The sequence below is a fragment of the Phascolarctos cinereus genome, unplaced genomic scaffold (assembly GCF_003287225.1).
Source record: "Phascolarctos cinereus isolate Bilbo 61053 unplaced genomic scaffold, phaCin_HiC Scaffold_5;HRSCAF=322, whole genome shotgun sequence".
In the NCBI taxonomy this organism is placed as follows: domain Eukaryota; kingdom Metazoa; phylum Chordata; class Mammalia; order Diprotodontia; family Phascolarctidae; genus Phascolarctos; species Phascolarctos cinereus.
In genome coordinates, this window is record NW_027555958.1 from 286,053,054 (window position 1) to 286,124,574 (window position 71,521).

Sequence of the window (71,521 nt, forward strand, 5' to 3'; positions counted from 1 at the left end):
ATGGCAAATCACTCCAGTATCTTGGCCAAAAAATCCTCAAATGGGGTCATGAAAAAAGTCAGACCCAACTGAAATGCCTCAACAACAACAAGGCACATAATAAATAATCTCTCCATTTACTTTTTTTCATTGCTATGTTTAAGTCATGGCTTTGCCACAAAACATCCACATGTCTGAGGAGTTATTTATTTTGCCCCAGGCCTTGGACCCTAAGGGACTGATTAGACTGCTTAGTGTTAATGATTTTAAGCTCATGCGTAGCCCTTGGTCTTAGACCCAGAACTGGAATAGCCTGAATGCCTTTGGTGGAATCTCATATCCTGGTACACCGCTATCAGCCCGGTGATTCTTTGGACCTCAAGGACTGTTTATTCCCCCAAGAGCTGTTGCTATTCTTGATCGGGGTGTGTCCCCTTTGGCCTGACCTGGAGAGCTGCACCTGTATCTCCTTCCTGTGTTTATTTGTATACTCTCATTGAGTGTTTGCATTTAGTAAAAGCATTGAAGTTGAATTTGTTTTTTTTTAATTATCTACCTCATAGATTGAGTGAAATGGATACCATGTGACCACATGCAAGACACATAAGCACAAACAGTTTCCATATCGGTGAAATGAATGAGAGGCATTGCACTGGATGACTTTGGAGGATCATTCCAGCCCTAAATCTAGGAAATATGAAAACGGAGAATTTAATACAGAGAAATTAGGGTGGTTATGGGTGTGTTAGGGAGTGAGGAGTAGAGAGAGAATCCACTATTCAGTAAAATCACCAATTCAGTGTTTGGATAGCATGGCTTTTAAGGGAAACATTTTCAATCTGGGATTAAAAGTGTAGACTAGAATTCCCTGCAGAAAAGACCAAGATTCTGAAGTTTTCACAAGAATAGAAGGGAAAGGGAGAAAAAAAATTAGGAACTCTGCTTTGAATTGGGAAGGGAAATTAGTAATGAAGAGAACCTAAATGATCCCTGTACTATCTAGATATCCATGCACCTTAACTTTTATTCAATTGTTTCTGACTGTGTGATCCTATCTAGGGTTTTCTTGGCAAAGATACCAGAGTGATTTGCCATTTCTTTCTCCAACTCATTTTTCACTGAGGCAGACTGAATTAAGTGACTTGCCCAGGGTCACATAGCTAGTAAGTGTCTGAGGCCATATTTGAACTTAGGTTCTCCTGACTCATTGTGCTGTCTTTCTATCTAGTTATCAAGTTTTTATTTGGTTTTGTATGTCTCTTGCACAATAATAAAATCATTTGTGGAATTTAAGGAGCTGACTAACCACGTTGTGTGGGAGGTGGGAAGAAAAACCCCAAGGCAGGTTCAGAGGACAGACTATAGATACTGGGAATGTGGTTTTTGAAGGAGAAACTTCTGGTCTCCTGCACAGTGGCTGTAGTAAGTAGAAACAGGCAGGGAGCCTTCTGGGCAACGATTGCTCTGGGTCATATTTCACCACGCAGCATAAGACCCAGGACCCAGAATAGGCTGGTGTTTTAAACCTGGGCTATAGAAAGTATAGGACAACTGTTTTTGAAATGTAATACACTATTAGAGATGAAAGGATTTTTTAAATATAAATTTTTATCAATATCTTTTATTTTTATGTCACCTTCACTTCCCAATATATCCTTCCCCTCCCCTTCCTAAAGGGCATTCCTTTTAACAAAGAATTTAAGAAACAAAAACAGCTCAGCAAAAGTAACCAAAACATTAAACATTATATGCAGCATTCTATACTCAATCATCCACCTCTCCAAAGAAGGGAGAGAGGTCCATTCTCTCATTTCTTCTTTGGGGCCAAGCATAGTCATTATAATTTCACAGTATTAGTTTTGATGATACTAATTGTTCTTGCTATTTATGTTATTATTACTACATCGTGTATATTGTTTTCCTGGTTCTGCTCACTTTGTATCATCATGTCTTCCTATGTTTCTCTATATTCATTGTATTCATTGTCTATATTCATTCATTATATCCATTGTTTCTTATGGCACAGCAATAAGCATTTCATTAATTCATGTCCCATAATTCATTTATTCATCCCCCTAAGGAGTAGACATCTATTTTGTTTCTAGTTCCCTGCTACTACAAAGACTAGTGGTATAAATATTCTGTTGTGTATGGGACTTTCTTTTAACATCATTGATCTTCCTGGGGCATATGCCTAATAGTGGGATCTCAGAGTTAAAGGTACATATACTTTATTCATTTTCTTAGCATAATTCCAAACTGCTTTCAAGAAGTGTCAGCCCAATCCACAGCTCTACCAACTGCGTATTAATGTGCCTGTCTCTCCAAAATCCTTCCAACACTGACTATTCTAAACTTCTGTCATCTTTGCCAATTTTCTGAGCATGAAGTGAAACCTCAGAGTTGTTTTGATTTGCTTTTCTCTTATTAATGGTTTGGAGCAACCTGTCACACAGTTAATAGTCTGCATTTGTGGAGCTCTATTTGTTTATACCCTTTGAATGAATAAATGAAAAAGTATTTATTTTATTTTTTTAATTAATTTATTTTGAATTATCAACAATCACTTCCATAAACTTTTGAGTTCCAAATTTTTCTCTCCTTCCCTCCCCACCTCCCTCCCCAATACAGTATACAATCTGATATAGGCTATACATATACATTCCTATTAAACACATTTTCACATTAGTGATGTTCTAAGTAAGAATTAGAACTACTAATAGGAGGAACCACCAGAAAGAGGAAACAAAACACAACAGAAGAAAAAAAAATAGCAAATAACATGCTTCGATCTGCATTCAAACTCCATAGTTCTTTCTTTGGATGTGGATAGCATTTTCCATCATGAGGCCTTTGGCAATGTCTTAGATCCTTGCGTTGGTGAGAAGGGTTACGTCTATCAATGTTAGTCATCGTACAACGTGGCTGTTACTGTGTACAATGTTCTCCTGGTTCTGCTCACTTCACTCAGCATCAGACCATACATACAAGTCCTTCCAGGTTTTTCTGAAGTCAGCCTGTTCATCATGAAAAAGTATTTATAAAGAGCTTACTATAAGCCAGAAACTGTGCTAGATGATACAGACCCAAAGACGAAACAGTCCCTGTCCTTGAAAAGTTTATGTTTTATTAGAGGAAAAAACACATACAGGGGAGCAGTGATAAAGGAAAGCAGTTTTGGTCTTGGTAATGATGGGGATGAGCTGGTCTATAGGACAGCTGACTGACATGCCCTTTCAAGAAGCAATGGTAGTATTGATGAGATTACTGCGTCCAGAGCAGGAGGTAGAAGGGGGTAGGGGAATTCTCTGTAAAGCTACTAGGTTTCAGGTGGGTAACTAGATGGAATGTGAAGCATGATCTGGTCTGGGGTGCCTGAACGTAGGGGGGAGGTGAGTTTGCACTTATTTACTCACCAATCATGACAACTCAGTCTCAGGGTGAGAGTTCTAACGTCTCTCAATTAACTGCCCTAGGGAGTAAGAAGGCATGATTTCTAGAGGTCTAGTGTGGAGGGTAAAGTTCCAAAAGAGGAGCAGCACAGCAAGTACAGGGCAAATGGCAAGATGGCCCCAGTGAACAGCTGGGTGGGATCATGAAACAGATTGGTAGAATAAGCTTTTAAACACTTGTACATTGGAAAACAACATGTTTGTGTTAGTTTCCTACATAGTTTGGATATCAGACCCTTATCAGAGATATTATAAAAAGATTTTTCCCCCAGTTGACCACTTCTTTTCTTATTCTAGTTGCATTGGTTTTGTTTTTGCAAAATTTTTCATATAATCAAAATCATCAATTTTCTTTCTTGTGATTATCTCTATCCCTTGTTTGGTTAAGAATTCTCACTCTCCATTAGCTGTGAAAGGTGCCTAATCTGGTTCTTTTCTGATTGCTTTTATGGTGTGACTTTTAATATTCAATCATTTTTAGCTTATAATAACATATGGTGTTAGATACTGGTCTAATCCAGGGGTGGGGATCCTGCGGCCTCGAGGCCAGATGTGGCATTCTAGGTCCTTGGGTGGGGCCTTTTGACTAAATCCCAAGTTTTATGGAACAAATCCTTGTATTAAGGGGATTTGTTCTGTGAAGTTTGAATTCTGCCATGCTCGGCGAGAGTGAAGGAGCCAGGCAGTTTCACAGGAAATGAAGATGAGATAGGAGTACTGTGAGGGTCTCATTTGTCTTTCCAGCCACAGCTTGTCAAAAGGATTATAAGCCATTTAAAATGGATAAGAAGGATGACTGAGAAGCAGGAAAGCAGAACAAGAAATAAAGATGTTTAGGGTAGCATTAAAATTGCAGTTTAAAATTACCTTTTAATGGGTTGCAATAGGCTATGAAAATTATGTGTGTGGGAGACCTATAGTTTTGTATCTCCAACTGCCTTTCAGCTATCTCTGCCTAGATGTCCTGTGTTGTTGTTCAATTGTTTCCAGTTGTGTCCAACTCTTCATGACTCCATTTGGGGTTCTCCTGGCAAGGAATCAGGAAGACTTCTTTTCCTGGCTTCAAATATGACCTCAGACGCTTACTAGCTGTGTGACCCTGGGCAAGTCACTTAACCCTGTTTGCCTCAAGTTTCCTCATCTGTAAAATGAGCTGAAGAAGGAAATGGCAAACCACTCTAGTATCTTTGCCAAGAAAAGATCAAATGGGGTCATGAAGAATCAGACAGGACTTTAATGACAGAACAACAACAAAAGCTTAGTGAGTAATTGAAAGAGCCTTCAGATACTGTGATTAGCTTCCTAATTACTTTATGTACCTTGGTATTTTAGTCCTCCAGAAAATACTAAGGAACACCACTGGACACGGTTCCTGTTGAGGCAAAACTGTACAGATCACAGAAATTACTGTAGAAAACACCAGTCGGGGGGCGGAGGCAAGATGGCAGCGTGAAAGCAGTGACTTGCTTGAGCTCTCCCCCAAACCCCTCCAAATACCCATAAAAAATGGCTCTAAACAAATTCTAAAGCAGCAGAACCCACAAAAAGACAGCGTAAAACAAATTTCCAGCCCAAGACAGCCTGGATGGTTGGTCAGGAAGGCTTATCGCGTTGGTCTGGGAGAGAAGCACAGTGGGCACGCAGGCCACAGTGAACCTGGAGCAGGCCTCAGAGGACTGAATCATGTGCAGCTGTGGCAGTTTCCAGACTCCTCAATCCATGAATGCCAAAGACAACTTAGAAGGTCAGTGGGAAAAGTCTGTTTCTGTGGTGGGGGAAGAGCTATATCAGAGTCAGTTCCAGAGCTCAGAGAGCAGAGCACGTGTGTCGGGGCTGTGGCTGTGTCCTGAGCTTCCAGCCCACAGACTGAAGGGGAATCAAGTGGCTGATCAGAGGGGGACTGCAGGGACCTCTTTGCTGGTGCTGAGGCAGGAATCTCTTGCTTTGCCCGTGCTTGGATCTGGGTCACAGCTCTGGGTGGCAGTCCTGGGGTGAGAAGGAGCGCTGGCCCGGTGGAGCTTGTAGTGGCTGTAGAGAGGAAACCTTCCTCACAGTTCCAAGACAGAAAAGACTGCTTGGGGCCAGTCACTCAAAGACCAGAGCTCAGGCCAGGAAAAGAGTAAATACCCTTATCGTACCACCTTGGAAGAACTGAAAATTTACAGGTCCCTACAAGTATCTCTGAAAACAGCTACACAAACCCCTGAAGCTTGGGACAGTACATTCTCCACATTGGAAGCAGACTTTTACCTTAACAAAGAGTTTAAAACTCAAGTAATTGGCTGGGATCATGAGCAAGCAGCGCAAAAAGAGTCAGACTATATTATCTTACTTTGGTGACAAAGAAGATCAAAACATACAACCAGAAGAAGACAACAAAGTCAAAGCTCCTACATACAAAGACTCCAAGAAAAATATGAATCAGTCTCAGGCCTTGGAAGAGCTCAAAAGGGATTTTGAGAAGCAAGTAAGAAGTAGAGGAAAAACTGGGAAGAGAAATGAAGTGATGCAAGAAAATCATGAAAAACAAGTCAACAGCTTGCTAAAGGAGACCCAAAAAAATACTGAAGAAAATAACACCTTAAAAAATAGCCTAACCCAAATGGCAAAAGAGGTCCAAAAAGCCAATGAGGAGAAGAATGCCCTAAAAAGCAAAATTGGCCAAATGGAAAAGGAAGTCCAAAAGCTCACTGAAGAAAATACTTCCTTAAAAATTAGCATAGAGCAATTGGAAGATAGTGACTTTATGAGAAATCAAGACACAGTAGAACAAATCCAAAAGAATGAAAAATTAGAAAAAATGTGAAATATCTCATTGGAAAAACAACTGACCTGGAAAATAGATCCAGGAGAGAGAATTTAAAAATTATTGGACTATCTGAAAGCCATGATCAAAAAAAGAGCCTAGACATCATTTTTCAAGACATTATCAAGGAAAACTGCCCTGATATTTAGAACCAGAGGGCAAAATAGAAATTGAAAGAATCCACAATCTCCCCTGAAAGAGATCCCCAAAGGAAAACTCCTAGGAATATTGTAGCCAAATTCCAGAGTTCCCAGGTCAAGGAGAAAATATTGCAAGCAGCCAGAAAGAAACAATTCAAGTATGTGGAAACACAATCAGGATAACACAAGATTTAGCAGCTTCTACATTAAGGACCAGGGCATGGAATATAATATTCCGGAGGGCAAAGGAGATAGGATTACAACCAAGAATCACCTACCCAGCAAAACTGAGTATAATCCTTCAGGGGAAAAAATGGTCATTCAGTGAAATAGAGGACTTTCAAGCATTCTTGATGAAAAGACCAGAGCTGAATAGAAAATTTGACTTTCAAGTACAAGACTCAAGTGGAACATGAAGAGGTAAACAGGAAAGAGAAATCAAAAGAGACTTATTAAGGCTGGACTGTTTACATTCCGCATGGAAATATGATATTTATAATTCATGAGACCTTTGTCAGCATTAGGGTAGTGGGAGGGGAAAAATTATATGTATGTATAGATAGATAGAGGGCACAGGGTGAGTTGAAGATGAAGAGGTGATATCTGGTGAATAAAATTAAGGGGTGAGACAGGATTATACTAGAAGGAGAAAGGGAGAGGTAGAATGGGGTACACTATCTTGCACAAAACAGACAAGAAAAGGTTCTTATAGTGGAGGGGAAACAGGGGAAGGTGAGAGGAAATGAGGGAATCTTATTCTCATAGGATTTGGCTTAAGGAGGGAATAACATACACACTCAATTGGGTATGTAAATCTGTCTTACCCTATAGGAAAATAGGGGAGGAAGGGGACAAAAGAGCAGGGAGATGATAGAGAGAAGGGTAGACTGGGAAAAGGGTAATCAGAAGGAAGTACTTCTGAGGAGGGACAGGGTCAAAAGAAAGAATAGAATAAATGGGGGGGCAGGATAGGATTAAGGGAAACAAGAGTTAGTTTTTCACAACATGTCTACTATGGAAGGGTTTTGCATAACTGCACATGTACAGCCTGTATTGACTAGCTCGCCTTTTCAGTGAGAGTGGGTGGGGTGGGAAGAAGGGAGAAAATTTAGAACCCAAAGTTTTAAAAACACGTTTAAAAAAAAATGTTTCCACATGCAACTGGGAAATAAGAAATACAGGAAATGAGGTACATAAATCTATCCTGCCCTACAGGAAAATGGAAGGGGAAGGGGATAGGAAAAGGGGGGGGAAAGATAGAAGAGAGGGCAGACTAGGCCAAGGGGTATTCAGAATGCATGCCATCTTAGGGTGGGGGGAGGGGCAAAATGGGGTGAAAATATGGAATTCAAAATCTTGTGGAAATAAACGTTAAAAACTAAAAATAAATAAATTTATATACAAAAAAAAAGGAAGAAAGAGAACACCAGTCTGTTAGGCCAGGATCTCCAGGTTTCCTAGATCAGGCCAATGGGCTTCTCCATTTCACCATTCCAGCAAGTCACGAGTGAATGAGTTAGATGTACTGAGAAGGTGTGACTAGACTCAGGTGAAAGAGTAACTTCCCTTGGCCTTTGGGGTAGAGAGGTGTGAAGGCCCTAGGCAAAATTTAAATGTGCAATTTGTTTGTAGGCTCCTCCTACCTTCTTTCTTTACCCCTACACAGAATTTTCAAAAGGTTCAAACAACCTCCAGTCTACCTCTGGCTCAGCCACGCCCCAAGAGCCTGTCACCCTTCCCTCTCTCACTTACCATGAAAACTCCCTTTGACTTAGCAAAAATTTGGTTCATTGCTCATGCCCAAGCACTAAAGCCTGGGGAATCTCCAACCAGCATAATTTTAGGTAATGTGGGAGAAACATTGGGAGCCAGGTGTGAGTGCTTTTAGCTTTGTTTCCATGGAAGGGAAGGGGAACATTTATGCTAGGTAGAGAGGAAAACTAGGTAGAACAGGTGGTTGGTAGTTCTCAGGTTCCTCTAAAGCAGGGATTTTGAATTTGGGTTTAATTTTTTTTAAATTGCATTTCAATGTAATTGGCTTTATTTATAATCCTATGTATTTTTATTTTATACATTTAAAAATATTATTCTGAGAAGGGGTCTATAAGCTTCACCAGACTCTCAAAGGGGTCCATGACAAACACACACAAAAGGTTAGGAACTTCTACTGTTAAGATAATAACAATAACCAGCATTTATAAAATACTTTTTTAAGGTTTGCAAAGTACTTTACAAATGTCATCTCATTTGATCCTCACAACAACCCCGGGAGGTAATTGTTATTATTAGCCTCATTTTACAGATGAAGAAAGTGAGGCAGACAAAGGTTAGGTGACTTGCCCAGCCTGGATCAAACAGTGTCTGAGGTGGCATTATAACTCAAGTCTTCCTGACTCCAGGGCTCATGAAAACTCAAGAATCTTTAACCCAGAGAGACCCAGGGAGCCGAGCATTCTTATTTCTACACCCTGGGCCTACTAGGAGCCCCAAGCTTTGGTGGCTGTCCACCTCCAAGTGCTGGAAGCCAGGACAGCCCCATGCCAGGCTTTGCTAAAGGCAGGGTAGCTGCCTTTCTTCACTATAAGATTTGTCTACGTATTTATATCTGATTTAAGGTCTGACTGAGGCAGCCTTGATTTCAAGCTCAAGGGAGAAAGTCAACAGTGACCAACTCTTCCAGACTCCTCTCTCCATGTGGGGCTGATGGACTTCCTGGGAGGGGAACAAAAGGAAAAGATAGCTTATGACTCCCAGATCCTGAAACAGGTTATGGAGAAAAGATAAGTCCTGAACTCCTCAATCCATAAACCTTCAGAGATCTTAGCTTCCTGCTTTTCTCAGTTCTACCATACCTTCCCTTCTCCTAACCCCAGAGACTTATTGCCTAATATTAGTTTTATACAGCCAATAAATTTACCATTTATACCGAATGATCAAGTAGTACAAAGATTTATGACCACATGTCCCATTATTAACTTTAAGTTTTATTTGTTTATAATTAATATAGTATTATAATATAATATAGTATTATAATATAATATAGTATAATACAGAATATATTATTACAATATGATACAATAGTCTTTTAGGCAAATGTATCTTTGGTGTTCAAACAACATGGTCAGCCCATCTGAGCTGTATTCTCCACAGGACTCACACGAGGCAAGCTTTGCTCACACAGAGGTCAAAAGAAGCAGTACAAGGACACTAGAGGTCTTTCTTTGGAATGGATTGTGAGACATGCAACACACCAGCACAGGACCACTCAGCACTACATGCCCACAATCAAAGAAGTTGCCGCGCTCAATGAGCAAAACAGAATTGCAGTAGTTCAAAAGAAATGTGAGATGTGCCAATTTTAAGGCATCTCCACTCCAAACGTTCATATGGACTATTTGTGCCCAACCTGTGGTAGAGCCTTCTGAGCTCATATTGGTTTGATCGGTCACAGTTGGATATACTATACCTTGACCCCTACATAGTAATGTCATTGCTTGGTCCTCTTCAAGAATGAAGGATGGGGGCAGTTAGGTGGCGCAGTGGATAGAGCACCAGCCCTGAAGTTAGGAGGACCTGAGTTCAAATCCAGCTTCAGACCAAACACTTGACACTTACTAGCTGTGTGACCCTGGGCAAGTCACTTAACCCTGCTTGCCTAAAAAAAAAAAAAAAGGAATGAAGGATGACAACAACCAACCAGTATAACACAGTATTTTATTTTATTATAATACAGTATTTTTAACTATGTCACTTTCAACATGACATTGGACAAGCCAAGTATGTGACTCTTCAGGCCTTGGTTTCTTCATCTATAAAAAGAAGATAACAATACAGAGAACAAAAGAAAACCTAGAAAGAAGCAAAGAAAAGTTGGGTAGCTTTGAAAACAATGTAGTATTTATTATATAGGTTTTCTTGAAATGGAAATTTATTGTTTTATATTGAATCCTCTCCTGTGTTCTGCTGTGTACATGGAAATATTCTTTTTTTTCTTTTCTTGTTTTATATTTAAGTTTAAAATGAATAAAAAATTTATAAAAAAAATACAAAGGTTTTGATGCATACATGATAGTTTTGATGTGAATCCACAAGAAAAAGTTTAATGGTGATAGATCAGAAAACTGATGTGGCCAATTAAGAGGACCTCTAACCAATCAATGAGCATGAGAAAGTGTCACCTAGAAAATGTCACATGTATAATGCATAGTATTAACATGAAAACATGTTCAAAATTCATAAAACCCAATGAGTATAAAAGAAATTTAAATGGTGAGACTTTCAAATAATGTTTTTTGATTGTAGCATTTACACTTCTGAAGTTATGATAGCTTAAAATTGTACTAAGACTTTTGGGACAAGCTATGTATTCTTGGAACACCCCTCCTCCTAGCAAACAATAAAACACATATGATATATCACATCACAGGCTCAAGATTATAAACTTGGGCTCAGAAAGGAATTTAGTACTACAATCCTTACATTTTACAGATGAAGAAAAGGAGGGCCTGAGTTCTTTGTGCTAGGTCATAGAGAATGAATGTTGTAAGATAGAAATGGATGTTGTCACATGCATTTGATAATCACTTGAAAGTGCCTATATGTGCAAAACACTATTAGATGCTGGGGAAATTAGACAGAAAGATAGATAGGTAGATAGATAGATAGATGATAGATATAGATAGAAAGAAACAGCCAGATATAGTTAGAGAGATGGTAGATAGAAAGACAGATGATAGACTGATAGAAAGGCAAGTGATAAAAAAGACAGAAACCAATGAGAGAACAAATGATTATAGACAGATGGTAAAAATATAGATGATAACCAAATGAGATTGTAGCTGATGATTGACAGACGAATGATCACGTTTGATACCTCTAGCCTAGAGGTGTCAAATAGCAGGGTAAATAAGTTGTCCAACCTTACACAGCCAATACGTGACCAAGGTAGGACCTGAACCCAGGTCTTCCTGGCTGCAAGGCCAGCTCTTTAGCTACTACACCAGGTGGTTTCTCAGATACAATAACAGCTGCTTTTCAGCCCCTCGAACTTGCCATCCATAATTCTTTGGCTTTGCAGAATAACTTGAACTCTGCAATATCATGTAGGGGAGGGGGAAAAGGTTTGAAATTTCAGCTGGTGCCAGACTTCCTGGAGTTCCATCATGTTCCCAGAATAGCTGTGTTTCCAGCAGCTTTCACCTGATACTGCCGCTGAGGCACCAAGGGAAGAGGATGGATCAGGCCTCTCCAACAGGGCCAAGTAGCTTCTGGAGCAACTGGAGCTGGACACCCTGGGAATCCCGACCCCTCCAGGTGAATGTCAACCCCAGGGCCTGCAGGACTTCTCCCTTTGGCACCATTGTCACTACTGCCCCCGAAGCCAGGGTGGTGGAGGTGGGGCATCCATTTCTCAAAAATGTGTGTGATGTCCACTGTCCTAAACCATCCAGACAGCTGGCTCTGAGCAGAATGACGTCATCAAATGATTGAAGTAAGGAGAGGGCAGGGGTGGATAGGATATGTCTAGTGTGGGCATGGTGCACACTAGGATGTTACAGGCTTAAGAGCTGTTAAATGGTAACTGGGAGGCAGAAGAAGGGAGAGAACCAGCCCTGTCACTGTTTCAGGAATATAGTCTTATCCTGGCACAGTCCTGCCTTGAGACTGAGTTCATTTCCAGAGTCTCCATTAAACCAAAGAAGGAAGACCTGGAGTGAGCAGCCAGAGTGCTACTTCCTTTGAGCCAGACGGCAGGCGGGATTCTTCTCTTTACATACAAGTTTGTGTAATAAAAAACCATCAGGCTAGAAGCATGAAGACCTGGGCTCCATTGGGCAATGTGACCAAATAACCATGTCACTACCAACATGACATTGAACTCCAAGTACATGACTCTTTGGGCCTTAGTTTCTTCATCTATAAAAAGAAGATAACAATACACATACATGTTCATGTGTATGTGTGTATATATACACATACATATACAAACACATTATATATATATATATATACATATATATATATATATATATATACATAAATATATACACATATACATAAACATACGCACACACACATATCAGCTAAGCGGCTTAGTGGATAGAGTGCCAGTCAGGAAGACTCGTCTTCCTTAGTTCAAATCTTACTAGCTGTGTGACCCTGGGCAAGTCACCTCACCCTCTTTGCCTCAGTTTTCTCATCCAGAAAATGATCTGGAGAAGTAAATGGGAAACCACTCCAGCATTTTCGCCAAGAAAACCCCAAATGGGGTCATGAAGAGCCAGACATAACTGAGAATGACTGAACAACAACATATATATGTGTATATATGTATATACACACACTGCCACCAAAAAGCACTTCAGAAATATGAGATAATTATTATCAATGCAGCAGCTGCCTGTTTGAGCCTCTGTACCTAAGGAGCTGGGAGCACAAGCAAGAGAGCCAGGGACCTGCACCTATGCCTAATTACCTAAGCTTGTCTGCCTATAGGTGAAGCTTTGTTGTACATCTGATTTAGCTCCATCCCACACTCACACTGCTTCCCCCATCCCCCAAACACCTTTTAACAACTCTTGAGCCAATAATATCCAGTCCAGTTAGTTCTGCTCTCCAGTCCAGAGTAACCTAAACAGGGCACGCCTATAGAATCACTTAAGTTAGAGCCTGGAAGGCACTTTGCATAGTGTTTCGTTGTTCAGTCATTTCAATGGTGTCTGACTCTTCATGACCTAATTTGGGATTTTCTTGGTAAAGATACTAGAGTGGTTTGCCATTTCCTTCTCCAGTTCATTTGACAGATGAGGAAACTGAGGTAAACAGGCTGAAGAGACTTGCCCAAGGTCACACAATAAGTGTCTGAGGCCGAATTTTGAACTCAAGAAGATGAGTCCTCCTGACTCCAGGCCTGGCACTCTATCCACTGCATCACCTAGCTGCCCTTGCACAGTCTGACTCCCTCATTTTTCACATGAAGAAACCGAGGTCCAGAAAAGTTATTTTTCCCTAAGGTCCTGACTTTCCTAAGGTCACACAGATAATTAATAGCACATCTGGGATCTGAACCCAGCTCCTCTGATTCCAAATCACATGCTGGTTCTACTATACAGCCCTCAGCCTCCTTGTCCCTCTTAGAGAGCCTGGCACTCTATCTGCTTCTCTCTAATCAATCGATACTTTTCTTTAGCGAATGACTATGCTGTGTAAGGTATTGTGCTATATAGTATAGTGAATATGGATTCAGCACAGACAGACTCAAATCCAGGCTCTGAGACCTACTAGTTGTGTGATCCTGGGCTAGACAATTAGCTCATCTGTAAAATGGTGATAGCACCTACCTCACAGGGCTGTTTTCAGCATAAAATGAGATAATACTTGCAGAGTACTCTTTGAAAGCCTTAAAATGCTATATAAATTACAGCTCTTATCATCATTATTGTCCTACTTCCTTCACAGGTTGGTTGTGAGGAAAGTGCTTTGTAAACCTTAAAGCCCTATGCATTGTGAGTTATTATTGTAATATTAGGGATATAGAATTATGAGACAGGATTCTTGCCTTCCAGAGGCTAACAGTCTAATCAAAGAGACAAGCTACATATACATAAAAATAAAACTAACTATTCTGCCTTCTCCTTTGCCCCACGTTCAGTCAACTGTCAAGTATTACGAAGTGTATCCATGAAATATCTCATATCCCTCGTTCCCCTTTGCTCCAGTATCTCTGCCAAGAAAACCCCAAATAGGGACATAAAGAGTCAGATACGACTGAAACAACTAAACAAAAACATTACTGTTTAATATGATACAATTTGTCATTTCTGTCTCCACAGTCTCTTGCTCGGGTTCTATCACCTCTCATATTTGCCTTCCTTCTAATCCAACCTATATGCTGCTGCCAGGTTAATCTTCCTAAAAAGACAATCTGTATGATGCCATGCTTGCTCACCTTCTCCTCCCCTAAGGCTCAAAAACCTTTCCTGGCTTCCCATTGTGAATTAAGTAAAAATTCCTCAGCCTGACACCCGAGGTTTTCCAAGAAGTGATTACAACCTGTCTGATTTCTGGTTTATGGCCCACTTCCCTCCTCCCCACCTCGGTGGCCCAGCTGACTGTCTCTTCCTCCTGAATAGCCTCTGATTACACCATTCCCCGATCCTCCAATGCCCCACCCCCACATCAACACCTGCTATATAATCCTATACTTCGGTCTCAGTACATATTGAATGCCAACTCCTGGATTCATGGGATCACAGCATGGAGAGCTGGAAGGAACCTTATGGATCTTATGTAGTTCCACTCACACATTTCACAAATAAGGAAACTGAGGCCCAGAGCAGTTAAGCAACCTCTCTATGGTCTCACATGCACTGTCACAGATGCTGCTTTTTGCACTCAATCACACTGCCTCTCCCACATACTGCATTCAAGAAACATTTATTAAGTGTCAGTGAGAGAAAGCTTCAGGTAGGTGGACAGAAGGCTGGTCTCAAGTTCAGGAAGACCTGTCTCAGACACTTCTACACAGCCCTGGGAGAGTAGGTGGAGATTATCAATCTCAGGTTCTATCAGCAATTGGTAGAGGAAGTTCCTCACTGGCAGCCTCCTAAGCCAATGAGATCACAAGTCCTATTCCCACCCTCCCCCCTCCTGCCTCAAACAATGGGCGAAACAATCTGAACGTGTGTAGCTATCTAAAAGATACCTACAGAGCTTTAAAAAAAAAAAAGTAACCTTAGAAGAGACAGTACTGGCAGCTGGCTAGACTCTGAAGGATCTCCTAGGGAATAGGGTAATCAAACCAAGTCTTGAAGGACGCCAGAGCACTTTCCCTGAGTTCCAGGAGACAGCAAAGAAAAGGCACAGGATAAAAATAATACTAACAAAGGCACAGAAAAACAACCATGGTAATACCTAGCACTTAGATAGCACTTTACACATATTATCTCCCTCTAACCTCACAGCAACCCTGGTAGCTAGGTGCTACTGTTATCCCTGATACAGATAAAGAAGATGAGGCATAGAGGGAATAGGTCACCCAGCTGGTAAATTGGCTGAATCAGAGGTCAGATTTGGACTCATGTCTTCCTGACTCCAGATCTAGCACTCTACCTACTGTGCCTACCTAGCTACCTCTAAGGAGAGGTGGAATGCCTTGTGTGAGAAGCAAGTAAGCCAGTACAACCGGAACATATTGTACAGTAAGCTTGGAAAAGTAGGCTCCAGCCAGATTGCAACAGGCTTTAAATGCCAAACAGAGGAGTTCACATAAACCTGAAAGCAATAAGGGGGCAATTGGAGTTTACTGAGTGCATGGTTGACCTGTACCTTAGGAAAATCACTGGTTTCTGGGTAAAAGAAGGATTAGGGTAAGGAGAGACTCCAAGCTGAAAGGGCAATTAAGAGTCTGTTTTATCAGGTCAGGCACAAGGAAAAGAAGATCTGAATCAGAAAGGGGTATATATGAGAGAGATTGTGGAGACAGAAATGACAAATTGTATCGTATTAAACAGTAATGTTTTTGTTTAGTTGTTTCAGTCGTATCTGACTCTTTATGACCCTATTTGGGGTTTTCTTGGCAGAGATACTGGAGCAGTTTTGCCATTTCCTTCTCCAGCTCATTTTACAGATAAGAAACTGAGACACACAGGGTTAAGTGACTTGTCCAAGGTTGCAAAGCTAGTTAGTGTCTGAGGCCAGACCTGAAAGCAGGAAGATGAGTCTTCACCACATGGAAAAGTTCGAAAGAGGGTTGGGTTTAGGAAGAAAGATAATCATTCTGTTTTGAACATGTTGATTTGGGGATGCCTATGGAAAACTAGTTAGAAATGTCCAATAGGTAGCTGGTGATGAGATCCTGGAGCACAGGAGATTAGTTGGATATACAGATCTAAGAATCATCTGCATAGAGATATCAACTCTTGAGAGCTGATAAGATCATCGCCTGAGAAAGTTTAGAGGGAAAGGAGAAGAGGAGCCACGATAGAGCCTTGGGGGGCACCCACAGTTAGTGAGTGTGACATGGCTGATGATCCAGCAATGGAGACTGAGAAGCACTGATCAGACTGGTAGGAGAGGGCACTGTCACCAAAATCCAGAAAGGAGAGAATGTTCAAGAGCAGAAGCTGGTCAACAGTGACAAATGCTGAGATGTTAAACTGGATGAGGATTGAGAAAAGGCCACTCAATTCAGCAACTGAGAACATTGGTAACTTTGTAGTGTAGTTTTAGCTTAAGGATGAGGTCAGAAGGCAGATTTGGGGGTATTTAAAGCGGAAGAGAGGAAAGGAAGCAGAATTAACAAATGTAAATGGGTTTTTCAAAGAGTTTAGCTGAGAAAGGGAGGAGAGATATTCTATAGAATGATAGAGGAGATGGTGGGATCAAAGGAGGGTTTTTGTTTTATGAATGGCTGAGACAGTAGCATGTAGTGAGTGCAGAAAGGAGAGAAGGGGCTAATAGACAGACTGAAGATCAGAAATGGACATATCATAGTGGGGTAACCATTTGGGGAAGACAGGAGGGAATGTAGACAGGATCAACATGTAGAGAGGTGTTCTTGGAAAAGAAAAAGGACACCTCTTCATGTGAGACACAGGTGAAGGAGGAAGTAGAGGGGGATAATATTAGAGGGATGTGAGATGAGAAGTGAAGGGGAAGTTCAATGGCCTTCATTTTTTTAATTAAGTGAAGTTGGAGGTGAGGTCTTCTGATGAGAGAGTGAGGGTGCGGGGTGACATGGGAGTCTTGAGAGTTGAAGAAAAGATTTAGAAAAGCCACTGTAGTGAATAGTAGTATTTCAGTGCATAGGCACGAAAGAATATTACTTCCCTTTATCTAGTCTACCATTCCACCTTAGCCACACACAGGGATGATCACACCACTAATCCTGCTTTCACCCACAAGCGTTCCACTTTCATATTCAAGACCTCTGAAACTTTAATGGAAGCAGTGTCAGATTTTGTATTCTTGGGCTCAAAGATCACTGTAGATGTTGACTGCAGCCATGAAATAAGATGCTTGCTCTTTGGAAAGAAATCTAAAATACTAAAAAGCAGAGACATCACCTTGCCAACAAAGGTCTGTATAGTCAAAGCTATGGTTTTTCCAACAGCAATGTACGGCTGTGAGAGTTGGAATATAAGGAAAGCTGAGCGTGTAGAATCAACACTTTCAAATTGTAGTGCTGGAGAAGATTTTTGAGGGTCCCTTGGACAGAAAGGAGATCAAATCAGTCAATACTTGAAGAAATTAATTTAGACTATTCACTGGAAGGTCAAATATTGAAGCTGAAGCTGAAATACTTTGGCCACATAATAAGAAAACAGGACACACTGGAAAAGACTCATGAAGGAAAAAGAAGAAAGGGAGAGCAGAGGATGATATGGATAGACAGTATCTTGGAAATGACAAACATGAACTTGGACAGACTTTGAGAGATAGTGGGAGGGTAGAAGGGCCTGCCATGCTATGGTCCGTGGGGTCACAGAGTTGGACATGACTGAATAACAAAATCTTTTATCAATCTATCTCTTTTTATGCCTTAGTCTTTTTTTTTTTTTGGTTAGGCAATAGGGTTAAGAGACTTGCCCAGGGTCACACAGCTAGTTAAGTGTTACATGTCTCAGGCCAGATTTGAACTCAGGTCCCCTGAATCCAGGGCTGGTGCTCTATCCACTGCACCACCTAGCTGCCCCCAATGCCTTACTCTTAAAACTGTTCTTTGTCCTCACTGTGACCAACAATCCCTGTACCCTTCAGTCTTTCCCCAGGCCATTAGTCCTACTTTGGCTATACTAGGATGTGCTCATGAATCCCTCAGCACCTCTCAGCAGCAGTTAGGGGAAGACAATGCTCTTTAACATTCTTGTACCCTTGTATTTGGTATTACTGGGATGAGGAAGGAAAGGAATAGGCTCACCACTGGATATAGGCAAAGTATTGGTGGATGTCTGGGGGGAATGCTACTGATGAAGTCAACCTAGGCCGCTGAAGTTGTCAGTACTGTTGCTGTGTCGCTGGTGTCAAAGGAAGGTCAAGGAGATCAAATCAGTCAATACTTGAAGAAATTAATTTAGACTATTCACTGGAAGGTCAAATATTGAAGCTGAAGCTGAAATACTTTGGCCACAAGGTCAAGGAAGAGCCAGCCTGTTGTATCCTCGAGTTTTTCTGAAGCCAGGAACAGGAGGCAAGAGTTTGGCTACAGTAACATTCTAACTTGTATATTGTTTCGATACATTTTACCCCTGTAACAGATTATAAACTGCCGGAGGGCAGGAACTGTGCCATAAACCTCCCCCCCCTCCTCCCCCATCTTTGTCTCTACTACTAGCCACTTCATAAAAAATGCGTTGATTTGAGGATACAAGTGCTCCAGAGGATGAGTCGTACACCGTTCTAAAGAGGGAAAGGGCGGCAATAACATGAGCTCTTTGATGCTTTTCTCAGTTCCCTGGAATCCTAAGGATCTGCCTGGCCAGTTTGGTGGAGGTCACCCAAACCTAAGCCTCAGGCTCGGCCATCTGGGGGAAAGCCCAGTTTTCTTCATCCACAATGGTTTAGTTTCTTGCCTCTGGATTGCCAGTGGCTGGGATAAGTTAGTGCATTGTAGCTGTGGGCAGAGAGGGGTGGGAAGGTGGGGGGGGGGGGTGGAGAGGAAGGGAGGAAGTGCACAGCCTCTGCCAAAGGTTTCAGCTCTGCTCATCAGGTGACATTCCTTGCAGGCTCTGCCAAGCACCCTCCTCTGGAGTACATTTCCAAAGGCATCGGCCATGGGCTGCTGGTTGCACTGAATGTATGTTTAACTGGAACGGCCCCTGGCCCCTGGCCCCTGGCTTCCTGGTTCTTAAGGGGCGAAGGCCCACCCTAGTAGCTGAACTCTTGTAAACACTCAGGAGGTAGGTGCCTATTGTTGGCCCAGTGCCTGGTTTCTCCTTTCAAGGAGTCTTGCTGGCTCCTAGAGTTACTGGATGCCTGAGAACAAGGGCATTTATTTATCTAGGGCACTGTAGCTCAGACAGTAACAGGTTAATGCTGATAAGGCAGGTGACTGGGAGCCAGAAGAGGTCAAATGCAAAATCTGTTTACCAGACCAACTCTTAGCTCCAGCTTGGCACAAGGAACCAGGCTATCCAGCAAGGTATCTGGGAACCAGAGGCTTAGTCAGCTCAGCTCCACAGTGTCAGTCAGTGTCTGGGCCAGGGCTGTATTCACAGGAGTGCCTGAACCCCACCAGAGAAGAGTCTCTAACCCTAACCCTTGACAGAGGAACTGGCTGAAGATAATAAGGTCCCTTTAGACTTGCAATCTATAAACCTATGCAAGGACTCAGTGACCCGACAGACAGTGTAACCTGGGATTCCTGCCTTCTACCTAAATATGAATACCACCTTTTTCAGGTGGAATCTAACCTCCAGGGCCCCTAATAATCAGCAGTAGGGAGGCTGGGTTTCTAAATTCTAAAGTCATAGAATCCTGGGTTAGAAATAGAAAAGGGCTTTAGGAATCATCATCATGGGGGGAAAGGGAGAGAGTAAGCATTTTTATAGCACCTACTAGGTACCAGGCATTGTGCTAAGCACTTTTAAAAAATAAATATTATCTCATTTGATCCTCACATTCATCCTTCCAAGTAGATGCTATTATTATCCTCATTCATAATTGAGGAAACTGAGGCAAATAGTGGCTAAGTAACTTTCCCAGGGGTTACACAGCTAGTAAATATGTGAAGCCACATTTGAACACAGGTCTTTCTTATTCTAGACCTTGTGCTCAGTCCACTGAACAAACCACCTGCCCCTTTCATTTTACAGAGGAAAGCAAGGTCCAAGGAGAAGAGAAGAGAGAGGCTTGCCCAAGGTAACAGTGAATTACTAAAGCACCATGGTGTGGGAGGAGAGACTGCTGCATTTGGAAGCCATATTCCTGTTCAGGATTCTGAATGCAGAATCCTGTCTCTGCTACTAACTAGCTAGGTGACCTTGGGTAAATCACTTCCTGTTTGCAATGAAGAATTTATGTGGACAACAAATTAGCAGATGATATTGGTCCATGAATTGGGCAAGCATAAGTATGAGTAACTCATAATGGGCTAGTTGGGGAGAATTAGAGATTTAGGGAATATATTCTTTAACCTATAAGGCAACATCAAGGAAAATAAAAATGTCTTTATGAAATTTCCCTGAACTCCACTGGCAGATAACATCCTGAGCTACAGAAAACATACTTCTTACCCAGTATGGTATTTTAAATATTTCTTATACTTTCTAACCTTTAGACAAGTCACTTAACCTCTGATTGCCTGACAAAAGGATTCACTGGAGAAGGAAATAGAAAATTACTCCAGTATCTTTGCCAAGAAAACCCCATGGACAGCAACAATATACTTTCTAACATGATTCCCAATTCTGGTTGAGCCAGGGGCCGAAGGGTGGGGAGCAGAGAACATGTAGAAACCTGGAGACCTCCAGGTTACCTGACTGAGGGATTATGGTTGTTCTGGAAGAGAATCCTGTTTCAGAAGTGATATAGTGAAACACTGAATTAGGGAAGAAAAGGGGGAAGAAGGAGTTATCATCAGCATCTGCCCTACTTTTCTGTGGTTCAGTTCACAAGAAACTGCTGAGGGATGAGTAGGGCAGAGAAAGTCAATACCTTCAATTCAGCAAACACTGATTAAGGACTACTGAGTGCAACTCCTGAGCACTGTGGACATCAGGCATATAATGAAAAGAAACGTCTGTGTTCTCAAGAAGCTTATACTCTACTTCCCATCCTTCTCTCTAATTCCAGAGCCCCAAAGGTCCAGATCTTGAATTTAACAGTAAGTACCTACTGTGTGCCAGGCACTGTACTAAGTGCTGGGGACATAAAGACAAAAAAGCATTTTCCCTCAAGGTAATTAGATTCTAATGGGCTGACTGAACCAGTACTCAAGTAGGAAAGGAGCTATACCTGTGATTTCATTGGCATGGGGAACTCCAGAGTGATTTCCAGTTAGCCTCTGCTCTGCAATTTAGTCTCAGACAGTTGCTGCCCTTAAGCATTGAGAATGATTTACCCAGCCAGTATGTGTCAGAAGCAGGACTTAAAAATGGGGTTTCCTGGCTCTAATACCAGCTCTCTATCCACTACTCCACACTACTTCTGCTTACTCAAGAAAATAACTAAATGGGACAGCTAGATAATGCAGTGGTTAGAACACCAGCCCTGGAGTTGAAAACCTGAGTCCAAATCCAGCCTCAGACCTTTACTAGTTGTATGACCCTGGGCAAATCACTTAACCCCAATTGCATCAAAAAAAAAGAAGAAGAAGAAAAGAGAAAATAAGTAATCTCAAGAGGGAAAGATCAGGAAAGGCCTCATGTAGGTAGGTGGTAGCATCTGAGACAGACTCTAAAGAATATGAAGGATTTTTTTTTTTGAGGCAACTGGGGTTAAGTGACTTGCCTAGTGTCACACAGCTAGTAATTGTCTGAGCCTGGATTTGAATGCAAGTCCTCCTACTACAGGACCAGTGATCTAACAACTGGGCCACCTAGATGCCCCAGGTGAAGGATTCTACACCTTAACAGTAAGGAAGGCCAAAGTACGGAGCAAATCCTTCCTCTGTCTTGAACAGGGAACCAGGTCTATCCAAAGAAAAAAAGAAACTGGTACCCCTCTAAGTAGCTTAAAAACAAATGGATGTAGGTCAGCTAACCACTCATTTCTGGGTGTCCTGAAGACATTTGTTTATATCTGTCCTACCTTCCACCTCCCTCCTTTCTCCATATCTATATTCATATAACTTCCTCAGATGGTTTTGCATATATACTATTGAAAGACTTCTTTGTCAATAGACAAACACAAGTTGGCAGGGCCATTCTAACATTATGCATCTTAGCTAATTAACAATAAATACAGAGGGCACTGTAGTGGAAAGGGTTTTCAGGGTCAGGAAATCTAGATCTAAGTCCTACTGTCCCTTACTTCTCAATAGTACAACCTTCTTCCCCTCTCTGGCCTCAGTTTCCTCATTTATAAAAGGACAGGTTGGACTACATTATTTTCAAAGTCCTTTCTGGCTCTAAAGCCTATGATTAGAGTGCACAATTTATTTTTTCCCCTCTCATTTTTCAAAATAAATGTTATTGATGCTTTTTGTTTTAACATCACCTAAATTTCTCAGTATCCTTCCCTTTTCCCTTCTCAAAGAACCATCCCATACAACAGATTGTTTAAAAAAAAGTGAAGCAGAGGGGAAAAAATCAGCAAAAAACAAACAATACATCCAAAAGTTTAAAAGTATATGCAACATTCCACACCCATGAGACTCCCACCTGTGCAAAGCAGTGAGGGAATCTGTGTCTTCTCACATCTCCTTGGAGTCATGTTTGTTCTTAGTGATTATGTAAGTCATTTTCAATTGTTTTATGGTGATTCTTTCCATTTACATTGTAGTAGTCATTGGGCATGCTATTTTCTTGGCTCTGCTTACTTCACATTTCATCAGTTCAGAGGGCTTGTAAAAGCCTTCCCTGATTCTCAGCATTGGTATTCTTTGTTTCTTTAAAGCACAATAATATTCTATTACATTCCTGTAGCACAATTTGTTTAGCCATTCCTCCAAGCCATGCACATCTACTTTGTTTCCAGTTTATTGCTACCTCAAAAAAAGTGCCACAAAACTATTCTGGTGCATATTGGGATCTTTTTTTTTCTTATCAATGACCTCCATGAGGTACAAGATAGAAAGATGTCTAGGAGTAAAATCTGAGTCAAATGGTATGGACGTTTTACTCATGGTATTTGAATAATTTCAAACTGCCTTCAAAAAAAAAAGTTTACTGATTTGCAACTCCTCCAACAATGCACTACTGTGTCTATCTTCCTACAACCCCTCCAACATTGACTATTTCATCTTTTGACATCTTTGCCAGTTTACTGTATGGAGGTCAAATCTCAGCGTTGTTTTGACTGGGCAATTTACTTTTACAGCAGCTACTTGTTCATCCATTTGTATGTAGGTTTTGGACTGCTTTTGCGGGGGGGGGGTACATATATATCCCCAAGGTTGGGGCAAAGGTGGGGATCCGAGAGGCTGAAGTACACTTTGCAAAAGAAACGGTTTTTTTCCCCCTGGAGATTATAAAGAACTTCAAAACGATTCAGCTTCCACCACAACCCCTAAACTTCTTTTTCCACCTTTGCCTTAGAATTCAGTTTTGGGGCAAAGTAGGGTTTGGGGAGGCTGGGCCCCTCGTAACCCGGCTCTGGCCGCTAAGCAAACATTCCCTCTCTCCAGGAGACAGCAAAGCAGCTCTTACGTGGTGTGCAGTGAAGGAGCCAGGCTGAGGTTTATCGCTCTGGCAACCCAGGGTGATTCATTCGAGTTTTGACTCCTGGTTGTCATAGATAGGGGCAAGCAAACAAACAAGCTGCCACACTATCCCCTAACCCCACTCCTTCTCAGTCCCCTCCTCCTCCTCACCCTAGCCTAGTTCTCCTCCCACTCTGCCCCCTCCCCGCCCCGGCCCGCGACCAGCTGCTTTCTCCCCTCCCCCCCATGCCTGCGGTCAGAGTTGAGCAAACACGCCCCACCAGCCCGCTGGCTCTGAGCGCGCTTTGCTGGCGATTCCCGGGGCAACCAGAGGTCTGGAGAGCTGGCGCCCCAGAGACCTCTACCCTCCTCCCCGTTCCCCCCTTCCCCCCCGGGTCCCAACACCATTTCCCTTCTCAGCACCAGTTTGGCTCCTCTGGGTCGTCCATGCCTTATTAACAAGGTCTCCTTGCGCCGTCACTGGCTGCATGTCCTATACCTTTCCCCGGCCGGGCCCCAAAGCTCCAGTGGGGAAGGCAGCGGGAAAAATCTCCCCTTGTTTACACGTCCGAGAGGGTGGAATTGGAAGCTGGTTCCTCATTTTCGTTTCCCCTTTCCTCTAGTTTCCTATGGTTCCTGGACAGTATGTGAAAGGTCTTGTAAACACCCTCCAAAGCCCCTCACCCCCTGGAAATGCCTAGGAGGATCAGGACAAAAAAAAATTTGAGCTCAAAGGGAAAGAAGGAGAGGTTTAAGGAGTCAAAGAAAGTACTTGAAACATTAGGAAGGTCCCTTTAAATGAACTTCTGGCAAAAAAAAAAAAGAGGGGGCAAATCAAACCTAGACGAGAACGATAAATGGAGAAGACATCGGGGGAACGGAACTGCTAGTCTATTTTACAGGAAAAATAAGGGAAGGAGTTGGGGGAACTGTTCGATTTATTTCGGGCGGAGTAACCCAAGGGGAACTTGGGAGGGTAAACAGCCCAGTCGGAGGAAAAAAAAAAAGCACGATCATTACGTATGCAACACACCGAGTTTGGAGTGACCACCGCGGCTTTCTCTTGCCTTCTCTCGAAAATGGGTGTCAGAGAAGGTAGGGAGGTAGTCAAGAGGGGAGTGTTTGGGCGCGTGTGGGATTTGGAGACCAGACGAAGCGACAAAGAAAGCCTTTACGTGCGGCTGCTCAAAGAAAGCATGTGTATTTGTGTGTATACGTGTGTATATATACACGTGACAAAGGCTGTCTTCCCAAGGAAGACACTAGCGACAGTGATTGAAGGAAGATAAGGTTCTTTACTAGGTAGGGTGGGCTTCTAGTACACAAACACGTGTCCCAGGTAGAAAGTACTGAGAGTGTTTGCCCACGTGTTGGTGGGGGGAGGGGCGGGGAGAAAGGAGAACAGTAACAACCCATAAACTAGCTTTTCCAGAAACTCAAATTTCCCCCCCATCAGCCCGAAAACTAGCCTTGGGAAGAGGTGGAAATGAGTCCAGGGGGGCGGAGGGCCCTTTGGCGAGGTTTGGTTAAGGCGTAAACTGATTGCACATACCTGGGAGCATTGCGGAGTGCTCGATAAGGGCCCTGAATGGAGGTGATGTCACGCTGATGCAGAAGCCGGCCCACCCTCTAGGAAGAGAAAGAAAGGCGAGAGTGGGGCAGAGAGCAGGAGAGAAGCAGATAAGCCAGCCCCTCTCTTTCCGTCTGGGCCTAGGGTTGAGGCGGGTAACCCCTGACCCCCACGCGTCCCAGCTCAGCACCCTCCTCCCAAATCCCCAGCGCCTGCCCGCCCGGGGATCCAGCGCTGGGACCTGCGCCCACGCCCAGCCGGAGTCCCTCCTCCCTCTCCTCCCTCTCTCCAGTCCTTCCACTTGTGCCTAGCCCGGGGCCGCAGCTGGCCCCGATCTCTCCGCTGCTATCCCGGAGGTAGAGGCGTCCCAGGTAAGTATGGCTTCCTTTCAATTGGCCTTATTGGAGAGCAGAGGGGAGGGAGGGCGGGGAGCTTGGGAGTCGAGGGGGTGGTGGCAGAGTCTGGAAAGAAATCCGGGTGGGACGGCGCTGGCACCCCCTTCCCCCGAGGCTTAGTCGAGTTCTCCGGGGGATTTTCCTGGAGCGCAGGGAGTCTGTTGGAGGGGCCAGAGCGAGGGAGTTCAGGGAGAAGTGGGTATTCCTTCCTACAGTAGTTTGGGGGTGAAAAGCGCTCCCAGCAGCTCCCCTGGCTGCTTCTCCTAGGGAGCCTCTCAGTCAATATTGACTTTTGCGGGTCGGATTCCTCTAGGCAGCCCGCTACCGAAGGGCGTTGGGGAGAGGGCAGATTGCCGGAGCTAAAGGACTGCCCGAAAAATCTGGCTGCCACACAGCAGGACCTTGGGTTTCCTCAATTTGAGAACGGTAGGAGTAGACCCCAGAAGCCAGAGGGACGGGGAAGTGTCTAACTTCAAGGAAGGCTTTGGAGTGCCGACCCTTAGTAAGCCTCACTCGACCTTCCTTCTGGCCACTTGGCTTTTTGTTCTCTCGCCATCCTCCCTCGGCTTCCCACTCCCCTCAGCCCTGTGGTGCCTTTGCTTTCCAAATTCCCCTGCCAGCCACAAACCATCTCTTAGTCTTCTCCCTGACCCGAACACTTGTATGTAGGAGTCACACAAAAACAAAACAAAACACTTTTAACTTTCTCCAGGGAACTACGGGCGTAGGATGGTACCTTCTTCAAAATAGCCGGAATATCAGGAATTGTGACTGGATAGTGCAAAAAGCACGCCGGTCCCAAAAGTTTGGCACCAGTTTCTGAGAGTATTAGATGCCCATCTTTGAAGCCTGATTCGTGTCCGTTGTTGACTTGACTGCCCTTTTTTAGTTTTGCTTCTTTTTATTGGGGGTATGGGAAGAGGTATTGAGAAACAACTCCAAAGCCCACCATAAACCTCTGGAGCCCTCCAGAATGAGAAATCTGAGCACTGGGCCTAAAGGGATAGGAAGAGGTTGGAAGAAAATGGGATTCGAGTGAGAGGAAATGTAAAGCCACCATCAATATATCAATAGATTTGATAGGCTGCTTAAGTAGTGGAAGGAGGGGGAGGGGGGAAAGAATGCTTTAGATCTAGTCTTTCTAGACCCTTCCTTTTGCTTTGCTCCTGTGCCTGAGGGTGTCTGTTGTGGGGTTTTTTTTGGGGGGGGAGATGATGGTGTGGAGGCTGCCTCTGGGTGGTGTCTAGAATTTAAACTTTATGCCATTGGGATTTGGCGAGTAATAATATGCTTTATCTCATTTGATAAGGAAACGGGGCACAGAGAAATTAAGCGACTTTCTTGATACAGTGTCGAGAAAGGATTTAAACTTAGGTCTCTCCTGAGTTCAGAACCAACATTCTTTAATACTATCTACCATGCTGCCCCTCCAGGGTCTGTGTAAAGTCTAGTGTTCTTGTTAGCATCCTTCGCCTTACAGGTTCTCAGAGTTTAAGGCAATGATGAGGGGAAGGGGGAGGCATGTGTTGACCTGGCTGGGTGCTGTAAATCACAAAGATTGGTGGTAAGAGGGAATAGTGAAGGGAGTAGGTGTCATTTGCAGCCCATACACTAAAAATGTCTCAATAAAGCTGGTCAGGTCTGGTTTGAGTCTTCAGATGACTTCATCTCCTTTATTCCCCCCTCCTCCCTCAATTTCCCACCTGAAGCCATTTATTTACCTCCCCTGAGAAAGGTGAGAGCAGAGGACTAGGAGGAAGGGAGCTAGCCTGGACTGGATAGACCAGGACCAGTGTCAGGGAACTGGGTGGCTTGGCCTGGGATTAGCTTGATTTTAAAAATGATTAAAAACCTTTTGTTCAGTCAAGGGCCACAGAAGCAAAAAGTGACTTTTGTGCAGGAATCCATAGTTCAATGCTGAGCTTCAACACCATAATAGGGGGAGATATACAAAGGTACAGAAGAGATTTATTCTATTCTCCTCCCCACTGAGATCTGAATTGTCCAATCCTGACAGAATTCTGCTCTGAGCCCTAAAGGAAAAGCTCTAGGGTAAGGGTTCCTAGGTTTTTTTGGGTTTTTTTGGGGGGGTGGGGGTTTTTTTTTTGGTCTCTTAGGCCCTTTTGGTAGTCCAATGGAACCTATGAAGATATACTTTTCCCCATTCTACCTCACAGAACCCCTGCCACCCCTCCATGGATCCCAGGTTAAGAACCCCAGTTGTAGGCTCAAGCCTTGGGAGCCCCCCCTTAAAACACAAGAAACAGAGATTGTGTCAGCAATAAGAAGATAGCAAGTACCCCTTAATGCACCTTGGATAGCAGACTACAGCCTGCTTTGATGTCTTTTCCCAAACACCAACCTTTAACCTCTTGTTGAGGGAAGAATAAGTTGGCCATGACTGAATTTGAATTCCTGTTTCCTATATAACAAATAGGACTTGAAGTCAGGGGCCTGTAGCTACCAGATTTTTGCATGAGCTTCAGGGAGTCCCCTCTTCTAGGCAAGCTTAGCTAAAGCACAGCAACTCACAAAGCCTTCATTCTTTGTCCTTGTGAAAATAGTCAACTCGCCCTGGCCCTTCAACCTCCCTACCAAGCTGATATTTCAATGTTACAAGTCAGTTGTTTGATCTGAGGCTTATTTAGGGCAGGGTTGATATGGTGAGCCCATTGGTGTTCTCTTAATGGCGCCATCCTTCATGCTTTCCTGGACACTCCCATAGTGATGGAGGTAACAGAGAGTTGATTGGGTGGGCTACTAGACTTCCAGTTGAGAGGCAGGGTCAAGGACGGGAGAATTGCCTGACAACAGGCAGTAAGAAAATGGATGACTTAGACTGAGGCTTCCTTAACCTGATGGTTCTTATAGGGAATTCAGAGACAAAGAAAATCTGATCAGGTATTTTCCTGGGGATGTCACCAAAGCAAAGAGGATAGAATGGATTATCTTTTTTATATAGTTCATCAATGTGGACAAAAAAAAATGAGGAGACCTGATGTCTACCAAGTATGCAAAGGAAGCTGGGAATAGGAGAGAGCCTGTAAACGTGCTTGGAGGGTCAGAGGGTTGGGAGGGGCAGCATTTTCTGACCTCTGCGTCACTTTTCCCAGTTCTATACTGGTACCCAGTTCCCTGTTGCTTATAAAAGCCTCTGTTAGCGATGGCTATGAAGAAACCCTAGAGAAAGTTACTTAAATGGAAATCATTGCTACTAGTGTGGGTTTTGCCTTCATGACTGTATATCAGAGCTCATTCTCACCTTTTCATCCTGTGCAGTTAATTTTTGTCTGTGTTCTTCCACAAATCCTCTATCTCATAACATAGGGACTCTTTGGATTGTTGGTACTGTATTGGTTAATGGTGACTCCTTTACACGTTAGCCACATCCAGATAACTTGTTTTTTACTCAATTCCAATTTGGACTATGTTGATTTATGATTTATAGTGAGTCCTCACCTTAAAATGGGGTAGCTAGGTGGTGCAGTGGACAGAGTGCCTGGCCTGGAGTCAGGAAGACTCATCTTCCTAAATTCAACTATGGCCTCAGGTGCTTATTAGATGTGTAACCTGGGCAAGTCACTTAATCCCTGTTTGCCTCAGTTTCCTTATCTGTCAAATGAGCTAGAGAAGGAAATGGCAAGCCACCCCAGTTTCTTTGTCAAGAAAACCCCAAATGGGGTCACAGAGAGTTGGACAGGACTGAAAAACACCTGAACCACAACAAAACACCTTTGTTTGAAACTATATTTTCACATAATGTGGTTGAGTGGACTGAGCACTGGACTGTGCATCGGAGACTTGGGTTTGAGCCTGGGTTTTGACACTTGGCTAGCTCTGAGATTTCATTTCCTTACTTGTGAAATGGGAATATAGTACCTCAATTACAGGATTGTTGTGAGGAAAGCATTTTGTAAATCCTTAAGCACTGGATAAATGCCAGTTGTTATCATCATCATTATTGCATACTGGTGGTGTGCCTGTGATTTTCCTACTGTTAAAAGTACCTGGTTGTCTCTGTTAGAAAGTAAGCTCCCTGAGGGCAGGGACTGTTTTTCCCTTTGTGTAACCAGCCCTTAGCATTTCCCACAATGCCTGGCATATGAGAAGTGCTTAATAAGTGCTTCTTGACTGATCTGACTCCATAGCTACCTATATGAAGGTCACCATTGTTATTTAGGGGCAGCTAGGTGGCTCAGTGGATAAAGTATAGGGCCTGGAGTCAGAAAGGAAGACTTCTCTTCCTGAGTTCAAATCTGGCCTCAGACACTCTGCGTGACCCTGAGCAAGTCACTAAGCCCTGTTTGCTGATCTGTTTTTTAAAATGGACTGGCCAGGGAAATGGTAAACCACTCTAGTATCTTTGCAAAGAAAACCTCAGATGGAGTTGTAAAGAGTCAGACGTGACTGAAACAACTGAACAGCAGCATTGATCTTTAACTTTATGATAATCTTAAAGTTTCCTGAGGCTCAATGTTGAATGCCTTGCCTGTGGTCATACAGCTTGTGATTGTCAGAGGCACAAATTGAAACCAGGTCTTTTTGACACAAAGCACAAATTCCTAGCTGACACATCATACTGCCTCCATTCATTCTGTAATGTAGCTAAATGGTGAGTTTGGTTGGGGGGGGGGTGTCTACCTCATACACATGAGGACTTCCACCAGTGGGATGGGCAGGGAGCACTTTGTTCCAGTGGCCATGAAGCAGCTAAAGCAGGCATTGTGGAGCACTTAAAGCTTGGTCAGATATGGATGATGCCAAGGTGATTCGCTGCATCCTGAGCCATCACCAGGCATCTTGCTTTTGGCTTGCCACTGGACTTCCTATGACCCTGGAAGAGAATGAAGCTGACAGCTTTGTGCAACTCTGCCTCACTTAAATCCCATTCACTCAACACATCAATCCATGATGTCATCAGTTCTCTTTGAAAAGGAAGGACAAACAACAACAATGTAGCTAACAAAGTACATGTACAGAGAGCAGTTTAAGTGTTTAGCAATGCTAGTAATAAACTTACTTTGGCTATTGTTCTGTCAGTGTGGGTGCTGCCTTTTTGGTTCTAGATCAGCTCACCCTTACCTTTTCATTCTGTGCAGCTAGTTATCATCTGTGTATTCTCCCATAGGTCTTCTATCTGAGGCTGCCAGAGTCCTGCTAAATCTCTTAAAATTTTGTGGATAGGATACCTACATCAAGTCATTACAAGGAGACAAGGCTAACTTGTGTCAGAGATCAGGAAAGGTCTTATGTAGGAAGGGTCACCTAAACTAATGCTTTGGAGGAAACTTGGAATTCTAAGATGTGGAAGGAAGAATGCAGTCCGTTTCAAGCCTAGGTGATCAGCTCTACAAAGACTTGGAGCTCAGAGCTCAAATGTTGTAGTTGGTGAGTAGGACGTTTTGACTTAGAGAAGAGAATGCAAGAAGGGTAGTTCTCTGAAAAGACTGGAGAAGCAGCTGGATGCAAGATTGGAGAAGGCTTTAAGTTCTAGGCTGAGGATTTTGTGTCTATCTTAGAGGCAACAGGTATACACTGCATATGTTTGAGTAAGAGTATGTTTTAGAAATACTAGGCTAGGATACCAACTAGGAAGCTATTGCAATAGTTTATGTCAGTAGTCCCCATTTAATGGGGCCATGATCCAAGGGGTTCACACTAAAAATTCTTTAATGGGACTTTAAGCAGTAACTCATTTCAGAATATTGTGACTATTATAATAAATTACCTTAAGGTTTCACAATGTTGTTGTTGAACCAGGGTCCTGGAACAAAGAACATTTAGAATCGTTGGTTTGAGTGAAAGGTGAAAATGCGGATGGACTAAGTCTTCAGGGGTGGGGAACCTGTGGCCTTGAAGCCACGGGGAAAGGCTGTGAGAGGGAAGTTGTTGTTCAATCATTTCAGTTGTGTTTGACTCTTCATTACCCCATTTGGGGTTTTCTTGGCAAAGATACTGGAGTGGTTCGCCATTTTCTTCTCCAGCTCATTTTAAAGATGAGGAAACTGAGGCAAACATCATTAAGTGACTTGTCCAGGGTCACACTCTAGTGAGAGGGAGAGAAGAGCACAAATTTGAGAGAAGTCACAGATGCAAAATTGGGACAACTTGGCAACTGATTGGATGTGGGGAGAGTGGAAGAAGGAAGAGTCAGGGATAATTCTGAGGAGGAGAAAATGGAAGAGTGACAAGATTGGATATCCTAACCAGAAACAGAGAAGATTGAAAGGATTTTGGAAATTTAAAAGAACATAATTCAGTTTAGGAAATGTTGAGTTTGAGGTACCAATGGTACATTCTGGTACTGGTGGCCACCAGGAAGTTGATAGCATAGGCCCTAGAGAGATTAGGACTAAACATACAGATTTGGGACTCATCTGCAGAGAAGTGATAAATGAACCCAAGCAGTATTGATGAGGTCACCAAAGCAAAGAGTATAGAGAGAAGAGGGCCCCAGACTGAACCTTGAGGGCATGTCTGCAGTTAGGGGTCAGAAAAAAGATGATCACACAGCAAAGGAGATTAAGAAAGAAGGGCTGGACAGGGTAGGAAACCAAATCTGTCCAGCCCTGCTTAGGTGTAAGCATTCTAGAGAATGCTATGTGAGCAGGTAGGCTTTTGGTGGGGAGGCGTCAGCAGAGGACCCTCGGGATTGGTAGAGGGATAAAAGTGGGGCAATATGCAACTGTGGTCTTACCATTCACCTTGGGGGTTGTTTGTAAGGTAGATGTTCATGCCTAAAAGAATCAGTGTTTTATAGAAATTGCATGTTGCGTTATGATCATTCTTGAGTCTTTTCTATGTGGGTTTATATCTCCCTAATTAAACTGTAAGTTTTCTGGTTGAATTCCTTGAATGAGGCTTGATTTCTTTTGTGTCTGCTTATGTCAAACAGGGTGGCCTCAGTGTAAATGTTAAAGGAAGATATTTTGTGTTCAAATTATTTTTTGTTTGTATCATCATAGCCATATCAGACAGTACTGAACACAAAGCTGGCCAGATACGTGGGTAGAATAGAGTTTAATTTGGAGGTGGGGTGAGGTGTGCTGAGCAGCTTACAAAATAGCTCACTAATCTCCCTCCATCTTGCCTGAAATTTGACCATTATAGTTATCATAGTCATACACTGGGAAGGACCTTAGATCATCTGGTGGAACCCCTGTCATTTTACAGATGAAAATGCTAGCCCAGAGAGGTTAAGTAGCCCTCTCATTTTATAGCTAAGGAAACTAAAGCCTGAAGGTTCAGCAGTGTTGTCATTATATAGATGAAGAAACAACAACTGTGATGTGGCCAAGGTTATACCTAGTAATAAGTGGCAGAATCAGGATTCAAACCTTGGTCCTAAGGACTTTACAGCCTTTGTTTTTCCCAGTGTCCTATGCTACCCTCTAGGCTTCTTCCACAAACTCATCAATCTCTTGTGCGCTGTCTTGGGAAGGGTGGTAGGGAGGAAGGGGGAGAAAAATTTTAAACTCAAAAGCGTATGGAAGCGATTGTTGATAAATCAAAACAAATTAATTTTAAAAAAAGTCATCAATCTCTCAGGGTGAATTTATTTATTCCATGTGTTCTGTAATTGATAGGGAGAACTTAAGAATACTTAGATGCCTAGGAGGATGGTAGGCATCCAGAGGGAGACTGCTAAGGGGGCCGCTAAAGACCATCGTGTCTAATAGGATTTCTCTATAGTCTGACCCCATTTTTGCCCACTGTAATTGCTTAATAAATATTTGATGAATGATTGCTTATGGGTTGAATGCTTTACAGGAAGGGGGTTTAGGGTAGTTCTGAGTACTCGTGCCAAAGGAGTTCTCTGAAAGAATCTGAGGGGAAAGAAGAAATGCTGAGTGAACAGTTTGGTTGTCGATAATGTCTCCAGCCTGACTGAGGTTAGTGAGTCTGCATCCAGTGTGGGCCGAACTGTGATCAGCAATGATGGCTCCTGGTTGAGGAGGGGAAGAGGGGGAGGAGGAAGGGAGAGACTGCAGGCAGTCATTCACTGAATGCCCCTGTCTTTGCTGCCCCACCCCCTGCAGCCACAACCTCAGCAGCAGCAGGTTCTCTATACTGCTGGGGTGCCCTGGATGCCCAGAAAGAGGTGGACCTTGCCTCCCCAGGAGCAGGAACCCTTTTCCTGGGCTTCACTTGATGGTGATGGTGGTAGGGGTAGGGGTGGTGGTGGTGATGGTAATGATGGTGATGATGGAGATGATGATGATGATGATGATGATAAAAAATAATAGCTAACATTTATGTAGCTCTTAACTCTGGGCAAGGCACTGTGCCTAATATGGATGGGGTTATCTGGGACAGATGGGGTACATCATGATCAATAAGGGAAGTCTATCTCTATGAGTCCAGGTGGCCAGGAAGTAAGGAAAATGCTTCCTTGGACCTGGAACTTCTTATGTACCCAGAATCTTTAGCAAAAGAATGGGAAAGGCTCAAGCTGTTGTTGGGGGCAGTGGTAGGGAGGGGAGTGCGTGGCAAGGAGAAGCCTGATAGGATCAAAATAGAGATGCCAAAGGGGACTGTGACATTTAAAAAAAAAAAGGCTAAGAACCCCTGGCTTAGGTGAATTTCAACAAAAATTGGTGGGTGAGATTGAATGATACCCTTCTTGATAAGAATTATTCAGTCACTTTCAGTTGTGTCTGACTCTTTGTGACCCCATTTGGGGTTTTCTTGGCAAAGATACTGGAGTATTTTGCTATTATAATAATAGCTTATATATAAGCACCTACTATGTGCCATGCACTGTGCTAAGTGCTTTTACAAATGTGATGTCATTTGTTCCTCATAATAATCCTGAGACGTTAGGTTCTGTTATTATCCCCATTTTGTAGCTGAGGAAACTAAGGCAGACAGGTTAAGTGATTTGCCAGTGTTGTATAGCTAGTGTCTGAGGTAGAATTTGAACTGTCATCCTGACAGCACTCTATCCACTGTGTCCCCTAGCTTCATCCATTTGGGTCCCTATATCTTCATGAGAATTCGTTTTCTGCTATGACAGAAGCTTTGAAGTAACTTGAACTTAGATCCAGACCTTCCAAGTCACTGTATTACCAAGCACTAAACCAGCGTTTTCAGAAAAAAATGAAGTTTTCCAATCACATTACTCTCGTTAAAACATATCGGGTGATATTTTCAGTGGGAGCATTTTTGCATCATTGATGAATAAAATGAAAATTTATTTTAAAAAAACTATTTAATCATCCTCATCCTAGTATCTTTTGCATATGGTTTACATGCTATGTTGGTATGACAGCTGCATATAATATACATGTTAGTACAGTAGCTCATGCATAAACTTCACGTAAATATTCACCTATTCAGAGCGTATGCTCAAAAAACATTTTCTAGATAGGTGTATATTGATCAAAAAAGTTTGATACTATATGCATCCCTGAGGAATTTTTTTCCACTTAAGAGTATTTTATTTTTTTCCAATTACATGTAAAGATAGTTTTCAACATTCATTTTTTTTTTTAGATTTTGAATTCCAAATTTTTCTCACTCCCTCTTTTCCCTCCCCCCTCCCCAAGACAGCAAGCAGTCTGATATAGGTAATACATATACAATCACATTAAACTTATTTCCACATTAGTCATGTTGTGAAAGAAGAATCAGAATAAAAGGGAAAAAGCAAGAGAAAGAAAAAGCAAAACCAAAAAAAGTGAAAATATGCTTCGATCTGCATTCAGACTCCATAGTTCTTTCTCTAGATGTGGATAGCATTTTCCATCACGAGTCTTTTGGAATTGTCTTGGATTATTGTATTGCTGAGAAGAGCCAAATCTATCATAGTTGATCATTACACAATGTTGCTTTTACTGTGTACGATGTTCTCCTGTTTCTGCTCACTGCAGTCAGCATTGGTTCATGTAAGTCTTTCCTGGGGAATTGTTTATTGGAAATAGAATGAAAACTTTCTGCTGAATGGAAATTAGAGACAATTGATTTTTGTTTATGGTTTTTGCATTTTTTAATAGTGAATATAAAGAGAATAATAATTCCTGAAAAGATGTTTTGTTCATTGCCTATTATGAGCTATTTCATTGTTTTATGTGCATCTTAATTTTTTTTTCAATTAACAAGCATTAATTTTCATGGGTTGTGGGGGTTTTTTTTGTTTTTGTGAGGCAGACTAGGTTAAATGACTTGCCCAGGGTCACACAGCTAGTGAGGTCTGATTTGAATTCATGTCCTCCTGACTTGAGGTCCACTGCACCACCTAGCTGTCCCAGCAAGCATTTATTTTCCTCTTTTTGTAAACCATTGTAACCTTGTAAAGAAATATTTATAATCAAGCAAAACATTCTCACCTTGACCATAAATGTGTCTTATTTGACATATATATGAATGTGTATGTAAATGACCTTTGAGAAATTTATTCTTTCTTCCTTTCCTCTTCCTTTTCCAGACTCCTTCAAGGACCCAGCCTGGACTGGCTCTGGAGCCAGGATGGCTATTCCCCAGGCCCTCCTGACCTGCCTGGGTGTCCTGCTACTCCTCCCTAGGAATCAGGCTGAGGTCCATGCTCCGCCTGGGTGCAGCCCAGACCTCAACCCACTCTACTACAATCTGTGTGACCGCTCAGGAGCTTGGGGTATTGTCATGGAGGCTTTGGCTGGGGCTGGTGTTATCTCTACCTTTGTCCTTACCATCATCCTGGTGGCCAGCCTTCCCTTTGTTCAGGACAGCAAGAAGCGGAGCCTTCTAGGAACCCAGGTGTTTTTCCTGTTGGGAACACTGGGCCTCTTCTGCCTCGTGTTTGCCTGTGTGGTCAAGCCTGACTTCTCCACCTGTGCCTCAAGGCGTTTTCTCTTTGGTGTCCTTTTCGGCATCTCTTTCTCCTGTCTGGGTGCCCATGTCTTTGCCCTCAACTTCCTGGCCCGGAAGAACCAGGCACCTCGGGCCTGGGTCATCTTTGCCGTGGCCCTGCTCTTGACCCTTGTGGAGGTCATCATCAACACAGAGTGGCTGATCATCACATTGGTCAGGGGCGGGCATGGAGGGACGGGTGGTCTCCATGACAACAAGAGTACCACCTGGGGTGAGGCATCCCCCTGCGCCATTGCCAATATGGACTTTGTCATGGCCCTCATTTATGTCATGCTCTTGTTGCTGGTTGCCTTTGTGGGGGCCTGGCCCATCCTCTGTGGCCGCTTCAAGCGCTGGCGGAAGCATGGGGTCTTTGTGCTGCTTACCACGACCACCTCCATTGCCATTTGGGTGGTATGGATTGTTATGTACACCTATGGCAATGAGCAGCGGAACAGCCCTACCTGGGACGACCCCACCCTGGCCATAGCCTTGGCTGCCAATGCCTGGGCCTTTGTCCTCTTTTACATAATCCCTGAAGTCTCCCAGGTGACCAAGCCCAGCCCAGAACAGAGCTACCAGGGGGATATTTATCCCACCCGGGGTGTGGGCTACGAAACCATCCTGAAGGAGAAGAAGGGACAGAGCATGTTTGTGGAAAACAAGGCTTTCTCAATGGATGAGCCATCCTCAGGTCGGTAGGGAGAATATTGGGTCCTTTTCTCTTTCTTGATTAACACCTGTCATTGGAGGGTTGGGGGAAGTGGTGTACATGTGTGGGCGGGACAAAAAGAGTGTACTGCTTTGTGGAAAATGAGAGGAATTCTGTGTAATTCAATGCAATGCTGGCTACTTGGCAGGCACTGTGCCTGTAAGTACAGGGCCTACAAAGATGGAATAGAGAAGAGCATTCTGGAGTTCAGCTCTGAATATTGTCCTTTCTAGCTGGGGCAGCTTTTTTTGTTTATTTTTGTTTCTTTGTTTTTTTACAAATCATAGAGATGGTGGGGTCAAAGAGCCAGTGCCCCAACAAACCCTATTAAAGAATTAAGCAACCTTGAATTAGGTTACACTGTGAGTGCTGTGTGCCCTTCACACTTTGGGCACTTCTTTATGGGGAAGGCAAGTTATGACAAGGGAAGGGAAAGAAAGCTAGATCTAATGACTAGGGCATCTATAAGTCCGCCCTTGGGACTGTAGAGATAGAATTTGTTTTGTACTGCACCTCTTTTTAAACATTTTATTTCAAGTTAAAAATCAATTTGCATAAGAGAAAATGGTGGCCCATCTTTGGTCCACCCGGGCCGTCACCCTTGATCACCCTCTAATGTTCTCTCTGTCACATCTGCCTTGATTCTAGACCCTGTGATTCAAGCTTGCCCCTGGGTTTTTAACTGGTGTTTGACCAAGGGAGGGAGGGATTTTAGGGATAAAAAAGGAGATTCAGCAAATCCCAACTGAGTCCTTGGTAGGGAAGTGTTGGCAGTATGAGGAGAAAGAGTTCCAAAGAAACATGTGAGCTTGACTCGCTCCACATAGGTAACCTTTTGTCCCAAGAAAGCCATATAGAATGGCCCTTAAGAACTGAAGACTGAACTTCCTTATTGTATACCCTCGTTATTAGCACTGCCTTTATGGCCAAAGAACCTGAACCTTGTAGACTCCTGGAGGTTAGAGTAATAGACAGAGGGAATCCCAGATCTCATAGATCTTTCCTGTCCTTCAGTAACAGCCACACCATCCTAGAGTTGGCAAAGGGAATAAATCTTGATTGATCCAGCCAAGCATTTGACCTTTAACCCTTGCCCTCTTAGGGTGCGGTACAGGCTCTTGGGGAGTTCACATTTCTCAGCATTGGATGTAGAATGGGATAGGTCGAGTTGGTGATTGGAAGTTGGCAGGAAATTGTGGGAAATGCAATGGAGTGATTAGAGAGGAGCCTCTAGCCTTTGCAGTGCTCCCACTTTCAGCCCCTGTACCTATTTGCCAAGGCCAAATAGCTCTGTGCTTTTCTTCTCCCAAAGTAAACACTTCAGGAAATGCAGCTTATTGGGGTTTTGTGCATATGTTTGTTTTTCAAAATGGAAAAATCAATAGACTGAGCCTAGCACTCAGGAAGCCATATATAGGTTGTGGTCCCTCAGCTTGTGAACAGACAGCCCTGTCAGGAGCCAGCCATCTGAGCTGTGGGCCCTTCAGCACAGTCTCTAGTAAAGCCCCAGGGGCTTTTGAGCCTTCCTACCCAAACAAACAGGTAAACATCCAACTGGGGGCCAGAGAAACTAGGGAAACCAACTCCCGCTGGCAGAGAGAGGAGGCATTCTTGTGCTTGAAAGCAGCCCTAGAGGCTTGCCAAAGGGCCCTGGGCTAAAGGTTTGCAAAGCATTTTATATACATTAGTTTCATTTGATTGTCAGCACTAAAAATCAAGAAATAGAGACAGAAAGGTTAAAGTAGCTTGGCCAGGGTCACCTAACTACTAAATGCCTGAGGTAGGATTTGAACTCAGGTCTTCTTGACTCTCAAGTGTAGTGTTCTATTCACTACTGACAAATGTCTTGGGTCCACAGATATGATAAGCTTAGTTAACCTTTACTGCAGGGCGAAGGGGGCGTTTTATTGGATTGCCAGGTGGTAAGGAAGCTGCAGATGGAAATCGAAGCCACTTCCCCTTCTCAGCCACTGTCGCTGAGGGGACAAAGGAGGATGTAAAAACAGCTGGCCAGAGGGCTTTGGAGAAGTGAGATCCTGGGCCAGAGTCTTTGTGAACAAAGCCCCTGCAGGAGACAGCCATCTGGGCTGTGGGGGTGATGGAGAGCAAATGGAACCACTGATAAAACACCCTTGAGTGCCTTGTGTGAAATTAACAGACCTTCAGGTGAGGGATACCAAAGAGGCTGGAGGAACATCCCTAGTTCCGGGAGCAGTAGAAATCTACTATGGATACATTCATGTATCCCCATGCCATTACCCACTTGAATCTTGATTTTTAGTAGCTTTTTTGGTCGGGAGGCCCCTCTTAATGGACAGATGTCAAGTATCCTCAGGCATCCCAGCTATATTCAGCCAAGAGATCATTGTCAGGTGCACCTCACCCAGCCCTACCCCTGTCCTCCAAGCTCACCCCCTGCCTTCAGGGCAGTCCTGCTTGGTCCCTGAGATGAATGAGGAGCCCCAGACATTGACTCTCCATCTACCCTCTTTATGTCTCTCTTGCAGCCAAGAGACCTGTGTCACCGTACAGCGGGTACAATGGTCAGCTGCTGACGAGTGTGTACCAGCCCACAGAGATGGCCCTGATGCACAAAGGCCTGGTGAGTGATGTTCCTTGGGATTGGGTCCAGAGACTCATAAAGGTTGTCATTGAATAGTCAAGCAAAACCAAGCCCCACCTTGGCTGGAATGTGTATTTCATTCTGCATATATCGTGGTATATGAAGGGCCTTGGGGAATCAATTCTTTAACCCTCCTCCCCCTTCTTTTTCAGGCTTCTGAAGGGAGTGACTGTTGCCTGTCCTGGGAAACCCTCTCCCATATAAGACCTGAGTGCTTGGACCTTGTACAAGGCCGAGTGGGATCTTTTGAGGGGGAAGGGAGGGCTGGGTTGGGTACTCTTCCACATGCAGTAAATTTGACTTTCCTGACACGTTCTACTCATCCTGAAATTTCCTCTTTCCATCGATGATACATTAATACCCTTTGGCTTCATGAACTGTGGGGCCTGAATCCCATTGCACTGGGGGAGGGACAAGTATGTTCTTCCTCTGGAGTAATCCATGACAGTCATCCCCACTGATGTCATCATTAGCAAGGATGCTGACAGCACAGGTAAGGGTAGGGCATATGCTCTGGGGAAAGAAAATCCCTTGATAGTAAGTTGTACCCAGGTAGCCAAATCTAATAGCAATAATAATGTTTTGTTTAAATAGCTTTTTAAAGTTTGCAAAATGATTTACATAAAATCATCTCTTTTGAGCCTTCCCAGAAACCCAGTGTCATGGGTGATGTCGTTATAACAGCTCACATTGACATATGCCTGAAGGATTATAAACTGCTTCCTTCATAGAAACCCAGCAAGGAAGGAAGTATTGCTGTCCCTGCTTGATAGATAAGAAAGCCTCAAAGAAGTGGAAGTGCCTTACTCTCCTCGGTTACACAGTCACATGTGAGAGCCAGGATTTAAATCCAGGTCTGCAAACTCCAAATCCTTTGCTCTTACAAGCTCTGGTAGCAATAGCTTGGCCAGGGTTCCCTATAATACCAGGAAAGGGTCACAGTCAAATTACCTAACTTCCCTTCTGCCTTCCTAAGTACTCAGGAAAAGGGCAAACAGTGGTGGAAACAAGCCTCAGGATTTCAGAGTTGTTGCCCCCTAGCAATAGCTACGTGGGGAATGGAGGGATGGGGAACAAGACTGAGCTAGATTTGGTTCTATGCACTCTGTGGAGGTTCAGCTCTTCCAAGAGCTGGCAGAATCTGTGGGAAGGGATCAGTGCCCTGCCTTGGTGGGAAGCAAGGGGAGGTCCCTTGGGTTAAGCTCACCTTTTCTCCTCTCCTGGGTTGGAGGCAAGATGACAAAGAGGCCTTGGAGGATGCCCTGTGACCAAAATAGCTTTCCCTTCTCATACTCTCACATCTTCTTTCTTCTTCATTCCCCAACCCCCTCCATTCCCTAGTCTGAAGAATAGGAAGGAAGTGAGAGCAGTTAAGTAGTGCAGTGAATAGAGCACTTGGCCTGGAGTCAGGAAGACCTGAGTTTAAATTCCCCTTCAGATACTTAAAAGCTGTGTGACCCTGGGCAAGTCACTTCATCCTGTTGGCCCCAGTTTCCTCATCTGTAAAATGAGCTGGAGAAGGAAATGGCAAACCACTAGCTGTGTGACCCTAGGCAAGTCACTTAACCCCATTTGCTTCAGTTTCCTCAACTGTAAAATGAGATGGAGAAGGAAATGGCAAACCACTAGCTATGTGACCGTGGGCAAGTCACTTCATCCTGTTGGCCCCAGTTTCCTCATCTGTAAAACGAGCTGGAGAAAGAAATGGCGAACCACTCCAGTATCTCTGCCAGGAAAACCCAGGAAGAGTCAGACATGACTGAAACAGCTGAATAACAACACAAAAGGGAAGGGAATAAGTATTTATTAAATGCCTTCTGTATGCCAGATGCTGTGCTAAGCTCTTTACAAATATTATCTCATTTGATCCTCACAGCACTCCTCAGAGGTAGGTGCTGTTATTATCCTCAAATATTTTTTTTAAGGCAGTTGGGTTTAAGTGCCTTGCCCAGGGTCACACAGCTATTAAGTGTCAGGTGTTTGGTCCGAGGCCAGATTTGAACTCAGGTCCTCCTGACTTCAGGGCTGGTGCTGTATCCACTGTGCCATCTAGCTGCCCCTGTTATCTTCATTTTACAGATGAGGAAACTGAGGCACACAGAGGTGGAGTGACTTAACCAGGGTCACGCAGCTAGTAAGTGTGAGGCTAAATTTAAACTCAGGTCTTCCTGACTCCAGGCCTGACACTTGAGACACTGTGCTACTTCTGATCCCCCATAGAAATGGGGCCATCACTCTCTTTAAGTGAGCACCATCACCTCCCTTCTTCTCATTGGTCCAAGTCCTGGATTATTGGCAGGACACTTGAATTAGATGTTCTGAAGCCCTAAGGACATTATCTCAATTGGTTCTCATAGCTGAAACAACTGAAAAACGAGCCAACTACATAGCAGGTATACAACTGCTTATAAATCTTAAAATCGCTGAAAGCCCAGGCCCAGCCCAGAGGAGAGGCAAGGGACAGGTGTGTACACATACCAAGGAAGACAGAGTCCCAAGAAAATGTGTAAATCATATGGGATGGCAACTGAGAATGTTCCGGTGAATCTCAGGAGGCTCCGAAACTGAGGATGAGATGTGTCAGGAAAACAAACAATATCATTCTCTGGTGACTTACCGACCAGCCTATCCTGGAATTATGGGCATTCTTGGAAACCCATTTGTCCTTCTGAGGTGGTTTTAGGCGAACACTCTAAGAAGAACTTATACTATCCCCTCAACGAGTTCAAAAAAATGTTAGCCATCGTAGCTAGCTGCTCCGATGACCCAGTCCAAGAATAGGGGTCTAGAGGTCAGTCCCTTTCTTTCGTAGTGGTCTAGAAATCAGTGACAGTCTTATCAGATTGTGGACTGGCCATTCTGAGAATTCTGGTGCATCCCGGCAATGAGAGAAAGGGGTGTGAGTAGGCATAGACCTTTTTGTCCTGGGTCTGTTTTCACCTACTTCTGTGATCTTCATCCCTGACCATGAGGCCTTTGTTCTTTTTTCTCCAGTCTGAAGGACCCTATGATGTCATCCTCCCTAGGGCTACTGCCAATAGCAGTCACGTGATGGGCAGTGCCAACTCAACCCTTCGGGCTGAAGACCTGTACACCACCCAGAGCCATCAGGCAGCATCACAGAAGGATGGGAAGAACGCGCAGGTCTTTAGAAACCCCTATTCATGGGATTGAGCCCCATAACCAAAGGGAAGGGAAGGTTTTAGAAGGGGAGTGGGCAGACATGCCCTCTGATTTGGGGCCTCAGGTGGGGATTATGAAGGAAGCCCTCTCCCCACCACTGATGAGCAGGCGGCCTTTGACTCAGATCCTTCCTGACCCTCCTGCCAAGGCTGGTGTGGTCGTCCCATTTGCCTCCCACCCACCTCAACAGTGTTTGGAGAGTAGAAGAGCCAACCGTGTGTGCCACCAGCACTCCAGCTGTATAGTATTCTTTCATTGTTTGGCCACTGGATTTGGGCTTCCCATTCTCTGGATCTGCTTAGAGAGATCCCTATAGGCTCAGGAGCTTTCATGAACTCTTCTGTCCCACCCCTTGCTCCTCTGTGAGGAACAAGGGCATCTAATAAATATATCTATGCTTTATTAGTCACTCCTCTGGCCATGTTGTTTCTGACCTCATTACTCTGGAGACCCTAACTCTCTTTCTTTTCTTCCCTTTACACCACCCCCTTCCCTCTCCTGTAGACTTTTATCACCATTTCCCTCTCCACCACCATACTTTCTCTTCTACATTTGCTTCTGATCACAGGATCTTAGATTTTAGAGCCAAGAGGGGCCTTAGGGTTTCTTTCGTCCACTCGGCTCATCTTGCAGAAGTTAAATGGTTCGCTCATCAGCTCCGTTTAGAGTTGTACAGTATTTAAGGTCACTCGTTGGAGACGTCATTCCCACCTTTTAGTCTGCACTACCCCTGAGTAGAAGCAGTTCAAAAGGAGAAACATTAATCAGGTGTAACAGTATTGGGCATTACGGTGTGCAGGGCTCCTTCGGCTCACCCCTTAACACTCCCTCACAATAGACTCCATATGTTGAAGGCACTTAAAGAAAACAATAGGACAGGTAGCCCAGGGCAAGGTATCTGTAAAAAAAAGTGATTGATGGTAGCTTCTCTAGAGGAAAAGCTCTTGAGAAGAATCCCTTGGGAGTATGATTGGAGATCAAACACTTAATTATGGGGGAGGAAGGCTCAAACAAGCAGTATGACAGCATTTCTTACTGTACCTGGGGCTTGGGAGAAAATGACGCTAGTTGGTTTTATTAGCAATATCTGCTTCATTTCATTGTTGGGAGAGGTTGGACCGTTCTGGAGGATAGCTGGGCTTTGATCTGATCCCCGTACAGTAACCCCAATGTCTTAGCACTGAGAATATAACGTAGAATGTCAGAGCTAAGAGAAACCAATCAAAGCAATTAAAATAACCTGGTCTAGCCTCCTCATTTTACAGAGAAACTGACCCACAGTGGGGAAGTGACATGCTCCCAAGTCACATGCATTTGAAGGCTAGTAGTAGCCAGAGCTGCCTCAAGATTCTAGCTAGGCATCTGGCTGGTATCCTGGCTGTTTGTCCCATCTGCTTGAGACAAGCCATGTTACCCTAGACTTTGGAATGTCTCTTCCCTACTGGCTAAATGTTACGTGGTTCTGGCACTCATTTCCAGGAAAATGTTTTGATTGAAAGTGTGGGAAAGATCAGAGAAGAAAATAAGGAAACTTTTCCAAAACATCTTGTGTTTTCTTGTGATTGTGAGACTGCACAAACCTCCTGGGACTTTTCTTTTTTATTTCCCCCCACCCCCTTAGGGATGAAGGGTGAGAGCCAGGGTGATTCAAACTTTAATAGCCCCAGCCCCCTTTGATTATTATTCTTTCTCTTGGTTACTTTAGGATTACTCCCCCTACAATAAAACAAGATGGTAGACTCCCTCCTTACCCTGGACTGCAAGCCACTCTGATGTCCTCATTCCTCCTTACACAGGCTATGCAGAACCCAGCACCTTTCCAGGCCTTGTAATGCAAACTAGGAGGGAGCCCGGATTCAGCAGATCTGAAGCAGTGGACTTAGACGGGCTGCCTGCCCACGATGGATGTCTAATCTGGGAAGAGCAGGACTCGCCTCCCTATGTCCCCCTTTTGCCTGTCCCTGGGCTTCTCTATCAGGAAACTGTGAGACATAAGGATCAGTCCCTATGCTCCCACCCACCCTGATGTGCTCCCTGCCCCACCCAAAGACACAGCCTCTTCTGGGGCTGCCCCAAGCTCTTCAGAATGAAGGAAGGGTCCCTGTGGTTGTATTTTATATTTCTTCCAGGTTACTTTGCCCACTGTGAGCTGACATCTCAGGTGACTCTTTCTTCTTTGGCCCACATCATGGGACCTTACTAATGTAGCCATGCCCCTTGCTGCCCACTCCAACCCTCTCCCCTTTGACACAGACCATGCTATTCCTTTCTTACAGTTGAGTTTTCTCTGGAGAGGGTGAGACTCCTGGAACTGACTTGAGCTGGGGGTGGCCCTGCAGGTACATCGTTCCAGCTCTGTTCCCCGGGGTTCGCTCACTACACATGAGGGTGAATGAACTTGAAGGGAAGGAAGCAAATGGCCAAGGCTGATAGGCATCCTGAGCAGGAAGTGGGAGCTCTTGGCTTAACACCCTTCTAGAGAAGTAACAGCTTCTTCTACTGTGAGCTTCATGATAACACTTCTTGGTCTATGGTTCCTGGATCTGAGCCACTTCAGTGCTGCATTTACTCTCCCCACCTTCCCTTGACACTAGTCTTCTGGCCCATGAGGCCTTTTGCACTCTGGCCTTCTGCTCTCTGCTCCATCAGAGAGGATGCTGCCTACATGGACTGTCCGACTTGGAAGCCACCCCCTCTCCCTGCTTCCTGGGAAACTTGGCCAAGAAGGGTAGGAAATTTGCAGGGCTGGGCTGCCTTGGGAAATGCAGAGGCTCTGTTTGGGTGTCCATTGGCATTTTCTTTCTTTTTCTTTTTTTCTGTGAAGTCTTTCCCTTATGTCCCCTTTCACTTTCTTCTGCAACCCTAGTCAATGTAAATGGCCAGCTACAGCTGGAACACACAAGGGACAGGAAGCAGCAGGAAGGCCTGATTAATTGGACATCTCTGGGCTAAGACTAGAAGGGTCCTTAAGAGATACGGGATGGGAGAATGAGCTATATATACTCTCTCTGGACCAGAATGGCATAGGGACCAGGACTCAGGCTCAGGGCATCTGCAGATGGACTCCTTGTGCTCGCAAGGTTTGGGAATACACTTTGTTACTTCCTGCTGGTCAGATATCAAAGGTTCATACTCCCTCCCACATCCCCCTGTGTTATATCTCCATTAGGGGAATAGGAAGGAATCAGTTATTTTGAAATAGAAGGAACCAAATAGGATCCACCCAGAGAAAGGAATGGGGTGGGGGCTGTCATCTGGTCACCTAGGAAATAGTGCAGTCAATCCAAAGATAGAGAAGGAGTGGTCCTTGTTACCTGGCAGCAGTTTCCTGCTCCTGGTGAAGGTTTCCCTGTGAAACCAAAAAGAGTCTGTACCCTTAGCTCCCCCACCCCCACCAGGCCTCAAGTGCCCAGAAGAGGGTTCAGCTGGGGGTGCTACCAGGTGGAATGAGTACCCTCACATTATACTGTCTTGACTCCAGTATCTGTGTCTTTTTCTTTGTAAACAGTATTTTTTCTGGGGCTAAGCTTAATGAACTCTAATATATGGAGAAAGGGGGTCAGGGAGGTGGGGGAAGGGTAGATGGATGGAGAACACGAGAAGAAGCCTGTGAATCACATCTGTGCCTGCTGGCTGTGACCTGCCTTGCCTTCACCCTCCCTCTATTTTACCTGTAACCTGGGTTATATATAAGTAGACCTAAGTATTACTTCCTCTGTATGGAAAGGAGCAGATGTGAAGTTGAAAGCCTCATCCATCCCTAAGTTTTCTTTGATCTTGGTTAGTGACCCAAACATCCCCTTCAGTGAATAAAGTTTTACTATGTTTTGTATAATTAATGTTTGCATCTGACTCTACTGCAGAGTGGATGGGCCCACCAGCCACAGGGCTGGGCAGGGGATGTAGCACTCCTGAAGAAGGTCTCCGACTGATTGCCTGAGGTATGTGAACAGGTGGGATATGGTCGACAAAGTATGCAACTCAAGCCACCGGCTCTGGCCTCATAATCCCTACAGACAGTCTGAGCAGACTGAGAAAATGGCACTACTCTTTGGGAGGGGGGAGAAAAGAAAGGCACTCTTGATGGTAGACCTTGGCTGCACAGAGAAAGCTACAATGCAAGAATTCTTAGGGTCATCATTTGAGTTTTAGAGTTCAATGAAGGCCTTATTCCTTCATTGTAGAGATGAGGATACCGATCCAGAGAGGCCAAGTAGTTTGCCCAGGTTCAAACAGGTAGCAGAGCTAAGATTTGAGCCCTGGTCATTTGACTCCAAACTTGGCACTCTGTGCCAGTGGAAGGACATGGGTTTGAACCCAGGTCCTTTAATTACAAAATTAGCATTTTCTGTTCACTCCACCATGTTGGCTCCCAGTATGATTATTTGCCCTCTTGGAAGGGTATATCACAAATGGACAGGTCTGGTCACTATACTGAATTGAAATCTGCTGTTTTCAAACTAGCACTTAGCACAGTGCCTGCCGCATAGTAGGTATTTAATAAATTCTTGTTAATTTTCACTAATTGGTTCTATTATAGCCTACACAGAACAAGTCTTATCACCTGTTCTATATAAGCTTTTAGAGAATGTTTGAAGACGGGATACTGTCGTCTAAATCTCTTTCATTGTCTACTTTGGTCTCCCTCTGAAGTGCTCTAGCTTACTGATGTCCATCTTAAAAAAAAATTGTAGGGGCAGCTAGGTGGCTCAAAGGATAGGCCTTGGAGTCAAGAGGAACTGAGTTCAAATGTGACCCTTACTAGCTATGTGACCTTGGGCCTATTGCCTAGGCAAAAAAAAAAAATTGTGCCCAGAACTGGCCAAAGTACTTTGATTGGGGTGTGACTAATGCCAAGCTCATGCTAGATGAGGATTGGTTGAAGAAACATGACATATCTGCCTTCACATATTTGGAGGTTATGTGGTGGGAGAGATACTAGATTTGTTCTTGGTCCCAAGAAGTAGAATTAGGAGCAGTGAATGGCCAAAGAGGCCAGTTAAGGTTTGAGGTCAAGAAAAAAATGCCCTCAGTCAGTGAGCATTTATTAAGTACTTACTGTGTTCAAGATGCCATGCTAAGCTCTCTACCAATTAGTCCCCAAAGTAAAATGGAACTGGTGAGTTTCCCCTGACTGGGGGTCTTCCAGTAAGTGTTGGATGACCACTCCTTAGGCTTACTACGTGCCAGGCAGGAACACTGAGTTCAGATCTGGCCTCAGACACCAGCTGTGAGACCCTGAGCAAGTCACTTAACCCTGTTTGCCTCAGTTTCCTCATCTGTCAAATGAACTGGAGAGGGAAATGACAAACCACTCCAGTGTCTCTGGCAAGAAACTCCTAAATAGGGTCACAGAGTGGGACATAACTGAACAGTAATACCCTGCTTACTGATACTGCAGTTCAGCTTTGTTCAGTTCTAGTTCTCAGTTCCTGGTTGATGATTTCTAGAGGTCAGGGCTTCCATTGTTGGTTGAGCTCTTAACCAAATATACCCCAGAGGCTATTGTTGCTTACAGATTCTCTGGGAACAGAATGAGAACAGTGGAGCCGCCTTGATCCCTGAGAGGTGATGTCTAGGGATTTAGGGAAAAGCTAAAGCGCAAGTGAGAAAGGGAATGATGAGCACTTTCTCACCTATTATCTGCTATTATCTTCACTAGGACCATGCAAGAGCTGGGCTACTATGATGGGAAGATTACCTAGAGCTACCCAGGACCTTGGAGGTTATCTAGACCAGAGGTGGGACCACAAATAGCTCAGACACTCCCTAGTGTACCTTGAATCAGATTAAGATGTAATTGGCAAATGCTTAACAGGATAAAAACATAATAAAACATAGGTAACATTTTTAACTAAGTCAATAAGCTGCTAGGATCCTTTTGTAGAGATTGGCAGTCCCAGTGGTTGGAGCCGGGCCTAAAGTCAGAAATACACGGGTTCAGATCCAGCCTCAGACGCTAGCTATGTGATTCTGGCCGAGCACCCTAATTCTTGGCCTCAGTTTCCTCATCTGGGAAATGAGCTGGAGAAGGAAATGGCAAACCACTCCAGTATCTTTGCCAAGAAAAGCCCTAGTAGAGTCATGAAGAGTTGGACACACGCTGAACAATTTCTATTTGAATTTGACCACACTAATCTTGACCATGGGTTCTTAACCTTTTCTGTCCCTTGGACTCCTTTGATAGTCCAGTGAAGCCTTTGGGCTTTTCAGATAATGTTTAAATGTATAAAATAAAACATTTAAGTTTACAGAGGCAGCCCACTGTATTGAAGTGTAGTTGTGTGTGTGTGTGTGTGTGTGTGTGTGTGTGTGTGTGTGTGTGTGTGTGTTATATGATATATTAAGTAACATAATTACATATTATATGTGTAAAAACTTCACAGACCTCAGGTTAAGTACCTCATATAGACCAATCCATTTAAAGATGAGGGAACTAAGGCCTAGAGAATGACTTGCCCAAAGTTACACAGGTTAAGTTAGGATGTTATAACAGGAAAGAGGGCCCAGAGGAGTGAACAGCTTGTCCAAACCCTCTTGACTCATGGTCTAAGTACTCATTAGGTTGGCAGCTAGGTGGTGCAATGGACAGAGTGCTGGATCTGGAATCAGTAAGATGGACCTTCAAGAGTTCAAATCTGGCCTTGAACACTAGCTGTGTGACCTTGAGTAAGTCATTTAACCCTATTTGCTTCAGTTTCTTCATCCGTAAGATGAAGTGGAGAAGGAAATGGCAAACCGCACAGCATCAGCTAAGAAAACCCCAAAAAGGGTTCAGAGAGTCAGGCATAACTGAAACGACTGAGTATTCACTAGGTTTCCCCAGTAAAGAGTCTCTGCTGCCTCTTTAGTGCCCCTTCTCCATTTCCCACTCTCACCCCCTCTAAACCTCATCTAAAGCTTTTTTGGTAGCAGTGATGACTCCATAAGCATGACAGACTTCTGCAAAAAGAAGAGTCTTGGTGAAATTGCAACCCTGATTCCTGTCAGTGAGAGGAGACTGGGGAAGGTACCCTCCCAAGAATGATTAATATAAAAGTTTAGGAGGGGAGATGTACCAAGGTCAAGCAAGAATGCCTCGGTCTGGATTGTCTTACTCTGCTGTCTCTACCACTGCCCTTCAGAACCCTGCCCACTCTAAGCAGCCCCATGAATTATTGAGCATCTGCACCAACTCTAGAGTGCTGTGACCTCATCTTCCTTGAGCAGCTCAGGGGCCGAGGTTCAGAATACGGAGGCAAGAGCAAGTATATTTTCTCTGGGTATTGGGATAAGGAAAGATTAAGGATGCTGGGGGCAGTTCTGATGCCCAAAGGACCCCTTTACTTCCAGGTCTACTGTCTTATTCCTTGTATTGCAGTGAGGTCAGGATTGTGGTTCCTCAGAGGATAACGATGCATGTGCTGGGGGAAGGAGCAGACAATTATAAGATCCTAGCTCTGAGCTCAAAGGGGTGTAGAGGTCATCTAATTGAGCTCTCATTTAACAGATCAGAAAAATGAGACCAAGTGACTAGCCCAAGGCCACACAGATAGGGGTGGGTTCCAAAACCAGGTCCTTTGGTTCCAAATCCAGTATTTTTAACCCTATTTGCCTCAGTTTCCTCATATGTGAAATGACTTAGAGAAGGAAATAGCAAACCACTTCAGTATCTTTGCAAATGAGTTGGATGCAATTGGACTGAACAACAGTAACAGCTATGTAATTATGAGCAACCTCAGATTCCTCATCTGTAAAATGGGGATAATAATCATCTATATGACCTACCCCATAGGGTGGTTGTCTGAAAAGCACTACCTGAATGTGAGCTGGAAGTAGCATTCTGACTGCCTCATTTCCCTAGACTATAAAATGGAAATAATAGTACCTACCTCACAAAGTTGTGAGGATCAAATGAGATATTTGTAATGTGCTTAGCATAGGATATTAATATTAAAGAATGCTCATTCCCTTCCTCACCTTCCTCTATTCAATTCAACCACCCATCGGTTGTGCTAAGCACAGTTGTAGGCACTCAGGGAGGTACAAGGTTTACATAAAAAATGATCCCTGAGTCAGAAGAGCCTGAGTTCAAATCCAGCCTCAGACACATAACACTCACTAGCTGTGTGACTGGGCAAGTCAGTTAACCCCAATTGCCTCATATAAGAAAAAAAAATGATCCCTGCCCTCACAACTTCAGTCTAATTGGGGGATTTGACAAAGAACTATAAAATAGTCATTAAGTGCATAAAATAGGTGCTACTTCTGGTCTGAGAAAAGGAAGAAGACATTTCCTATAAGAGAATCATGGAGAACAGGACTAAATTGGACTTTAAATGAAAGGTAGAAATTCAACAAATTGGGAGGAAGGCAGAGGGTGCAGTGATATAGAAGGAAGAAGATAATGGAGTACCAGGAAATTGAGGACTCCTATTGGTTGGAGCACAGAATGTGTAGCAAGGAGTAATATGAGATAAGGCCAGAAAAGTAGCAGTGATAAATTGTGGAATGGTTTGAATGCCAGACAACTGTGTTTCATCCAGTAGGAAATGGGGGCCATTTAAGGATTTTGCACAGAGAAGTGGCATAACCAGATTTATGCTTACGGAAGGTTAATCTGGGAGTAATCTGAGTAGAATGGAGGGGGGAAAGAATGAAAATAGGAAGACCTACAAAGGGAGTTCTGCAAAGTATTCAAGGCAGGTGGCAACAAGGTCCTGTATTAGGATGGTGGCGGTGAGAAGAGAGGGGAAAATGGATTTGGTACTTGAATGTGAGATGTGAAAGAAAGGAAAAAGTCTCAGAAAAAAATATGAACACAGTTGTATGATTGATGGTATCATTAGCAGAAATAATGAATTTGGAAAGAAGGGCAAGTTTGTGGGGAGAGATAAGCTTAGTTTGGGGCACGTTGAGTTTGAGATGCTGGCAATCTGTCTATGTAGAGGTGTCCTTCAAGCAGCTAGAGATGCAAGCCTGGAGTTCTTGGGAAAGGATAAGATATATAGACTTGGGAGTTATCTGTGTAGAGGGGACAATTGAAATTGTGGGAATAAGTGAGATTGCTAAGTAAGAGAAGAGATCAGAGGATACAGCCTTGGAGAGCAACCACCTTGAGGGGTTGGGAAGAAGAAAAAAACAAGGAAGAGTTCATAAGGCAAGAGAGTCTGGCCTCTGAAGCTAAGAGAAGATGGTATCTAGAGAAATGGATATCGGACAGGGTCCAGTGCTGCAGAGAAGTCAAGGGGAGGGGGAATGAGAATTGAAAAAAGGTGATAGAATTTGGAGAGAAAGCAGTTTCAATAGAGTGGCATGCACAGAAACCATATTTCAAAGTGGTGAGGAAGTGGAGGCATCAGATATAGACTACTTTTCCAAGAAGTTTGTCAATAAGGAGTGGGGGGAGAGGAAGAGAAATCTGGATGAGATTGAAGTGTTGAGATAAGCCTTTTAAAAAGGAATGGGGAGACCTTTGAATGTATGTAGTCTGATGAAAGGATCAAAAGGAGAGAAAGAGAGAGAGAGAGAGAGAGAGAGAGAGAGAGAGAGAGAGAGAGAGAGACAAGATGCTTAAAAGCAGGAATAATTACCAGTAGCAAGGACTGCAGAACTTGAGGCCAAGGGCGGAGGTCAAGGGTTTTCCCTAGCAATCCAGCAAGAAGCATTTGTTTAGGGCCTACTCTGTTAGAGGAACTATGCTAACTTCTGGGAATAAAAGGCAAAAACAAAAAGCAAACAAAAAAAGCTGTTCCTGCTCTCAAGGAACTCACCATCTAATGAGAAAGACAACAGGCAAACCTATATACAAACAGGACATAGTCAGGATATGTTGGAGACAATGTCAGAAGAAAGATACTAAGACTTAGCACAGTTCCTGGCACAGAGTAGGCCCTAAATAAATGCTTGTTGCTGATTTAACTTCCTGTGGAAAACCCTTGGTCCCATATCCTCCTTGTTACTGGCAATCCATTCCTGCTTTCACACGGCCTATCTCTTACTCCCTTTTGGATCCTTAGCATTAGCCTATATACACTCTAGGGTTTCCTCAATTATTTTTCAAAGGCTTATCTCAACCCTTTAATCCCATTCTGATTTCTCTTCCTCTTAGCCCTTTCCTTATTGACAAGGCTTCTTTCAGAAGGTGGGACTGTAGCTGAGACTTCAAGGAAGCCAGGAGATGGGGATGAGGAGGGAGAGACTTCCAGGCACGAAGGACAGCCAGTGAAAATGCCCCAGTAGGAAGATGGAGGGTTTGTGAGCAACAGAATGGATTAGGATTGTTTATTCTCTGAGACAGGAGAGAAAGAGAACAGAGTAGGTGATGAGATATGTTTTGAAGAGTGGAGGGAAGGTGGGAGAGATCTCTGGAGATGGCTTCAGTTTTCTCACTGAAAAGAAGTTAGGTCATCTGCTATAATTTTTAGAGGTTGGTGGCTGAGGCAAGAGGAGGAGGTTTGGAAGAATTTTTGGAGGAGAATGAAATAGAATAATAGGACAGAATTGGGGAGCATTAGTGAGGTTGTTAGGCAGTCATGTCTGATTCTTCATGACCCTGTTTGGAATTTTATTGGCAAAGAAACGAGTGGTTTGCCATTTCCTTCTCATTTTACAGATGAGGAAACTGGGGAAAAGAGGGTTAAGTGACTTGCTCAGGGTCACACAGACAGCAAGTGTCTGAGGCCAAATTTGAACTCATGCTGAACTCCTGATTCCAAGCTCAGCGCTCTATCTACCGTGACACCTAGCTGCCCATCAGTGAGCTTACAATTCTGTAACATCCACAAACTCCCAGAATGCCATAGCTGGAAGAAACCTTAAAAGATCAGTATAGCCCTCTGATTTTATAGATGATGAAACTAAGGTTGTAGGGGAGGGGTGGAGGGAGTGGAAATTGAATTGCAGAGGTTTACAAAGCTAGTTAAGTTACCAAGTTAGACTTGAACTCAGATCTTCTGACTCCTAGCCCAGTGATGGTAACAACAGTCCCCCATTTTGAATTCTCATTCTGGATTCATGTTCAGATCTTTGTAGCGGCCTCCCCAGTGTTTCATCACCAATAGTCACAGCCAGGCTGGGGAGTCAGGGAGTCCCATGGTAGATTCATTTTGACTTACTGTTTTCCCAGCAGGATCAAACAGTTTCCTAGGCCAAGCAAGTATTTGCAAATGATCTGCATTGATTTACACAGACTGTTAGAGGCTATATTGCTTTCTGAAGGTTGTTGTCTTCCTTGTTTTCTCCTGTTCCTCTCCATCCACTTAGCACTGTCTTGGCCTGGAGGCCCCATGTGGCCCTTTGGGTCATCAGGTGCGGCCTGATCGGGATTTGTTCTGTGAAGTTTGGATTCAATCAAAGGGCTGAACTTGAGGACCTGGGGGACCACATGTGGCCTTGAGGCTACAGGTTCCCCCCCGCCCCGACCTGGATAGCTGATGGGGATGACTGGGGTCAGACACAGAACCTGGGATAGCAGCTAACATGAAGAAGTTGGGAAAAAATGAAAGATACCAGGAATTTCACCTGGACAACCATATGTCATATTGTCTTCTTTGGGAGGGGAGAGGGGTCAAGATTCTGGCTCAGTGATTTTATTGTGGGGGGAATTCTTATGTAAAAAATCCCTCCACTCATGGAGAGATGCAGAGCAGTTACTCAGTTGTTTATAATTTAGAATCTGAGTTTCTGGGTCACTGAAAGGTTATGGTCACACAGCCAGTGAATCTCAGAAGGAGGACCTGAACCCAGGTCTTTTTGATTTTAAGTATGGCCTGCTATCCAATATACCCAGTATATCATATTCCCTCTCTGTGTTGCTAATCTTCACATATACATACACACAGAGGAAGAGGAGAGAGACAGAAGATTCAGAGATCACGAATGTGTATGTTTTGTGTGTGTGCGTGTGTGAGAGATAAAAGGAGAATGGAGGGAGGATATGAAGAGAGAGAGAATAACAGAATGACAAAACACTATTGGATAGGAAGCCAGCCTTGAAGTCGGTAAGAAATGGGTCAAGTCCTGTCTCTGACACCTTCTGAGCATGTATGATATATACATATATATTTGTGTTATATGTATGCATGTATTATACACACACATATACACATGTGTGTATGTAATATCTTGAATAATGGCTTTAAAATTGGAGAGATCTCAGAGATCATTTAGTCCAGCTCCCTCATCTTATAGAGGAGGGGGACAAGGAGCAAGGAGGTGAAGTGACATGGTCAAGGTCACACAGTGGCAGAACTAGGATTTGATCCTCTTTTCTGACCACTCCAGCAGCGGGAGGTGGAAGATGGGGGCTGACTATGGGTTTGCTTATATTTGTGGCTAGTTTAAAGGTTTACATTATAGAGATAATTTAAAGAAGGGTGATTAGTGGAGTAGTGGCAACATGGAGGGCAGCTAGGTGGCGCAGTATATAAAGTGCCAGACCTGGACTCATCTTCCTGAGTTCAAATCCAGCCTCGGACACTTCCTAGCCATGTGACCTTGGGCAAGTCACTTATCCCTGTTTGCCTCAGTTTCCTCATCTGGAAAATGAGCTGGAGAAGGAAATGACAAACCACTCCAGTATCTCTGCCAAGAAAATCCAAAATAGGGTCACAAAGAGTCAGACATGACTGAAACGATTGAACAACAACAAAGTCAACATGGAGGAGGCACATCTCTAGTGTTGGGCTCTATATGTGGTCCAGTCCTATTGGATGTTTTTAACAGTTACTTAAATGACGACTTAGAAAACAGGCTTATAAAATCCGCAGCTGTTTTAAAATTGGAAAAGATGGAACATGTTCAGTGATAAAATAAGATTTCAAAGAGATCTTGACAGATACTTAGCAGCTGTGTGACCCTGGGCAAGTCACTTAACCCTCTTTACCTCAGTTTCCTCATCTGTCAAATGAACTGAAGAAGAAAATGGCAAACTCCTCCAGCATCTTTGCCAAGAAAACCCCAATAGGGTCAAGAAGAGTCATGCACCACTGGAAGGACTGAATAACAACAACAGCACATTTAGAAGTGAAGGAGACCTTCAGAGGTCACCTAGTCCAACCCTTTCATTGACAAAAGAGGGAACTGAGACTGACAGGTCCTAAGTGACTTGCTCAGGCTTATACAAGTAGGAGGCAGCAGAGCCAGGCTTCAGAGTACCATCTCTGGAGTCAGAAGATCAGACTTGATTCCCATTTCTGCTACTTAACTACATGTGTGACCTGGGACAGTTCTCTGCCTCTCTCTTGGCTACTTTGATAAAATAATATTGGTGTTGTACCAAATTACTTCTAAGGTCTCTTCCTGTTCTAAGTATATTATCTATAAAAATCCCATACTGTTGTTCAAGAGATCAGCTGCCCAGCTTCATGATGGGAGAGATGTGGCTTGAAAGTCACTCATGTGAAAGATGACTGAGGGGTCTTAATTGATTAATCAAGAAGGATGTGGCTCTGCACCCTTCCCCCCCCAAAAAAAAGAGACTGTGACACTTTTCTGACATGTAAGGACTCTTTCGACATTTTAAGCATGCCCTGCCCTGAAGGGAAAGGGAAAGGAGGAGGGAGGAGGAAGAAGGGAGAAGTGCTGGGAGGGACTAGAAATCTAGTCGCTACAAGTTGATGACTACCCTTCCCATCTCCTTTTCCAGGGAGCTCCTGAGGTCTGGGATCCAGACACAGTGGGGTGGGGTCAGCTGGAAAGGAAAACTGATAGTTTCCGGCTTGAATTTTATATTCCTTGATTAAATATATCAGACAGTCAAAGTGGGGACTCATTCACTAGGACCCAGATTCATTCTGCAGGAGGGGAGGGGTTTCTGATCAGAAAGAGAGCAGTTGAGGCTTCTCTGTCTCTCTCTCTCTCTCTGGCTCTCCCCCAACCCCAGAGTAACTCCAGAGAAATCTCTAAAAGAAAACAGGTGTGGCTTATATCTAGAATCTCCTCGTAAGGGGGATAACAGAGTCCTTTCTAGAAAAGGTATTTAATGGATAGTATGAATATCAGGTATAAGCAAGCTAAATATTTCTTCCACCATAGAAAACGTTTGAGATGCAAAAGATGTATATATGATATATATAATATATATTATATACAAAATGTCATATGTATACATATGTGTATATATTATATCTGTCAACAAACAGAAACAGTATATCTCAAATAGCTCATTATGTTCCTTATACTCCCAAGGAAGGTAACAAGTCTGTGGGATAAACTAAACAGATATGCTGCGTCCACACTTGTCCCGGACCTGCACTAAATGCCTGGTTCACAAGGTCTAGATCTCTTCGCATGGCTTGCTTTCTTTCTTGGCATGGCATGTCTTTCACCTGAAGGATCCTCCTGGAAAGTGGGGGCCTGTTTTCTCCTCCAAGCAGATGCTGTCGTGGAAATGACCTTCTGATCTGCAGTTGCCTCCTAACTTAGGAAAGCAAGAACTCTCAGACAGACAAGGTGGCTTCAGTGGCTGGAAATATTCATTTCTCAGAATCTGCAATTGATCAGCTGGGCTCAAGAAGTATAACAGAAAAGAGGAAGCAAGTTACCAAGGATTCAGGCTCATTGAGGCAAGCAGATGATTTGGGGAGAGGAAGGGAGAGAAATCCTCAACTTCTCCTTGTTGGAAGCCCAGGTGATGCAGTGTAGGGGTTCAGGGGTGCTGGGACCCCAATATCACAATGCATGGGTCCTGCCCGAAAGAATTTGACCCAAGCCTTCTTTCAGCCAAAGACAAAGTTTATTAGAACATCCATAATATTGGGCAGACTCTGAACATTAGCAAGCTATTGGCTAGATTATAAGAATCTGACCAGTGGCTAGATTTTAAGAGTCTAAACAGTGGTTAGATTATAAGAATCCCAACCATGGCTAGATTTTAGGAATCTGAAAAGAGTGTGCTTACCCAAGTTTGGAGGCTACTTCACAAAACCTCCAGAATATGCCAAGATCCATGAAGGAGGATTCAGAGGTGCAGAGGGAAGGGAGTAAGTAATCCTCAGGGAGCCAAAAAGCAACTGCAGTTTTCCCCAATTCCCTAGCGCTGAGGGAATTAACAGAATTGAACATACACTTCCAGATAGGGTGTCTGTCCTTGTCTTCTATGCTGTGGAAGATGTACCCAGGTCCGTGGCCTTGAACCGACCCAGTGGACCAAGAGCCTGAGAGCGTTAGGCCGAGTGCGAGACAGCCTCATAACTGTCTGCCAGAAAAGTACCTCCAAGCCTTGGTGCTTGGAGGGCGACCCTAACTGTGGAGCAAGAAAGGAAGGGAAGGGGGCGGCTTACATACCTTCCAGTCTTGGCTGGAGAAGAATGTGGGGTTAGGTAGTTTCCCCATATGGAAAGTCCCGGGTTTTTGCTCTCTGGGCCCAGAACCCAATCCCATCACAGGGGTAGAAAAGTGCTATACTGAAAAGAGGGAATGCAGAGACACTTGCCCAGGTTATATGAGCTAGAAACAATCCTCCTGACTCTTGGTGACCAATTCTCTTCAACACAATCCCCTACTCATGGGGTGTAGGCAGGGGCAGTGCTGTGGCATCCCAGTAAGGCATATCCCTCAACGAGAGGCCATGGCACCTTTTCAGCTTCAGAGGAGGTGCCTCAGTTCAGCAAACCAGGAGTTCCCTGATCTGTCCCCCTAAATAAGGCACTTTTACCCTGAGAGCTGGGTTAACCAAATGAAACCTTCTACTTCTTTTCTCACCCTCCTTAGGCCCCCTCCTCACCAACTAGTCAGAAACTGATCAACTCTGGTGCAGAAAGAATCTGAAAAAGAATGGGTAAAGGAATATGCATTTATATAGTGCCTACTATGTACCTGGTACTTTTTACAAATATTAACTCATTTGATTGTCACAACTACCATAGGAAGGAAGTGCTATCATTGTTCCCATTTTATAATTAAGGAAACTGAGGCAAACAGGTGAAGTGACTTGCCCAGGGTTACAGAGCTAGTAAGTGTTTACAATCAAATTTGAACTCAGATCTTCCTGACTCCAAGCCCATTGTTCTAAATGCACTGTGCCACCAGCACAGATTTAGCAGATAGGGAATTTAGAGTCAGCCTTTTGTGTTCCAAAGGTAGTTGGACTTGGGGGGAATACCAAGAAGAGAACAGAGAAGAGGAGAAGAAGATCTGACAAGATGGGACACATCCATTTCCTTAGCCTCTCACTGGGCAGTGAGATCAATGTACCAAATCTTTCCATGCAGGCCAGGCTGGGGCTGTCTATTACACAACTGGACTCTGCTAGAAAGCTTCAGGGAAAGTCTCCCAAGGTGTGATGAGGCAAGTGAGCAGACCTGAGAAGGTGGTGGGAAAACAATTCAACAAGCATTTATTAAGCACCTACTATGTGACAGGCACTCTGCCAGATGGTAGGGATATAAAGACATAATAAAATAGTCCCTGCCCTCAAGGAGATTATAGTCTATTGAGGAGAAACATCATATATGAATGTGAGGAATTATAAAATATATAAAAAATAGTATCCTCAGGGAGGGCATTGCCCAATATAAAGGGCAATTTGTTAACAATAGAAAGCAAAAGGGAAGGGTAGGGAAGAGTAGGACAGAGACAGAAGAATTGGCATGGATGGACGTGATAGAACAAAGCCTGATGGCCAGAAAAGGGCGATTTGGCCTATGCAGCCCATGACTCTGAATCACAGGGATTCTGAGTAGAGCTGTAAGGCACTAGATTATCTAACCCATTACTATAACAAAGATTATGTTGACTTGTTTATCAAGTTCTGACAGCAGTTGGAGGTGGGGGCAGGGGGAGTTGGTGGGGTATGTAGTAGGCCAGGCTTGATTCAGTCTGGTCTGGTAGTTCAAATTCAAGAGTGCAATGAAATGAGATACTTATAGAACACCTAACCATTGACAAAAGGAGGTCTACTTAGCCAATACCAGGGAAAAGATGCTCAACAAGGTTACAGTATTGATGCAAGTAGGCATGGCTTTCCTTCCTTTGTGTTAGCCATGTTGGTATGCCAGGAAGCCTGCTGGTAGCAGGGAAATCTGCTAACTTCTGTCTCTGTGGCTTTTAGTACTTAAGCTATCTCAATGGCCTGGATCCTTAGGTTCCTGAGCCAATTATTTCCTTTTTGGAGGCAATTGGGGTTAAATGACTTGCCCAGGGTCACACAGATGGTAAGTGTCTGAGGTCAGATTCAAAGTCAGGTCCTTCTAACTCCAGGGCTAGTGCTCTATCCACTTTACCACCTACCTAGCTCCAGTTAAGTCTTACTGACAGTTTCAATACCTGTCAAGGAAAAACTAGGCTAACCTACTTGGCAGATTATTCCTATCAGAGAGTTACAGGTGGCGACAGAGCAGATATCTAGTCCCAGCAGTGGCCCGAGTCTGAGCCTCAGATGTTTCTGATGAGGTCTAGAGGTTAGGGGTCCTGGAATCCCCAAATCACGACACTCATGTCCTGTCTAAAAGAATTCCACCCAAGCCTTCTTTCAGCCAAAAACAAGGTTTCCAAGTAGTTTGGGGTGATGGGAGGAGGGGCCTAAGGAGATCTGGATGGGAATGGCCAGTTAGCTGGGGTGAACAGAGCTCCTGGGACTGGACGATGGCTAGGACCCAGATCCCAACCCCATCATTTCCAGCCTATATAGGTCATTCTACCCTGGCCCAGGGCCCAGATAAACAACCCTTTCGCAGGGAGGGCAAGGCCCGGAAGGCCCTGCTGCTGAGCCCAGGTAATCAATTCCTCTGTATCTGAGTCTCAACTACAGGTGCTGAAACTCTGACTTTCTAATGCCAGTAAGAATTTCCATCAGATTATATTTGAATATGACCCCCACAGCCCCAGCTCTCCCATCTCTCCATCAGTCAGCTTCTCCATTTAGTTTTTCCTGGAGACAATCTAAAAACTTATAGAAGACAGCCTTCTTTGAAATGGGTCCAGCAGTGGATTCAGGGAGTGAACCACAGAGAATTAAAATGTCTAAATCCTAGGTTCTGAGCAGGGGTTGTGCAGACCATTTCTCACTTCTGCATCATGGAATCCCTGTCTGTCTTCAAGGCTCAGATCAGGTAGTACCTCATACAGGTAACTGTTCTGATCCCCAGAGATGTTAGTAGCCCTCTGCCCCTAAATGGTTTTGCATGCATATCTCCAGCAGCGTCTCGGAAATATGGGTGAAAAGGTTTAATCTCTCTTCCTGGGCCCCACCCTTCTGTGTGTCTCTGATTCTCCCTTTGGACGTGACTTTTTCTCCTAGCCACTCCTTTGGTCCCTTCCTCGTCTAAAGAAGAGGGGTGGTTTTTTTCTGCCTTTAAAGGAAAACAGGGAAGGCCTTACCTCCAATACCAGTCCATACCAGCCAAGTTAGTCAAGAGCCTCACCTCCTCCAGCCACTACTGACTCATTCCTTGTCTAGAGGGATCCTTGTAAAAGTATTCTTTTACTGCCCTGGGAAATTGCATAATGAATCGATTATTCTATTTTTCAGTTCTGAGCCCCCAGCCCGTGGGTTGTTATCAAAATAACACTGTCATTTTAAATTTTTCTCTCTCTCTTGGTCATTCCATGATTGCCTTCTCTGCTGCAGTTAAGCAATGATACACACAAAGGTTAGCTAAACAGATGTTTAATTTATCTCAGTTGCTAACTTAAGAGCTAAAGTAAACAGAAGGGTAAACAAACTCTAAGAAACAGAGATCACACTCTCTTGGTAAAGGGGAGAAAGAAAATAGAGAATATTGCCTTGCCTCTTGCTCGGTGGAAGGTTTTCAGTGTAACAGTAAATTGTCACTGCTGGGACCTTGGGACTGGGGCAGTGGGTTCTCTTTACCAAGAGACCCATTTAAGCTCTGGACCTGTTCACGGGGACTAGGTTCAGTTCCGGGAGAGCCTGATCACCTAAAAGAAAGATTAGGCTTTTTTTCACCCCAGAGCCCTGAGGAAAATTACTTAACGCTCAGGGTTGACTCATGTCTAGGGCTACCCACAAAAAGGGGAAGTGGAAGGGTTCTCAAGTATAGGACAGCTATTTATTTCCTCTACACAAAAGAAATGCTAAAAAGCACAGGCTCACTATGGGCATTGACAGAAATTTAAAACAAGATAAAATATCATAACTATTATACTCTCCTAGCATAATATATTGTACTAAACATCAGAACAGGAAACAGTTTGCAAGACTGCTGAATCGGTATTTTACATTCCATCTCAACTCCGCACTGTCCAAACAATTCCCTCCTGGTCCATGTCTTCTGGCCAAGCCATGACAGGGTTTGGGCTCATGTAGCCAGTGGTTGTTTTTTCCTCCCAGAAGGGCTGTAGTGGATGTGATGGGCCAATAGGACCCAGACCCTGAATTTTCCCACAAAACTCAGTCCCTTGTGTCTTGCCCAAGGCATCTGGTCCTTTCCAGCCTAGACCACTTAACTCCTTTCACTGTTTGCACCTGGACCATCCCAGGCTATTTACCACTCCTTAATCCCATTCAAATCTTCTCAGTCTTTTCTTGTACATGAGTACCCATCTTATCCCCATTAAATTGCCCAGATTCACTTAGAATCTAGCCTACTTCTATCTGCTATACAAATAAATCTCACTACTTTGAAAGAAGGCTTGGGTGGTCGAATTCTTTCAAGGCAGACTCCTCCCCCGTACCCTTGCATTTCAGGGTTCCCAGCACCCCAAACCACAACATAGTGAGAGAAGTCACCTGTCATACCAACTCTGGGCCTCTCAAACTCATAAGGCATCTTTCAAGACTGAAAATGTGCATGCCAGAAACAAAAAGTGGATGAGGAAGCTGGGACTTTGAGATCCGGTCTCAGGCTTGTCCAGGAAGGGCATTAGCTCATGGCTGTCATGTGGTTGGAGTAGAGTAAGGGTTATCACCTACCACCCCCAACCCCAATCTCCTGAGGGAAAGGCTTGGATAGTCTGACCTGATCTGCAGATAGGAAGAGAAGAGAAGGAAGAGGGTCTTTTTAAAGATCCACTGAGTCAAAGGCTCTTCTTGCACCATGGCCATCTCAAGTGTACAAGGCCCTGCTTGTTCCTCTTGTCCCTAGAAGTTTGCAAGGAAGCCTTGGCACACACTTCCTGGAATGGTCCCAATGAACCCATTGTATATGATCCTTGGAGTACAATCTGTCAACCTCCAAAGTTTGGTCTAAGAAAAACAGACAGAATTAGATTGTATGTGCGTTTATTTTCTCTCAAAGCAGCGGGCATGCAAGGGGAGCTGCAGTCAGATCGGAGCTCACATTAGGGTTAGGCTGTACGGATTATAATGACAAAAAGAAACCACAAAACCGGGTGGGGATGCCCGTGTCGTGGCCCAATCAGGTACTGCCACCGTCCCTTGGGTTCAATTCCTGCTTCCCAGGGAGGGTCCATTTCACAGAGATCAAGAGGTGCCTATATGGAACAAGGGAGAGGGTCAGGCTGAAAGGTCCCCAAGGTCCTGGCCCAGAACTGTGAACCAGTTTAAGTTAGTTCTGTGGTTGCCAGCACAGCAGAGGGATTTCTGGGTTCAACAAGTGAACGCTGCAAAGGATCTCTGGTATGGTGAGCTTCAGGGATGCTCAGTCTGCCTCCTGATTGTCTGATTCTGATTCCCAGGTCAGTCTGGCCTCCTCTGGATAGTAAGGATGCTCAAGCAAATCGAGGTGGTTAGTAAAGTTATTTTTCTTTCTTTTTTTTGGGCTAGGCAATGGGGTTAAGTGACTTGCCCAGGGTCACACAGCTAGTAAGTGTTACGCTGCAAAGGATCTCTGGTATGGTGAGCTTCAGGGATGCTCAGTCTGCCTCCTGATTGTCTGATTCTGATTCCCAGGTCAGTCTGGCCTCCTCTGGATAGTAAGGATGCTCAAGGCAAATCGAGGTGGTTAGTAAAGTTATTTTTCTTTCTTTTTTTTGGGCTAGGCAATGGGGTTAAGTGACTTGCCCAGGGTCACACAGCTAGTAAGTGTTATGTGTCTGAGGTCGGATTTGAACTCAGGTCCTCCTGAATCCAGGGCTGGTGCTCTATCCACTGTACCACCTAGCTGCCCCAGTAAAGTTATTTTTCACAAACCTCTGAAACCTGTCACCCATTTTTAAAAGTCTACTGCATAAGCTACTCTTCCTGCTTTTCTGATCAATCCTAGCTGACATAATTTTGATGTGACCTCAAAGGTTATGGGACCAAGGGATCATAAAGGAGTTTGCTACATCATCCCAAAATGACAAGCCCTCGGAGGCATGCACATGTTTTCCCAGAAGTAGACTGGGCAAAGGAGTACATTCTCCATGGATTGGCCACTATAGACTCAGGCCTACACATGTTCCATGGACTATTAGAGTCTGTTGTTAAATTTTCAGGAAACATTTACAATTCAGAAACAAGCAAACACTACAAATTTTTTTGGTTTTTTGTTATTTTATTGTTTTTCTAGACTTAAGAAAGTGATGGAGGAAATGTTAATAATGCAAATGAGACTTAAAAGTATATCCTACCTACATTTTTTTTTAAAATGAAGAGCCTGTTGTTAAACATTTGCTCCTATATAACCCCTATTACATAGGCAAGACAGAAGATGCCTCCTGGCCCTGGGGGTCTGGTGTCGATGACTTCATTGTTTCAGCCCCCCTCTCTCCTGTTTCCGTGGGAATTATAGAGTTGTGTCTCCCCTCTCCTGCTTCCACCCTCGGGGTGTTGGGAGGCTCAAGTGACATAATGGATGGAAAGCACTTTGGCAGCTCTAAAGTACCATGTAAATGCAGATTGTGATGGTGGTTGTTACTGTTGTTAGCCTCAAGTCACCAGACCTCTAGTGTGGTGATGACTTCATTAGCTAAGCTTTCTCCTGCAGAGTTCAAAAGCACAGTTTATAGATCAGGGGATGTGCTGGTAAATGTTTGACAGCTGGGGGGGTAGAAAGTGGGAATTCTATGTACACACTTTTTTAAAAAATCTGCTTTATTGACACTTTTTAAAGTCTAACAATCAGCAAAACAATAAATCAAACCCTGATATATAGCAATTGTTGATTTCTGAGGTGTAAATGCTCACACTGAAAATTCAACAATCCCCTAGCAAGCTGGTTAGAGTTGAATCCAGCACACTCTTCTTCCACTCTCACTTCTCCAGAATCTCAGGTCCCCCTCAGCCCCTGAAGATTAGAGGGCTTGACTGTCAGTCAGGGGCAGTCTTCTGCCAAAGTGGCAAAGAATGCTAGGAAATCTCTACTTGAAACCACCAGGTATCCAACTCCAGTGTTCTGATGTGTGTATGTTTGTACACATCTACACACATACATATGCATATACATTTGTGTATTGTGAAGGTATGTATATGCATTTAATATTTGGGTACGTTGTTGATTTCCCCAATAGAATGCACCCTCCTTGAGGTCAGGGATTTTTTCTTTTCCTCTTAGTTTCTTTCTCTTTCTTTCTTCCTTCTTCCCTCCCTCCCCTTCCTCCTCCTCCTCCTCTTCTTTTTCTTCTTCTCTTTCTCTATGTCTCTCTCCTCTCCCTCTCTCCCTTTCCCAGGTGCCTAGAACATAGCAGGAAGTTAATTGTTAATGAAACATACCAGATCAGGTCCCACTAGGGTGTCTAGGTCCCAACTCGTGAGGATGTGCTCAGCTTGTTCTATTTTGGAAAAATCATCCTACCCTGGCCAGAGCCCAGACAAGCAGCCAGGTTCCCAGGAAAGGAAAGACACCAGAAGTTTGTTTGGGCATATCCCCAGGAGGCTGGACTGTTGTGCAGAATGTCCAGGAGCCCATTTCTACAGTTTTCCACCCTGGGAAAGTGCAAACAGTCAAGGATCCTTCCCTAGGGCACCAGACACATGCCCTACCCTTAGGAAAAGAAGTAAAATAGAAGAGACTCCAGGCTCCAGGGGGTGCAGGGTGGGGCTGATGGGTGGTGTTATGAGAGTCTTCCCATGGCCAGACTAGGAAGAGGGCAGAGACTAGGGCTGGTCCACAGGTCAGGTCCAGCTGGGAAAGGTTAAGGTCAGTTCCTTTCCCAGTCCTGGGTGTGGTCGTCAACACCAGGGGTGAAGTATTGAGAGGATGGAGGACTGAAGATCTGTTCACACACACACACACACACACACACACACATGCACACACACACACACACACACACATGCACACACACACACACACATACCACCTCTGCTGGTTTGCACTGAGCTTTATTTTTTCTGCAGCAGAGGAAAAAACTGGAGTAGATTTCTCAGGAACTGAATATAAGAGTCAAGACCAGAAAGCCGAATTCTCTGTGCTATGAGAGGCTGCCAGTGAATGAATTGTCTCCGTGACAACACCACCCCCCTGTGGCCAGATTTGGCATCTGCTTGAGTTTAGACATGGCTGAGTTCTCCTCTCCCTTCAACTCTCCCCTCGGCTGGTTCCCTTCAACAAAGGACCTTAGGTTTTGCCTTAATGCTGTGCTAACAGTTAGACCAGAGGAAAAGATTGGTCTTTATTTACCCAATTCTTCAAATTCCTGTTCCCTTTGGGAGGATCAGAGAGCTAGGTTGTCAAGACTGCGGAAGGAGCATGTGAAATTGAACCTTCTTCCTCCTGGGTAACTGGGATCATGAGAAGGCTGTTTTTGTGTGCATGTCTAATCACTAAAAAAAAAAGTCAGACACAGCAATACCAGTTGGCTCATTCATCCACCATGTTATCCAGAATGACCCCTCTTCCAAGATCTCCAACTCTGAAATTCCCCTTTCTGAAACACAGTTTCTTTACCTCTCGCCTTTGTCAATCCCTCATTACTAAGCCCATCATTTCTCCTCTGGCTCCCCAGGCCTTGGATCAATCGCTAATCCTCTGGTCCAACATCTTTCGTCTTGTTTCCCTTGAATCGCTATCCAACTTGGGCACCACGGTGAGTCTCAGTCAGTGATTTCCACAATGCTTTCACTATAAGCCAGTTTTTTTTTCATCCATTGGTATTTCCATCATAAATACTTGGCTAATCCTGGGCAACCAGGGTTGTCCACTTCCTCTGCCCCCTTGGCAGGGCTGGTGGTTGTTGCTGAAGTAGTTATGAAATCATTCTAATTAGGTCCACTACAAATATGTACTGTTCAACCTCGTCTGGGCTATCCTTATTGCTACTCTGAAGTCGTTTCAGTATTCTCTTCATGATTCCCTCATACATTCCCTGGGTCAGCTATCATGGAGTTTTCCTGCTGTCCTGATATCCTCTCTCAAACCCAGCAGACCTCTTTCACTCTCAAGCAAATGGCTTCAGCTCCTACTTCACTGGGGAGACCAAGGATGTTCAAGAGAGCTGCTTCAACTTACCTCCTCCCCTTAAAACCTCACAAGATACCAGAACTGGAAGGGATTTCAGAGAATCTCTAGTCCTAAAGACTTCCCCTAATAGAATGGGTAGATGAGAACAATTTATTCCAGTGGCCATGAAGGCAGCTGAAGCTGGCATGTGGAGTTTGGCCAGGCATCAAAGATACCAGTCATCCACTGCATCCTGGCCATCGCCAGTCATCTCGACTTTTGTCCTGCCACTGGACTTCAATGGTTCTGGAAGAGAGAGTGAGGCTGATGACTTTTCACAACCGTGCCTCACTTAAATCCAATTCACCTGCAAGTCAAGATATGGTCTGTGATGTCATTGGAGCTCTTTGAAAATGAAGGACAAACAACAATCCTAATGAAGATTTTCTTTTTTCCAAGTCCCCAAGTTGTCACCCACGCTTTGATTAAAAATGTCCTGCAATGGAGAACTCATTACCCTCAAATTGTGAGAAAGTTTATTCTTATATTAAATAAAAATTTGCCTTTCTGCAATGGGGGGGGCTAGGCAATGGGGTTAAGTGACTTGCCCAGGGTCACACAGTTGGTAAGTGTCAAGTGTCTGAGGCCGGATTTGAACTCAGGTCCTCCTACTCCCAGGGCCAGTGCTCTATCCATGGTGCCACCTACTTGCCCCATCTGCAACTTCTTTCTGTTCATTACTTCTAATTCTGTTCTCTGGGGTCAAGCAGAGTAAGCCCAACTGATGAATGCCTTTTCCATATGACAGCTCTTCAAATATTCAAAGGCAGCTCTCATGTGGATTTGGAATTAGAGGACCATGTTCTAAATTCTGGTTCTGTCACTTACTGCTTGTGTGCTCTTAGGCAGGTAACAACCTCTTCGGGTCTTAATTTCCTCACCTATAAAATGAGGAGGATGGGCTTTTCCAGATCTCAGTCTATGATTCTATTCCCAACCTTCCAAAGTCTTCTCTTCTCCCTGCTAAACATTCCTAATTCCTTCAACTGATTGTCTTTCATAATCTTTAGTCTTCTCACCATCCTGGTTACACTTTTCTGAAATGCTGTGGTTTGTCAATGATGTTCTTAAAATGTAGCACCCAGAATTGAGTACAGTTATCCCTTTCACACTGAGGTTTCCATATATCGTGGGTCAGCATAAGAAATTAAATGGGAATTTTGGGGGAGTTTTGTGGAAGCCACAGATGACACAGAAAAAGTTTTAAAACTCAGAAATGCATAAAATATGTATATAGTATTGTATAATATCAACATAGTTTATCTAGTCATGTCATAATAATTCAATCTTCTTCTCTGGTATGAAGAGGGGGCTGAAATTTTTTATGCAGATTTCCCAGATTACAGGGGTGCTGTGCCCGTAACCCCTACAATGTGGAAGGGATAAGTATACAATACTACACATGTGACCTGACCTGGACAGCATACACTGTTCTGGGAACCATGCCTCTCAGTGCAGTCTGAGATTGCATTAGCTTTTTTTTGTTGTTGTCAAGTCCAACAGTTAACTAATAATAGTTTGCAGTTCACTAAAACTCCCAGTTCTTTTTCATATGAACTATAGATAGCAAAACCTCCCCTATTTTGTACTTACAAAGTTGACTGGGCCCAAGTGTAGGACTTTAGGTTTATACCTATTACATTTAATCTTATTAGATGTGGCTCAATGTTTCCCACGCCTCCTAGCCTGTTGAGATTCTTTATTGAGTCTGAATCTGTCATCCAATTTTTTAAGCTCTTCCTCCCATCTTTGTATCATCTGAAAATTTGATAACAGATAACCATCTATTCCTTCATCCAAGTCATCAATAAAAATATTCAGCAGCACAGGGCCTAAGACAGATCCCTAGGACCTCTCAACAGATTTTCCAAATGGATATTGACCCATTTTTGCCTGCATGAGTTTAACCAATTCCAAATCTATCAGACTGTACCATCTTCCCACCTGTTTCTCTCTGTCTTGTCCATACCAATAGCATGAGGTATTTTATTAAATGTTTTGTGGAAATCCAGATAAGCTCTTTTTATACATTCTCTTGATCTGTTAATCTAGTAACCCTATCAGAAAAGAAAATTAGGTAAGTCTATCACAATCTGTTCTTGATGACACTACTTCTTTTTTTTTTAGATATTCACAAACTATTGCTATAAAAATATGTTCTAGAATGTTCCTAGGAATGATAGTCAAGTTCTCTGGTCCATAACTTGCAAATACTTCTTTGCTCCTTTTTTGGGGACCTGGGGGCATTTGGGGACCTATCAGGGCATTTCCATTCTTCGGTTCTGTGGCACCTCTTTGTTTCTCCACCATCTTTCTTTTTTAAAAATATTTAAAATTTATTTTGTAATGGTATTTTATTTTTTCCAATTACATGTAAAGACAATTTTCAACGTTCATTTTTTATTAGATTTTGAGATCCAAATTTTTCTCCCTTCTTCCCCTGCCTCCTCCCCAAGATGGCAAGCAATCTGATATAGGTCACATACATGCAATCATGTAAAACATATTCCCACATTAGTCACATTATAAAATATATGTAAAAGAAGAAACAGAACAAAAGGGAAACACACACACACACACACACACACACAAAACAACAACAACGAAGACAGTAAAAATAATATTCTTCAATTTGCATTCAGACTCTATCTGTTCTTTCTCTGGATGTGGATAGCATTTTCCATCATGAGTCTTTTGATGGAATTGTCTTGGATCACTGTGTTGCTGAGAAGAGCTAAGTCGATCATAGTTGATCACTGCAAAATGTTGCTGTTATTTGTGTACAGTGTTCTCCTGGTTCTGCTCACTTCACTCAGCATCAGTTCATGTTAGTCTTTCCAGGTTTTTCTGAAACCATCCCACTCATCGTTTCTCGTATCACAATAGTATTGCATTACATTCATATACCAGGGACTTGTTCAATCATTCCCCTAATTGATGGGCATCCCTTCCATTTCCAGTTCTTTGCCACCACAAAAAGAGCTGCTACAAATATTTTTTGCACATGTAGGTCTTTTCCCCTTTTTTTGTGAGTTCTTTAGGATACAGACCTAGTAGTCTGTAAATTGCAAAAGATTGCTTCCATCATCTTTCAAAGTCACTGACAGAGGATCAATAATCATACCCACTGATTCTTTCAGGACTCTGCTGTGAAGTTCATTTAAGGCTGTGAACTTGAATCTATCAAAGGCTCTCAAAGGTATTCTCTTGCTATCTAAGATTATAGTATCATAGGATCACAGCTTTTAAGCTGTAAGGGAGTTAAAGAGCATCTAGCAAAACTACCTGATTTTACAAAGGAGGAAACAGAGGTGCAGAGAAGTTAAGTGACTTGTCCAAGATCACATAGCAAATGGGAAAGTTAGGATTCAAACCCTGGTCTTCTGACTTTTAATCCAGCATCCTTTCCACTGTACCTTACTTTGCTGAATCACAGAATGATATGATTTGGGAGTCTGAAGGACCATCAGCAGCAAACTGTCCTCTAAGTTCCACATACAAAGTAAATGCCAGGTATAGGACAGCTATTTATTTCCTCAGAAGAAATACTTAATAAACACTTTAAATATAAAACAACATCCTATAACTTATGTAAGTCTTCCAAAAGCCCCACTTTGTGGGATTGCTGAACAGCTATGTACTTTCATGCACCTGTAAAATAATGGGATTGAACTTAATGGTCTCCAAGATCCCTTCCAGCTCTAAAGTCATTATTTGATGACCTCTGACCTCTTCTGTCTGCACAACTTACAAGTTCAGATGTCTTGACCAGCCAGAGCATGGCTTGGGCTTTCTTAGGACTTTCAGATGAGTATTCTCTTGGCCATTATTCTGAGCAGAGTACATCTTCTTCTCTAAGAAGTTGTATAGATGCAGAAAGAGCCCCTTTATAGGAGATTATCATTAAGGCAAGCCAAGATTTATTAACCCAAGACTCCTGACTCCTGGGCCAGTGCTTTTTCCATTTTTTCTTAATGCAGAGGAGGTTTTTTCAAGTTTTTCTTAAAAAAAAAATTTAAATTTAAAAAGGGGCAGCTAGGTGGCACAGTGGATAGAACACTGGCCCTGAAGTCAGGAGGACCTGAGTTCAAATCTGGCCTCAGACCAAACACTTGACACTTACTAGCTGTGTGACCCTGGGCAAGTCACTTAACCCCAATTGCCTAAAAAACAAAAAAAAAACAACTCATAGTCTGACTCCAAAGCCAACACTCTTTCCATTACATGATAGTGCCTCAATGGTTCTCCTCATGGAAGAGAAGGGCT

The 71,521-nt window shown here is 43.7% G+C and overlaps 1 protein-coding gene and 1 long non-coding RNA gene across 8 annotated transcripts; one reads left to right on the plus strand and one right to left on the minus strand.

Annotated features, from left to right (window-relative positions):
* Nucleotides 1–10,077: 10,077 nt before the first annotated feature.
* Nucleotides 10,078–23,815, minus strand: LOC110219346 (uncharacterized). The gene is made up of 2 exons (XR_002327597.2): nt 22,700–23,815; nt 10,078–12,293 (listed from the first exon to the last, which is right to left on the minus strand). It is a non-coding gene; the product is annotated as an uncharacterized LOC110219346 (long non-coding RNA).
* A 756-nt stretch (nt 23,816–24,571) lies between these two features.
* On the plus strand, nt 24,572–49,242 carry GPRC5C (G protein-coupled receptor class C group 5 member C). Of its 7 annotated transcripts, XM_078155895.1 has the most exons (6): nt 25,309–25,620; nt 25,958–26,070; nt 36,071–37,165; nt 39,691–39,785; nt 42,801–42,950; nt 46,853–49,242. In XM_078155895.1, exons 3-6 carry the CDS (start codon nt 36,112–36,114, stop codon nt 46,919–46,921), a joined length of 1,368 nt encoding a protein of 455 aa, XP_078012021.1. In that variant the 5' UTR covers nt 25,309–25,620; nt 25,958–26,070; nt 36,071–36,111; the 3' UTR covers nt 46,922–49,242. The 7 variants fall into 7 exon arrangements, 5 of the variants coding, with proteins under 5 accessions (XP_020858262.1, XP_020858264.1, XP_020858263.1 ...); XR_002327593.2 differs by lacking the exons at nt 25,309–25,620; nt 25,958–26,070; nt 46,853–49,242 and adding exons at nt 24,572–24,774; nt 39,959–40,299 and having other exon boundaries at nt 42,801–42,884; XR_002327592.2 differs by lacking the exons at nt 25,309–25,620; nt 25,958–26,070; nt 42,801–42,950; nt 46,853–49,242 and adding exons at nt 24,572–24,774; nt 39,959–40,299; nt 40,538–40,620.
* Nucleotides 49,243–71,521: the final 22,279 nt, after the last annotated feature.

Coding starts and splice junctions, on each gene's coding strand:
- GPRC5C (XM_021002603.2), top strand. CDS start 24,702: ATGCAACACACCGAGTTTGGAGTGACCACCGCGGCTTTCTCTTGCCTT. Junction 24,775..36,070: donor GAAAATGGGTGTCAGAGAAG/GTAGGGAGGTAG, acceptor TTCCTTTTCCAG/ACTCCTTCAAGGACCCAGCC. Junction 42,951..46,852: donor AGGATGGGAAGAACGCGCAG/GTCTTTAGAAAC, acceptor ACTCTACTGCAG/AGTGGATGGGCCCACCAGCC.